At 37.1% G+C, this 60,948-nt stretch overlaps 1 long non-coding RNA gene across 2 annotated transcripts; it reads left to right on the forward strand.

The window, feature by feature from the left end:
• The first annotated feature begins 7,809 nt into the window (after positions 1-7,809).
• On the forward strand, positions 7,810-59,291 carry LOC144315232 (uncharacterized). Of its 2 annotated transcripts, XR_013380980.1 has the most exons (4): positions 7,810-8,005; positions 10,795-10,874; positions 58,925-59,045; positions 59,136-59,291. It is a non-coding gene; the product is annotated as an uncharacterized LOC144315232 (long non-coding RNA). The 2 variants fall into 2 exon arrangements; XR_013380979.1 differs by having other exon boundaries at positions 58,925-59,291.
• The last annotated feature ends 1,657 nt before the right edge of the window (positions 59,292-60,948 follow it).

A 60,948-nucleotide genomic window follows, 5' to 3' on the forward strand; every position in this document is an offset into this window, starting at 1 on the left:
GGAAAGAGGTTTCATGAAGCTCTAGATGAACAAAAATTATTTTAGACACAGTCCCTGCATTCAATAGGCTCACAACAGGAGAAAACTAATATTGGATGCATAAAACATTGAGCATATACATAAGCTCTTATTCCAGCAATTAGAAATAAATATTTCTTGGTTCCATGACATTCTCTTCTTCAATAAATTTTCCTTTACCTTAGTGGCCCACTTCCATAATTATCACTTAAAGTCCTTGTGCTCTGTGACCATATCCCTTCTATCCTTCAAGATTGCTTCTGTGAGTACCTGGAACTCTTTGGGTTCTCCAGTCTTTTGAATCTCTGCTGTACTCCTTTTCTTCCACTCCCTTCTGTCTTTTGTCTTTCTTTTTCTAGAATAAATATAATGGTTGGCCACCTGAATAATTCTCTTGCCCAAACCTCAACTTTCTTGTTCCTCTCCATCCCCCCTTTTGGAAGAAACTAAATATCCACTTTCTCTACACTTTCTTCACATTTTCCCTACACTAACTTTACACTCTTTTCATACTTTCTGTACACCTACTCCTCATACTCATATACCAGAATTTAAATGAAAAAAGGCACACAAATCTCTATCAAAATACCATGGACTTTCTTCAGAAAGTTGAAACAAATAATTTTAAGATTTATGTGGAATCAGAAAAGACCCCAAATACCCAGGGGAATATTGAAAAAGAAAATCAGAGCCGGGGGCATCACAATGCCAGATTTCAAGTCATACTACAAAGCTGTGGTCATCAAGACAGTGTGGTATTGGCACCAAAACAGACACATAGATCAATGGAACAGAATAGAGAAACCAAAAATGGGCCTTCAACTCTATGGTCAACTAATATTTGACAAAGCAGGAAAGACTAACCACTGGAAAAAGGACAGTCTCTTCAATAAATGGTGCTGGGAAAATTGGACAGCCGAGAATGCAGAAGAATGAAACTAGACCATTCTCTTTCACCATACACAAAGATAAACTCAAAATGGATGAAAGATCTAAATGTGAGACAAGAATCCATCAAAATCCTAGAGGAGAACACAGGCAACACCCTTTTTGAACTTGGCCACAGCAACTTCTTGCAAGACACATCTATGAAGGCAAGGGAAACAAAAACAAAAATGAATTATTGGGACTTAATCAGGATCAAAAGCTTCTGCACAGCAAAAGAAACAGTCAACAAAACTAAAAGACAACCTACAGAATGGGAGAAGATGTTTGCAAATGACATATCAGATAAAGGACTAGTATCCAAGATCTATAAAGAACTTATTAAACTCAACAGCAAAGAACAAACAATCCAATCATGAAATGGGCAAAAGACATGAACAGAAATCTCACAGAGGAAGACATAGACATAGCCAACAAGCACATGAGAAAATGCTCCGCATCACTGGCCATCAGGGAAATATAAATCAAAACCACAATGAGATACCACCTCACACCAGTGAGAATCGAGAAAATTAACAAGGCAGGAAACCACAAATGTTGAAGAGGATGTGGAGAAAGGGGAACCCTCTTGCACTGTTGGTAGGAATGTGAACTGGTGCAGCTACTCTGGAAAACTGTGTGGAGGTTCCTCAAAGAGTTAAAAATAGACCTGCCCTACGACCCAGCAATTGCACTGTTGGGGATTTACCCCAAAGATACCGATGCAATGAAACGCCAGGGCACCTGCACCCCAATGTTTATAGCAGCAATGTCCACAATAGCCAAACTGTGGAAGGAGCCTTGGTGTCCATCGAAAGATGAATGGATAAAGAAGATGTGGTCTATGTATACAATGGAATATTACTCAGCCATTAGAAATGACAAATACCCACCATTTGCTTCAACGTGGATGGACCTGGAGGGTATTATGCTGAGTGAAATAAGTCAGTCAGAGAAGGACAAACATTATAAGGTCTCATTCATTCGGGGAATATAAAAAATAGTGAAAGGGAATGAAGGGGAAAGGAGAGAAACTGAGTGGGAAATATCAGTGAGGGTGACAACAGGAGAGACTCCTAACTCTGGAAAACGAACAAGGGGTGGTAGAAAGGGGGATGGGCAGGGGGATGGGGTGACTGGGTGATGGGCACTGAGGGGGGCACCTGATGGGATGAGCACTGGGTGTTATGCTATATGTTGGCAAATCGAACTCCCATAAAAAATATATGAAAGAAAGAAAGAAAGAAAGAAAGAAAGAAAGAAAGAAAGAAAGAAAGAAAGAAAGAGAAAAGAGGTACACAGGAGAGAAAGCTGATACCCCTACAAATTTATGATTACTAAATTCAAAGGTGCCTTCAGTATTTCTGGTAACCACATTGTGTTTCTCTGACCACCTTTCTCTCTCCTTTAGAAGAGGACTTTTCTACACCTCTCTCCTCAAACTTCTGCTATAGACCCATTCTCCCCCTTCCTTCCTGAAAATGGCCTACCTTCATCTTAACAGAGAAGAGAGAGGTCAGTATCGGTAAACTCCAACAAGTTCCTGCACCTAGAAAATGTCTCTGCACCTGGATCTTCACTCCTATTTCAGCAGTTGTGCCCCACCTCCTATTCAAGGCTTAGCTTCAATCTCAGTTCCCACTCTCCTTTGAGCCCCATACCATCCATTATCTCTCCTTTCTCTGGTCCTTTGCCTCTGCATGTGTATCAGTCCTTCTCACCAGTGTTTAAACATGCATGTCCATCTCAGAACAGAACTCTTCCCTTACTCACTCCCTACTTTTCAGTTACTATTCTCCTTCTTCCTTTCCCTAATTTATCATGAAAATGTTATTTTTTACTATAATAACTATAGGTTTTGTCCCACAGCTGTCCACTAGTGCCATCCTCCCAACCTATCTTTTTTTCTAATAAAAGACCATGTTTGCAGCCACAGAAGTCCCAGGCTTGGCCAACTGTGGTCACTCTCTGGCTTCAGCAATTGGTGATTGGCCCTGTGACCAGTATAACCCAGGGGCCAATAAAGTAATCAGAAACCACATTGGATACTTCAAAGACAGAAAGGAACCCACTCAGAGAACTCTTCCCATAAGCATGGAAAGGCTGAAAGAACAAAAACTCTTGGTCTGCAGAAGCAAAGAGGGGTGAGGAGTAGAAACACAGGAGTTCACAAGAGGAAATCTTGTAGACCTGGTGCTCCAGGATGTAGGGGGAAGATCTCCAACTGGGGTGTGGACTTTCAGGATGTGGCTGACCATATCCTGACTGGCCCACTAGGTAACATGAAGCAGAACAATGGTTAGCTCCAACTACTGAGGGAATACATCTTGGTAGCTATTGGTAAGGAACACAGTGAAGCAAGTGTTGGGGGTTCAGAAAGAAGCTGGAAGCTGGAGCCACTTTCCCCAGTTGCTGGAGTGATGAGATGGCAATTAATAAAAGGAGAAGAAATTCCTTTCTTCCCACCTATTGCCTTCTAATGTTCCTCTAGACTTCCCATTCATAGAAACTGATAAGAAACTAGCCTGCAAAGGAATCTGAGAAATGCAGTTTCCAGAGTCCCAGCTCCCATACTTCAAAGCAACTTATCAGTCTAGAGTTCGTAAAAATGTGGCATATGACCTAAACTGAAATTGGCTTGTAAATCCAAATCAATAGGAACTTCTTTTTCCTCTCAACGCCTCGGGCGATGAGGATTGATCTCAGAGTGTAGGCAGCACGTGGAAAAGCCTGACCGAAGATAACAGTGGAATGAATCAAGTAGGAGCATGTGAGTCCTAGCACTATCACTGCCTAGCTTCTAAGTCTCTGAAATTCTAAGATGTAGTGGAAAAGGGGTGTAAGCACCATCAATTCCCATCCAGGATAAGGGAAGACTGACCTACAAATAAATTTTAGAGTTTCTTTTAATAACAGAAGTTACTTTTTTATTATGTCAAATATGCTTTTCAATGTAATGGTTACTCCAACAGCTTTGATGGGGGCTGGAAAAGGAAAAGCAAGGAAGGGAGACAGAGAAACTCTTGTCAAGGAGGGATGAGAGATCAAAACAATGTTTTAGAAGTCAAAGGTGGAGAGTCTTTCAAGAGCTAAACAGTAATGTTCAATGTCATTGAATGAATTACCCAAAGAGGGATTAATTAGGCTAACACTCCTTATGACTAGTGGAGTACCGTGCTCAATTTTAATCATCTTTGTATAAATTCTTTCTAGTTTCCTGATTCAAATTGAGGGCAAGATTCTTGGTTTATAGTTTGCAGAATTCCCTTTCTTCCCCTCTATGAAAAATCAAAGAACTAAGTTCAAGAGGGAGTACCTTAATTTATACTATCACCCAGAGAATGCACAGAAAAAAAGAACATGGCTCAGCCCCTTTTTTGAAGAAGTTTACAGTCTAGCCAGGGAGACACTTATTTAAATTGAGGAGCTCTGAATCTTCAGCCAACTTCAGAATTTGTGAATTTTATTCTTTAAAGCAGACATATTGCTTTATTATCTTTTAAAAATCCAAACATACTTGCTAGGTCATTTTTTAAAATTTTATATCTGTACATTCATTCCCTAAGGCTGCCATAATAAAATGTAACATGCTGAGCAGCTTAAACACAAATTTATTTTCTCACAGTTCTGGAGGTTGGAATTCTAAAATCAAGGTGCCAGCAGGTTTGGTTTCTCCTGAGGCCTCTCTCTTTGGCTCGCAGATGGTTGCCTTTTCCCTGAGTTCTTCCCCTGATCTTTCCTCTGTGCATGTACATGTCTGTGTCCTAATCTCCTTTTTTTTTTTTTATAAGAATACTAGTCATATTAGATTAGGGCCCACCCCTATGACCTAATTTTACCTTAATTACCTCTATATGGTCCGAGTTCTAAATACAGTCGCATTCTGAGGTACTAGGGGTTAGGATTTCAACATATGAATGTGAAGGCAACACAATTTAGCCCATAACACCCTGAACACCAATTCTACACAATGTGGTGATTTGTACAGTCATATTAAGATGATTCATAAGAGCAGTGGATATCCCAACTGGAAGAAGATAGTTTTCTAATCCAATAAAAAACTTATGGGTTTTTTTAATCATATTACTTCAAACCAAACTATTAAAAATTATCTGGGAGGAAATATCATCTACCTAATAAATACTACTGCTTATAATAGTGTTCCCTTAACTTTTAGCCAAGCTCCCAGTTGACATGAATCTTCTCTGCTTGGATTAGTTCTCCTGCTTTTCATGGCAACAGTTGGATGTGATGCCTGCTGTTCTCATTCCAGTAGAGACTCTTTAAAGAAAAGCCCTTGGGAGTGTGTATACTGTTTACTTTTTCAGCCCTGCATGGCAACAGGATTTCGTGTCTCCCTCATTTTAAAAGCTCTTTTCCACGCCCCTCACAAGGCCCTCTAGGAGAAAAACATTTTCCACATATTCTGCTTATGTATCTTAGTAGCTGATTATACCTGTATGTTTGTTTCCAAAATACTACCCGTTACAACTTGCACAACTTGGAAGCTTGCATATCGGTTCATTATGCAAAAGTCTACATTTACACAAAAATTGTCTCCCTTTTCCTCCAGGCATCAAGTCGCAGAGCCCTGCCCTTTCACGCCATTCATCCGGTCTGAAAGGGTAGGGCAACGGCAGAAACCATACTCATACATCATTGCCCTAACTGAAGAACTGGCTGGTCTTCACACTCTCCAAGGGAAATTCTGTGTCTTCTGTTAAAAAGCAGGGAGGGAAGCCCTACATCTCCTACTCCAAGAAATTCCTTTGGAGAACTGGATGATGCTATAACCTGCCACATAGGATGAGACCATGCCTAGAAACAGCGAAAGCCAAACAAATACGCAAGCAACATCCTCTTTATTAATGGCAGACCATTACCTTAATTAACATCAAAAGTGAATGTGCAGATATTAACTGAATCTGTGAAATCTATTCTTATTTATTCTCAATGTGATAAATGTAGTATTTTAGAATTTAGACAGAGGACAGAGGAAAAGTGTTTCCTCCCCATTCCCAGAGAAACTAGGAGACACCCTTTGCCCTAATAATGTCAACTATGTAACAGATTTTCCGACCATGATGCCTTGGCTCACGAGTATACCCTGGAGCATTCATAGGTGTGTCCAAATATTGATCTTCTCCGCCCTCAGGTTATCTGGATCCCTGGGTAGATAATGCAGGCATACAGGCGCCTCTGTTTCCTCCTTTGTCCCTTGAAATAATTATGATGTTCAGTTTATAATGTCAGTTATGATATAATAGGTAAAAAGCCCTGTTGTGACTGACCATATTTTCTCTTTTTTTCCCCCCTTGTATGTCAGGAATATCTGAAACAAATATGAAATTCAACTACATAAATTATTATAGAGTTAGGATATTTTCATTTTCTTTTATCCCTTTGCTCCAATTTACTATTTTGCATGTCTTTAATGAGGATAAATCCTTTTGGAAAAAAAATCATAATAAAAATTTCTACTAGTGGTATTAGAAAAGTTGAAATATAAAAGGTAACCATACAAACATCGTCCTGGTTGCTTTATGTTATTCATCAATTCATGATCATCCTAACAAGAAAAATGACCTTTGATGAAAATCCTACACTAGACTGCAATTAAGCACATATTTTCATATCTAATTCTCAGTTGTTTCTTTCTTCCACATGGTCATTTATTATATTGCTAAAAAAGTATATTTAATGGCTCTTAATATTCAATTGATATGTGCAGTGCATCACTGAATGAAAAAATACGTGATGATATACAGTGGCGGAGGCAAAGGAACATGTAGGGAGCTTCTAAGATGAAGAACTTGAAACTTATAACTAAAGTTTCTTTTTAAAAAATCTATAATTCTCTTCTACCATATTCCACCTTCAAAGAATTTCTCCTTTTCATCAATTTATTATTGCATTACTGATCAAGATCTTGATATATCAAAGAAATAATTCTTAGAAATAGTGTTACCATAGTCCAGAGTATCAAAATATGTAACGACTTCTTTCCCCTATGACTCCTTTCCCTTATTACAGCTTTATTTCCCCCCAATAACACCGAGACACTATAAATCTGCCTAATGTCTATAAAACTCCAATCAAGGGGGATCCCTGGGTGGCACAGCGGTTTAGCACCTGCCTTTGGCCCAGGGCATGATCCTGGAGACCTGGGATCGAATCCCACGTTGGGCTCCCGGTGCATGGAGCCTGCTTCTCCCTCTGCCTGTGTCTCTGCCCCTCTCTCTCCTCCCTGTGCATTCTCATGAATAAATAAATAAAATCTTTAAAAAAATAAAAATAAATAATAAATAAATAAATAAAAGGAATCCATAGGCTTTAATAGGAAGCAGAATTAGAGGCAAAATTTAAATTCAACAATTTATAACTTTAATTAGGACATAAGTCTAAATAAAAGAATATTGCATTTCCAAATAAAGGTAGATGCCTGTATCAGTATTTTATTTTAATGAATATAGCTTATCAAAAATTTCCACAAAATCATATTTGTTTTTTAGTCCCTTTTCAAATTGTGTTTGTATTGTTGCTGAGAACATAAATCTCAAAACAAGATTTATAAAGTCATCATTTCCTTTCAAATGCTCATGATCAACATAATACTGAACAGTAATGTCATTTTGGACATTGGGAAAATTACCTAACTTTTCTAGCGCTTAGTTTTCTACTCTATGTAATGGAAATGATAATAGTATCTACTTCATAGAGTTCTTTTGAGAATTTAGTAAAATTGGAAATATAAGACAATGAGTACAGAGTCTGGCATACACTAAATATTCAATAAATGTTAGTGCTAACGTTATTATGATAATGATCTTTACCATCATTATTATGTCACAATCCTCTCTTCTGACCTTATAGTTAGGTCAGAAGACCTAATCATCTCAGATTCCAGTTTCTTCCAATATTTTCTGTAATTCAGCCATGGAGACTCTCAGTAATATCCAGATGATGATGATGATGATGATGATGATGATGATGATGACAATAACTATATGACAATGTGGACAATAAAGACAAAGTCCCAGAACAGCTTGTTATGAATGATCATGTGAGTTTGGAGGATTCTTGTATTATAGCCAGAAAACCCAGGAATGTTTCAACCTAGGCTTTGTTTCTTTTCACATGATATCCACATAGAAGAAATATTCATAAGAATCCAGGGGAAATGGCAAATAAGTTACCAGTTTATTATTAGCTTGTTCTGTACTTAAATTCCAAAGCAGAGATCTCTGGTTAGCTGTGTTAATGAATGTAACCTGGTGAAAAGGATTGCTTTAAGTGCTTTTTTTTCACTAGTTTAAGTATAAATCCATATTTTAGGGTCTTACTAACTTCAGGTTGACCATTTGGTACAAAAGACTAAAAAGATGAGAATGCTTGTGGATGCCAAGAAGGGCAAAGAGAGTAGGATGACTAGGATTACCTTTGGAGAAGACCCTTCAACACTTTCTCTGGCTCTTGCTTCATGGTACAAGAGGAAGGAGGGAGATTCACAATTAAATGCAGGACCTTATATACCATACCCCCATCTACAACTAAATGTGGTCCAACAATGTTTAGGATTTGGCTCCAATTAGATTAATATTCCTTTGGAAAGTTAATATTTCCTTAGAAGAAGGAAAAAGAAATCCTTCTCTACTCTTTTTCCCAAATGGTGATTCAAGAACCTTTTGAGCCTATAATAAAAAGAAATGGAATGTAGCTCTATAACACATCAAAAAATAATAATTGCTAAAAAAAGTCTGAAAAATAATAATGAATAATGAAATTTTGAGTTCTTGCCTTTAAGCACTCTAAAAAATTATGTTTTTAGTACCTAGCCTAGAAAGGCCTAACATTTCTGAAACTATATCTCTTCTTGAATAGAAATGAATAGATTTTTAAAAAAATCTTGTTTATCAGTTTAGCTCTCAACTAATCAATGAAATGCAGTTATTAATCACCAATGAATATATATATACACACACAAAGATGGAAGACCTCCTCTATGACAGCATCAAATGCAAAAGAAAAGGACAAAAATCAAATGTTTTTTGTAAAATCAGCATAACTAGAAGCTTATGCAGATAACAAACAACCAAATGATAAATATCCTCCAAGGCACTTTGTGCTCTTACAATCTTCTGGCCAATTAATTACCTTACTATTATATCATAAATGATTCTTAAACATACCTATAATTGGAAATTTCATTCTAATATTTTTTTTCTGTTTTGAATATTGAATACATTTTCAAAACCTCTACAGACTGCAAGGCAAAATGACCCAAGATTTTCTTTACTTAACCACAGATCGTAAGAAGAGAAAAGAGAAGCTTTCTGACCGTTTTTGAGTTGGTCCTTGGTAGGGTTGAATCACAGCAGTTTGTGAATGTTTCACAGATTCCTGAAAACATCAGTTACACTTCAATTGTTCAGATCTAAACTACTTTTATATTATAAAAGAGAAATAAAATTGGCTTAGACTTCCTTATCCATTCATCCATTCAAGATCTGACTCTCAGGAAGATACAATCTATGAAGCAGAGAGTTATTATATAATGAGGCAATTAATACAATATAGATGTAAAAGAAGGTATTTGGGAGTAGAGAAGAGGGAGCAAGTCACTCTGCCTGGGGGAAGGGGAAGGAGGTGTGGGAAGGATTCAAGGAGAAGATGGAAAAACTGTTTTCAGTATGACTAAGAGAACCAGGTGGACAAAGGCAGGGTACGAGGTGTGGCAGAGGTAGAGGAAAGGACATTCTAGGTGGAAGGAAAATCTTCATACATGCATGGAGACATGGCAAAATATATATGTTTGGGGAGTTGAGAATCCTTTTTTGCCAAGAAATCACAAGAGAAATGAAAAAATATAAGGAAGAGAATGCTGGTAAATGATGCTAGAAAATTAAGCAATGAACATGTGGTGAAAATAAGGCACAGTCAGGAGTTTGAAATTGATTCTCTGATGATTTCTGAAGGGGAATTAGTGATAGTTTATTTGAAGAATGTATTTTAAAAGAAATATTAGTAGAGGCCATTGTAAAAATTAGCATGCAACTGAACTTTGGCAATGGAAATAGAGAGAAGGAGATGTTTAGGAGATTAAACACACACACACACAGGTTAGAGGAACAGATTTGATGCTGAGGATGGAGGAGAAGGAATAATCTAAAATGAAGCCCTAATATGCTAATTAACAAATTATAGAAATACAGGAAAGATCTAATTAGTGGAGAAATCTGTGAGCCCAACTTTTCATATACTGAGTTAGAGGTGCTTCTGGGACAACCAGGTAAAGCTATTCCATTGTTATTTAGGTAGAATCTGTGGCCAAGAGAGGTTTGGGCACGAGATAAAGATTTGCAAATCACTGCCACTCAGTTGGCAGTCTAGGCTATGGAATTGGAAAAGACTGCCCAGAGAGAAATTGTGGAGAGAAGAGAAGTGACTCACTCTCATTGCATAATAACTGAGTCATCAGATGATATATCAGGTCTGATTACTTACTGATTGTAATTTTAAAAGACCTGGGTAGGGCTGGATTGTCCCAAAAGGCAAAGAACAATCTCCTTAGTGCCCCTCTGGCAAGGGTGGAGAAGATAGGAGAGGAGCTGTTGTAGTTGAAGCAGGAGTAGGATTGGGAGCACAGAGAGCCTCCCCTCTCCCAATTCTGTCTTGCCCACAATGCACCCAGGGCTTTAGAGAACATACCATTAACTATATTGTAATATCTGAGAAGCTTTCCGTTTATCCTTTTGATTGAATTTCTACCAGGTACATGTGTACACACGTGCATGTGTGTATGTGTACATATGTGTATATGCGTGTGAATGTGTTCATGTGTGTTTTCCATAGACACAATACAGGAACTGGCAAACGGAATCCATTGATTAAACAATACACCATCCAATGTCATCTACTTTCTACCTAGGAAAGTATTCAGTTATCATCTCTTGTTGAAGCCATCCCTAGAGCTCCAATTCTTCCTGGAGGACTCTGTATCGCCTTTTTGGATTTGCTTCACTGGCTCATCATCTATATTGCCTTTCTGTCCCATTACACGCAAAATCATTCATTCTTTCAACAAATATTTAATTTCAATCTACTTTATATTCCTATTCTTAAAACAGGGCCTAGTACAGATGGAGTTTATAAATTATTTAAAAAATTGAAGAATACTATTACTGTTATTGGTATTATTTTTATAGTAGTAACTATTATTTATTGAAAGGAGACCAGGAAAAAAAAAAAAGAAAGGAGACCAGGATCCTTAACAATTTATTGAGTACTTTTCATATATTCTGGGTTTTGTGCTAAATGTTTTATATGGGGGAATCCCTGGGTAGCTCAGCGTTTTGGCGCCTGCCTTTGGTCCAGGGCGCAATCCTGGAGTCCCGGGATCGAGTCCCGCGTCAGGCTCCCGGCATGGAGCCTGCTTCTCCCTCTGCGCCTCTCTCTCTCTCTCTCTCTCTCTCTCTCATCCTCACTCTCTCTCTCATGAATAAATAAATAAAATCTTTAAAAAATGTTTTGTATGTGTTATCTCCTTTTACTCCTCATGATAATCCTACAGTATAGACATTATTATTCTTAAGGGATGACTCCACTCTCCATCTCTGCCACTGTAATTTCAGCTACATCTAACACAGTATGCACTCCCTTCCTGAGTAAGAGGGTTTGCTATTTGCAACTTTTCATCCCTTGGCATCTAGGAGTGCCACTCTGTTATGGGTTGAATACTTAAAAAAAAAAAAAAAAAAAGGCTGGAAAAGGTGTCCTATTTCTCACCCACAGCATTCCTTCCACATCTGCACTGAGTTCCATTTCTTCTTGCCCTCAAAAACCATCTTCCATTAGTTTTCCTACTTTATTTTAACTTCTCATTTCCTTCTTACCCCTTCCACTGAATCCTTAAATATTCTCAGCTCTCTCTTACCTTAAAAAAGCAAGAAAAATAATATATGTCTTCTTTTCCCCAAATGTACTTTAAGCTAATACCTACATCTAGCCTATAGTTTTATGGGCAAAGTTACTGCTATAGTTGTCTATACTCCCTGGCTCCTGATTCTCATCCTTCTTCAGCTCACTGAGTAGGGGCTCTCCTACTCCTATCACTCAATCAAACACCATCACCACCAAGGTTATGCCTTTTTTCTTAACTCATTTTATGCTTTGCTGTGGTTTCTTGGAAACAGCCTTTTTAGGGAAATTTATCACTAAAAATAACTTGCAAGACTGATTCAAAACATGCTGAACAACTGGAGGTGGGGCTGCCTTAAAATAGCAATAGCATACCAGTTTTACTGAATATCCCCAAAAAGGCTAGACAATATTAATTGCCCCTAATGAGGGAGGGTTAAAAATAAAATATTATAATTAGAAAAAGAAGTATTTTTAATCTATAAGATACTACTTGTCAGGTTTAATCTGATCCGTAGTGAAATGGAATAGAGAGGCCAGGCAAAAGTTGGTCGAAACAGGCTTTTAATTTTTTTTTTTTAATTTATTTATGATAGTCACAGAGAGAGAGAGAGAGAGGCGCAGAGACACAGGCAGAGGGAGAAGCAGGCTCCATGCACCGGGAGCCCGACGTGGGATTCGATCCCGGGTCTCCATGATCGCGCCCTGGGCCAAAGGCAGGCGCCAAACCGCTGCGCCACCCAGGGATCCCGAAACAGGCTTTTAATGGGATGCACTGCTCCGGGGCCGCAGGGGAGGGAGGGTGGGGGGGCGAGGGGAGGGAGTCGCACCCAGGCAGACCGCAGGGGGGTCTGTAAAGACTTTTCGTTGGGAAGGTGGGGGCAGGACGGCCTTCCGATTAGGGCAAGGATTACAGGTCTTGTAAGCTAAATTAGGGTAGGGTGGCAAGGAGGCATTATTGGGAGGTTGCTGGCCTGGAGTCGGCCGTTTTGAGGTCCTCAGTCTCGCCAGCCCAACACTACTCAAGGCATCTATAAAGTGACTATGAAATGATTTTATAAGCAGTTGTAGAAGAGCAATAAGTGAATTCACCATCAGAAAAATAACTGAAAATAACTGCAGCCAAGTTCAGAGACCTACAGTCACAGCACTGGGACTTAATTGGTATGAATATTATTTATTGACCTTGACTATGTTAAGGGTTTGCATTTAGATTTTAATATCTCTATGTCACTAGGAAACAGAAAAACTAAAAAACTAAGGAACAAGACTTTTCTGAACAACAATGCCATGCTGGGCAAGCCGGTAAGAGATTTGTAGAAGCTCAGTTGGAGAAAAGACACAAATTCAAAAGAAGTTTGATTAGAATTTAAGTCTTGGAATGGCTACAGAGGAGGGAAAGGAGAGGAGGGAGGGGGTTTAATGGAGAAGGCTTTGAGAGATAGGTGTTTTAGGGAAGAATGATAACTAAAACCTTTCCAAATTTGCGACTCTTAAATGGTGTCATCCTGAAAAGAAAAAAAAAATATATATATATCTAATATAATTTGCTTACACTATTCTTTGAACTTTATTGCTTAAACTTTGACTATATAAAACCCAAATATGAATTATCTGAAAGTAATGTAACTTGTTCAGAAATAAAGTGAATTCATTAGTTTCTTTATTAATAAAAAATTTAACCAATCCATATACTGTTGGTAGGTATTTACCAGTCCTCAGATCCAATCTAAATGGCTCTGTCCTCTACAAAGCTTTATATCTCAGGCCATATCACTATTAATGGCATTAAAGTAGCCAATGACAAAATCCAGAGACTTCAGATATGTTCCTTTATTTTAAATTACAGAGAAGCATCCCTGATTTATCAAAAATAGTTACAAGTGAGGAAAGCAGAAAGAATTTGAACCGACAGTTTTGACATAGGAACAAGAATTTTTTTTTTTTAATTTTTATTTATTTATGATAGAGAGAGAGAGGCAGAGACACAGACAGAGGGAGAAGCAGGCTCCATGCACCGGGAGCCCGATGTGGGATTCGATCCGGGGTCTCCAGGATCGCGCCCTGGGCCAAAGGCAGGCGCCAAACTGCTGCGCCACCCAGGGATCCCAGGAACAAGAATTTTATATTGTATTTTGATAAAGCCTTAAAAGTAACCCACTACTTAAAAAAATCATTCAATAATATATGCCACAAACAACTTCATCTCTAACCACCTCTAAAGCCCATTCTTGAATTTCACCACTAAGACACAGGTTAAATTAGTGAAATGAAATGAGACTTGGGAAGAGGGTAGGGTCTGGAATAGGTAGGGGAGCAGATGAAGCTATACTTGGGAATGGGAGGAGAGACCAGGTGTGGCTCAGGTAAAACTCAGGGACGACGGAGGTCAGAGAAGGACCATGGGGTCACGGAGGGGTAGGCTAACATGAATACTAATCCATATTGAAATCATTACCCACATGGTCCAGTTGGGAACAGTGTTATATTCATAGAAGAGCAGTAAAATAAGAATCCTGATGTTTATTTATGTTTTTTCTCAAAATTTAAGGGAATTCCAGATTCTGCATAATGCTGTCCAGATGTAGATTGGGTGAGAACTTTCTCTAGTGTACATGAAAAGCACAGAGCCTAAGAACAGTCATATGTTATTAATTTTCAGCTAGATACCCATACATTACAGGGTAATTTAAAAATATCTAAATTTTGTGGTTGCCAAATCAGCATGAAAATCTATGTCCATGATAACTAAATAATAGCCATGTTGAAATATCACTACTCATGAGAAGAGGATAAGGGTAAATATCCATTAAAAAACTGGAATGAATTTGTCTCTTTATGCCACATGGTAATGAAAGCTGTAGTTAAGAAGATGCAAAACCACTGATATAGAAAGTGGGCTATAGAGATGTTTTATCCTGGGGTGCCCAGGTGGCTCTGTTGATTAAGCGTCAGACTCTTGCTCTTAGGGTTGTGAGCCCAAGCCCAGGATTCAGCTCCATGCTGGGCAAGGAACCTACATAAAAAATAAAAATAAATAAAGATGTTTTATCCTGTCAAAGCATTTTCTTGTGTCCTAAATTTGCTTATGTGATCAATCTTAAATATAAATCTGGATTCACTACTCTCTTATTTTGGGTACTCTCTTATTAAGAAGTAGCATTACTCCAAATTCATTATCAAATTACATATTAAACAGCTTTGCAGAAGTGATAAGCAACTCAAAAGTCTTAGTGGCTCAATGACAAACATTAAATTTTCCTCATATTATATATCAGTGATTGTGAGTCATCTGCTATAGCTCTTTCCACATATCTGCCTCTGAGAGCACCCAGGATTAAGGAGCAGTCCTTTAAAAAAAAAAGATTTTATTTATTTATTCATGAGAGACACAGAGAGAGAAAGAGAGAGACAGAGACAGAGACAGAGAGACAGAGAGAGGCAGAGACACAGGCAGAGGGAGAAGCAGGCTCCATGCAGGGAGCCCTACGTGGAACTCAATCTCAGGTCTCCAGGATCACACCCTGGGCTGAAGGCAGCACTAAACCACTGAGCCACCTGGACTGCCCAAGGAGCAGTCCTTATTTGGGACATGCATTTTTGTAGCAGAAAGTTGGACACATGTAAATGTTCTTAAAGCTTCTGCTTGAATGAAGTAAATATCTCATCTGCTCATCTGTCATTGGCCAAAGCAAGTCACACGAACAAGCCCAACATAATGGACTGGGCATATAAACTCATCCTATAGAAGGCACTATAAGTCACATAGCAATGATGGGTTATATCATCCTTTTATAAGAAAGGGAACTACACAACTAGGATTGATAACACAGAGACTTTATACTGTAAGCTTTGGGGAGTTAACTGAACTGAGGTTTCTATAAGGATAGCAGCAGATTCTGATTTTTGTTAGATTAATCACCATAGCAAAGTTTGAAAGGAAAGAATGCTTCTGTGACAAGATAAAACATTTTCACAGCTACTGTCTACTTCAGTAGCTCTGGGTTTTTTTGTTTTGTTTTTTTTTTTTAATTTTTATTTATTTATGACAGTCACACAGAGAGAGAGAGAGAGAGAGGCAGAGACACAGGCAGAGGGAGAAGCAGGCTCCATACACCGGGAGCCCGATGTGGGACTTGATCCTGGGTCTCCAGGATCCCGCCCTGGGCCAAAGGCAGGCGCTAAACCGCTGCACCACCCAGGGATCCCTAGCTCTGGGTTTTGTTGGTGAGCATTCAGGATCACTCATTCATGCCTTTCTATTCCTCTGGAAGTATACTGTGAAAGGTCACCCATAATATCTATCATCCATCCATATTTTAACTGCACCTTCTTCAGCATTTGACACTTTGAACACATTCTCTTTAAATCCCCTCACCACCTGGATTTAAAGACATAATCTTTCCTGCTTCTTATCCAGCCCCTCCTATTTATGTTAAGGGTGCTTCTTCCTTCGCTTGCAAAGTGGTGTGGTTCTTTTGAGTACCATTCTTGGCCACCATTGTCTTTCTTATTTTATGCTCAATCTGTATTCTCTCATACACAACTTTAACTGTCTCCAAAGTTAAAATAATTTCACAGTGTGATTCTAACTCTGATCTTGCTCCTGACCTTCATGAAATTCATGATTCCCTCCTAGGCATTTTTCCAAAAAGTCTATGTTTCCATGAGCCTCCAGAACTACATAGTCATGTACTTCTATCTGAAATATCTTTCCCCTTTACAGCTTAACCCTTATTTATATTTTTATATTCAACTCAAATATTCACTCTCTAGACAGCTCTCCCCCACTCCCCTTTGTGTGTTGACTGCCTTTTCAAAAAGAGTCCTTTGCATGGCTCCGTCATGGCACTCAACACACTATCATCATTGCTTATTTGTTTGTTTCTCTCCCTTTTAGAAACTCAGATCCTTTAAGGAAAAGACAGTTATTTGTTTTTGTATACATAGCAACAACTGCATGTCTAGCACCTACCAGGTACTCAAAAATGTTTTAAAATGATTGAATTGATATAGAATGAGTGGTTAGTGAGAGATAGAATTCCTTTGAATCCGGAAATAAGTTTGGAGACTGAGAATCAAGGAATCTTATCTATGATATATTTTTAGAAAAGTTCAAGTCTACAGTGTCTGCTACAAAGGTGATATAATCTAGGACACCTTATGAGAATTTTTTTAAATGTGAAGCTTCATAACCTAAAGGGTAATTTTATTCAAGTTTTATAAATGATCTTCTTACAACCAGATATCCATGTGTTTTAATTGTTCATGTTTTCATTTGAGTTTATGATCATGTTGTGAAGTGGAACTATTTTAATTATTTCTGGCTTTATCAGACAGGCATTTATTCAGAGGATCAGGGCCACTAGGGACCCATCTGTGTGTGTGTGTGTGTGTGTATGTGTGTGTCTATCTATCGATCTATTGATCTATCGATCTATCGATCTCTCTATGGATTTGTTATAGAGATTTGACCTTACACAATTGTGGGAGCTGCTTAAAAAGCAGTCTCTTTAAGTCTGTTGTCTTTCCATCCAGTGCTGGAGCTTAAAATCTATGAGATAGGCAGTCAGGAAGAGAAAATGGTTGCAAAGTCAGGGAGACCAAGAATAAACTGGAACCCATAAGCACGAGCTGGAATCTGCAAGGTTGGACTGAAACTGATGTCAGTTTTTGTTCCTCTGCCCTTAGTGCTATGTGTATTCTGGAATGTCAGGGGGTGGGGGGGGGGGGCTTCACCATGAGGCTAAACAAATACATTTGTCCCAGGAGTCAGAGAAGTTATAGGAGGGAAGTGCAAGAGTTGTAGGCCCAGCTCCTGGCTTACGCGAAGTGGGTGAGCCAGCCTATAAGTGACAATGTATGTGAGCCACAAAATAATTGCTGCTTCATGTCTGCCTTCCAAATCTTGCACAAGAATATCCTTTGTGGTTTACCCTAACCACAGACTTTCAAGAAAGGTCATTCTGGGAAATGTAGTTCAGGCTAGCCAAGTTGACACATTGCAAAGCCACCACACTGGCTTATGAAAATTAAGTTATATGTGTATGCCAAATGACATCACAGCCTAGTGTATTTATTGAATATTTTCTTGTTCTAGTCTTTGGCCATTAACTCACTGAATTATCACAACCCAATGCTGTAGGGACTGTCACCGTTCCCATTTTCCAGATGTGAGGAAACTAAATCACAAAATGGTTAAGTAACTCGCCTGAAGTCATTGAGCCAGTAAGTAGTAGCAGAAGCAGGATTTAAACTACCTGGGAAATACAACTCTAGAGCCTCTGCTCTTGCCCATTATGCTCTATCACCCTGTGCAACACTGTGAGAAAAGTTCTGGAAGAATTGAGTCGACAGATGGCATAATGTAGTCTAAGCCTGGAAAGTGTGAAAGCACCTGGGCCGTAGCAGTCAGCACTGATTTTCCACTGTGCAAAACACAACATTGTTTGCTTGATTAAATTAATGCTTTAAATTTTGCTTGAATTTACTTTTTATGGATTTAATATTTTGGTTTCATGTTGTATGAAAGCTATGGTGACGTATAAGGAATTTATATATTATTTATATTTGCATGTATAATTTTTATGATGAAAAGAATTAAAATCAATATGGCTCTCAAATAGCAAATGCTTTAACTCATCTTGAGGTGAGCTGGGCTATTTCTGAGAAAGAAAGGAAATGTAAATAGCCAACATCTCTGAGTTATCACTAATAAATTAAAGATGAAAAAATGCACTAAAAATAAACAAGTGAATCACTACTTAAGTCCACAGAGAAATGCTTTTTAAAAACCCTCAATTCCAGGGTTCCTGGGTGGCATAATCGGTTAAAGTGCCTGACTCAGCTTTCAGCTCAGGTTGTGACCTCAGGGTCCTGATTTTGGGGTTGAGGGGATTGAGCTGCACATCCTCTCTGTGCTCAGTGCGGGGTTTGCTTTAGATCTCTCTCCCTCTGACCCTCCCCCTTCTAAAAAATAAATCTTTAAAAAAAAAAAATCTCAATCACTACTAAATGAGAGATGCTTTTGACAGATGATACTGTTTGTGAATTAAATGTACATGCAGTTCTCCTTGTCCAATCACAAAAAGCCAGATTTTCACAACAAAAATACTTCCTCTTTGTCTGTGGGGCAGATTCTTAAAATGTTCCAAATGTGCTCTAGCAGGCAAAAGCAATGGGAATCAAGGTACGTCAGGATGATTATGGTTGTCTGGTTGGGAGCCTTCTGAGACTGTCCTTGTGCAATTTTCTGTGTAATTCAGCATTTGAAAATTAAAACGCATTTGGAGTTTTCTGTGACCATGGCTTTGCATTGCACAATTCCTGAACTGCTTTCAATCACTTAACCACTTCCCCCTTACACGGATTGCCTACATTTCCTTTACAGCGCATCATGCGCTAGAAGTGTCTTAGTCTATAATGTGTGTCTCACCTGCAAAACACTGGAATCATACTTGGCACTGAGTCAGCTAACAGACTTACAGTGGCTTTATCCTGAAAATCTAATTTGTATGTAATTCTGAAACTACCAATCTCTAAAAATACACTCAGCTTTAGATAAGGTATATTTTCCTAAAAGTGCTTTTTTTTTTCTTAAGATTTATTTATGTATTTGAGAGAAAGAGAGAGAGTGTGCAGAGAAGGGGCAGAGGGAGAGAATGTCTAAGCAGACTCCCACTGAGCAGGGAACCTGAGGGGGACTGGATCTTGCAAGCCATGAGCTCCGGACCTGAGCCCAATCCAAGAGTTGATGCTTCACTAAGCCACCCAGGCGCTCCCCAAAACTAGTTTATTAAATGCCTTGCCTGCAGATCAACTGCCTGCCCTGGCCCTGGAGCATCTCTGTCTGTGTTGGATGCTTCCTGCCCTAAATACAGGCCCTGCCAAGCCCATCTCTGCCTTGCCCGCTATTTGGAATCCTCTCTCATCTTTTATAGAATCCCTTATAGTTTTGATAAGACCTAGCACACAGAGTGCTTACTATGTGCCAGACACCCTTTTAAGCATATACTAATTTTTAAATGATGCAAAAGAGTGGTAAAATAATTTCTAGAAGATTATGTAGCCATTAAAAATAAGGAGATATAGGGGCACCTGGGTGGCTCAATTGGTTAAGTATCTGCCTTCGTCTTAGGTTGTTATCTCAGAATCCTGGAAAAGTGCCCATTCAGGTTCCCTGCTCAGCAGGCAGTCTGCTTTTCCCTCTCCCTTTTCACTCCCCCCACCCCCATTCATGCTCTCTGTATCTCTCTCAAATAAATAAATAAAATTTAAAAAAATAAATAAGGAGGCATAATAATATGAAACCTTATTGATGATATAATATTAAGTGGAAAATCAAGTTGCAGAACAAAACGTTAACATGATCACCTATGTTAAAACTATACATTAGATATATAAATAATAGTTCTTGTTCTTTCCCTCTCTCTCTCTACACATACACACACACATGCAGCTTAAAGTTTTAGAAAGCATATATTTATATATCTGTATAGTTTAAATTTTTCAATGAACATTTAAAAACAAAATAAATAGGAAAATGACTATATAAAAATAAACTATGATTTTAACAAACATACCAGAACTGGCGATTTTTTTAAAAGATTTTATTTATTTATTCATGACAGACACAGAGAGGCAGAGACACACGCAGAGGGGGAAGCAGTCTCCATGCAGGGAGCCTGATGCTGAACTCGATCCCAGGACTCCGGGATCACGCCCTGAGCCAAAGGCAGATGCTCAACCACTAAGCCACCCAGGTTCCTTAGAACTGGCAATTTAAGTAAATTAGTGTTATATTCATGAAAGGAGAGAAACTTGGCTAGATATTAACCTTATTTTAATCATGATTAAAAAAAAATTTTTGATATCCACTGTTAAGAACTGCCAACTAAACCAACATTGTGTTTTTCTGAATATCCCCCTATGAGAACATAGATTTCTAATTTGGGGATTTTTTTTTTTATTTTTTTTTATATTTTATTGGTGTTTAATTTACTAACATACAGAATAACACCCAGTGCCCGTCACCCATTCACTCCCACCCCCCGCCCTCCTCCCCTTCTACCACCCCTAGTTCGTTTCCCAGAGTTAGCAGTCTTTACGTTCTGTCTCCCTTTCTGATATTTCCCACACATTTCTTCTCCCTTCCCTTATTTTCCCTTTCACTATTATTTATATTCCCTAATTTGGGGATTTTTTTTAACCACACAGTGGCATTTGTCATTGTGGCTGATGAATGAAATTGCTAATGATCCTGGGTAATGCCGATTTTAGTCAAAACTGTGCAGACTTCTCTCTCATTCAGAGCACTGTAATTTTTTAAAGGATGTTTTATGGGTAACCATTCACTCCTTTTATAAGGCATAGAGACCTCAAAGTGTTTTCAAAGTCTATTTCAAAATAATAAGCTTAATTACACTCTGTGGGGAGAAATCTGCATATTTACCAAAATTTTCACTGCAAAGTTTCCATTATTTTAGTTAGCTGCCAACTGGACTAAATCTTTAAAACTTTTTAATAATTTCATCAGTGGTAGAAGTTACTAGGTAAATGCTTTACTTATCACCTGAGATTTTTCTTCCTCCTGCTTTTAATAGTACACCTGTCATTTCATCTCTATAAGTAACTTTTGAATGTAAAGTATTTCACATATTTTATAACTTATTCTTGCATTTGAATGAAAATAACCTTTTACTATTTTTGCCTATAATTACCATCGCGATGAATAGCAGTAACCACCAAGTTGCTTAAATAAAAAACATGAAGTCCTCCTAGAGCTTTTCTCTTTCTTGGATTTCCCAAATCCATTATCTTTGAGCCCTGTCAACTCTTTTTATTAAGTGCTCCTTAAATATTACTTTAGAGCTTTTTCACTTCTTATATAGATTCCTATCATAGTCTCACTGGACCTCTGCATTTAGTTTTATCTCTTCTAACATCACTTCCTCAGTGTCATCACAACAAACTTTCTAAGGCACATATCAGTAAACCCCCATCAACTTCAAGATAAAACACAAACCTAAGGCTGTACAAAATCTGACCCCTGGTTACCTATCTTCCCAGTCTTATCTTTTCTCCAAATTCCACAGGCATCCTAAGATCTGGCCACAGACAACAACCTATAGTTTTGTGAACATGCCGTACTCCCTTCCTACACCTTTCCATTATTTTCCCTTTATCCTTTCTCAGCTTAATTATTTCTTCTTTGAAAACATCTGTTTCACTTCTACCAAGATTTATCTTATTTGGAACCTCCTTAACTCCATTACTCAGAACTAAAATAGGTAAGCTTCCTTTAGGAACCCGTAGATCTTTCCATGCCTTATTACATTTGTTATACCAGGACTTTTGTTTGTAAGTTCTGAAACTAAACCCAAAACATTTAAAAATAGAGAAGGGGGAACTAAAGAGAATGCATTAAGTTAAAGCCAGTGGAGGGTGTCTGGGGGGTTCATTTGGTAATTAAGTGCCTGACTTCAGCCAGGGTCATGATCCCGGGGTCCTGGGTCCGCCCTGCTTTGGGCTCCCTGCTCAGCAGGGAGTCTGCTTCTCCCTCACCCTCTGCTCCTCCCTTCTGCTTGTGTACTCTCTCTCTCTCTCAGGTAAATAAATAAATAAAATATTTTTAAAAACAGCAAAACGTTAAAGCCAGTGGAAAGACCAAGAGGTAAATTTTAAAGCATAGCTGAATATAGTGGCCTAACCAATGTCTTCAGGAGTCCACATATTTTCCTCCATTTTTATCTTTATTTTTCCCTATATTATTGGCCTTAATCTCAAGTAGGCTACCACTACATGGTGACAAAGAAGGTCACCAGCTGCTTTCTTAAAATTTCCATCAAAAGTACTCATTGAACTAACTTCGGCCATTTACCTGTTTGACTGAACACTCACATTACTCAGGACAATGAGATAGCCTGACTGACCAGGCCTAGGTCATATACTCACTCTTGGTGCTGGGGTATGAGATAGAGTCAGTGCTTCCTAACTATGAACTGACAATAAGAGAAATAGTCCACCAGAAAGGTGCTGAACATAGAAGGATACATAAATCTACTATAACCCTTATCATAATATATTATTATAGTCTGTTTGTCTGCTCACTAATTTGTGAGCCTTTTCAAGGTATAGATTAGATTGTTTTCTTTTCTTTAAAAAAAAAAAAAGATTGTATTTATGTATTCATGAAAGACACAGAGAGAGAGAGAGAGGCAGAGACACAGGCAGAGGGAGAAGCAGGCTCCATGCAGGAAGCCCGATGTGGGACTCGATTCTGGAACTCTGGGATTACACCCTGGGCGGAAGGCAGGTGCTAAACTGCTGAGCCCTCCAGGCGTCCCAAGATTATATTGTTTTCAACTATGTAACCCAATCACTAAGTATACTCATATTAGTGTTCTTGTGAGAACTTCATGAGATAATGTATTTATAGCATTTATAATACTATTCAACCATAAAAAAGAATGAAAAATTGCCCTTTATGACAAAATGGATGGACTAGAGGGTGTTACGCTAAGTGAAATAAATCACATAGAAAAAGACAAATACTATACAATCTCACGTGTGGAATCTAAAAAATAAATAAACTAAGTGGTTTATTTTTTTTTAAGATTTTATTATTTTTTCATAAGAGAGAGACACACACACACACACACACACACACACACACACATACACAGACACACAGACACAGCCAGAGGGAGAAGCAGGCTCCGTGCAGGGAGCCTGATGTGGGACTCCATCCCGGGTCTCCAGGATCAGGCCCTGGGCTGAAGGTGGCGCTAAACTGCTGAGCCACTCGGGCTGCCCTGGATCCTTCTTTTTAAGAACAGTGAGTTTTCTCAGAACCCTTCCTTTCCCAAACCAATTATTGCCAATTACTGTGGCATATCCTTGGTCAGAACTGGATCAGAGTGAGACCACTTCAATTCTCAATGGATTAAGCAAGATGTTTTCAAAGGAGGACAATGTGCTCTCTAACATTTTTGGGGCCCTGTCAATATTAAGGCAGGGGTGGGGGTGGTGAGGGAGCATACAGCTCTAGTGCTGACAAAAAGTGAAGTCTACATTTTGCAGGTGTTTCCAAAGTAATATGCACTCATTGTTGCAATCTAATACATCTGTAGTGTCTATAGTAACATTACTATTCTCCCCTATTGGCCCCTTATTTTATCCTCTAGTTAGCAGTTTGGTATGCTTCTTATTTGCTCATACAGAAACAAGACCATGCTGGTGAGTTGGCTCCCCCAAATTGAAACATGCTATATATATTCTATAACATTTTCTTTCTAATAGGTGCATATCCCTTCTATAATATACTGTGCCAGTTATAAACTGTATTGCTTTTCAGGTCATAGACCACTCTTTGCCCTGTTTCCTGATCCTGAAGCCGTCTTTAAACATTTCTTTTTTGATAGCTGGCTCAGTTTTTAGGGTCTCTCAATAGAGGGTGCTGGAGAGACACCTCAAGTCCAAGGTAGGAAGAAGGATTTCTCTTCCTGCTTCCTAAGTGTGGTTTTGGCATGGCAGCCAGTTGATGGCCCTGGAAAAGGCCTAGTAATGCCTTGTATCAGCAGCTCACCTCGTGGACACTCTGACAAGTTTTTCTGCCATGCTGAAGGTTGGTCTGGGGACCATCTGTAGTGTCCCTAGCAAGTTTCTTGTCACAAGCACACTGTGTTCCCATGGCAGCCTCACCCTCACTGGAGGTATGAATCTTCAGTCTTGGCCAGAGGGAGAAGAGCTCTTCTAGTTTCTTCCTTCCTTCTTCAACTCTCCTTCAGCCCAAGGAATAATAAATGCTTTAAGCGTTTGCTACTTTTCTACTTCTTAAGAGTTTTCTTTCCCTCTTTTAGTAGTTAACCAATTTTATAGCTTAGCAATTCTTCATATCAAATTTTCTCCGTTCAAATTACTGTTGTGATTCCTTTCTTCTCACTGGATTCTGACCGATACAGATGAATATACTATCATTTGTGGTTTTGCTTGCATATCTTGCTTTTGTCTTTATTATTTAATAAATATTTACTGAGAACCTACTGTGTGCCACATACTAGTTTAAACAAAAGGAATATTGTAATAAACAAAACTAATAAAGTCCTTACTTCATGAAATTATAGTCTAGAGCAAAGATTCAGATAATAAAAATAAACATAAAAAAAAAGATAGTGATAAATGCTGTAAAGAAAATAGGAATATTTAAGAGACTAGAGAGTAAAAATAAATCAGAGGATAGAGAACAACCAGGTCACATACATTATTCATTAATTTAACAAATTATATTGAATTGTTACCCTATGTCAACCCTGTCCTATGAGCTAGAAATACAAAGAAATGATTGAACATGACCCCTTCCTTCTTAGAACTCATGGTTTTGAGCATATTACCCTGGCCCTTTAAAGATACCACCTAGGAGACAGTTCTCCCAAACAAAAATATTTTGTAAGCCAGGAAGTTAAAATCCCAAACCATACTAGGGAGTACTTACTCTGCGAAGAAAAAGACGAATGGCATTTTTTCAGGTACGTAAGTAAATATAAGGCAGGAAAACATGTTTATACACATACTGCCTATATTGCTTTATCATTTTCAGCATGATGATAAACCGCCCATAGAGATTACCAACTCTGATCTCTTCACACATTACAGTCAGATGCCAACATCTTTCAGAAAATTTGAGAATCCCCTGTATCATCTTCAATCTTCTTTATTCTTCCAGGAATAAATTAATAATAAACTATTGCTTCATGAAGTGACCTCACACAACAACTCCTTGAACTCTGTATACATTAACACAACCAGAATGATGTGAGATTAGGGGAAATCCCATATACTTTCTGTGGCTCATCATTTCCTTAACCTTGCCAACTTTTTTTTTTTTTTACCTTCATAAACACTATGATATAATTATAATGTTCAGCCATTGTTTAGCTTCCTAATCTGGATATGAAGATGGATAGATTTACCAGGAAAATGGAAAAGTTGGTTTCAGGCTGTATTCCTTAAAGTTTGGTCATGAAATAAGGATCAAATATTACTATTCAGAAGCATGGCTGCCTTATTGTAGAGAGTAGAAATTTTCTTTGTGTTCATATATGCAACTACTACATTTCCACTTTAATTAAAGCAGATGCTATATGAACATTTTTCAGGCTGAAAACATTTTCCCTGAAAAACAGGGAAGTCCAAATATGAGGAAATAGGGTTTCATAACTTAACTGAAAAGTTCAGAGATAAAAACTTATCTGGCAAAAAAATTACATTAAAGATGGAAATGAAAATTAAAACTGCTAGTCTAGTTAAAGGATTATTTTTAATCAGTGAAAAATAATTTCAATCCCTCATCTTTAAAATGAGACAAGTAATACCTTCCAGCTCCAGTTGTTAAAGGACCATATATGAGAGTGAATATGAAGCACCCAGGGCAGTTCCAGCACTCTACAGGGACTCAACTAAAGTCTGTTCCTTTCCTTTCCTCCTTTCTTAATATCTCCAAGAAATATCCTTGGAATACACTCTCCTTGACTGGCTAGAACAAAATAATATCAACCATGCTGTTAATGATTCCAAGCTTTTTCAAAATGTTTTTCTCCATGTGCTTCACTTTAACCAGTGAATATTTCTAAGCACCTACTACATGCAAGATCCCTCCAGGTCCTAGAGAATATGGCTCTGAATATACCTGACACAGCCTTTGAGTCTCATGAGAAAGACAAGTACCCATCAAACAATTATGCAAGTAATTAATTATAATCATCCCTATTTCATACCTTTCTCCTTAAACTCTTCTCATTGAGTAATGTATGATATGCTTGGCTTATTTACCTAGCTTATTGTCTCTTTCCCACTATAATGCCTGTTTTATAACCTACTAAATTCACCAAGATTAGTGTTTGACATATAAGACATTCAATGAATATTTGTTGAAAGAAATGCATGAATTATAATTTTAACAAAAACTTTGAAAAAAGTTAAGGAAACTATATGAGCCTTTAACACAAGGGTTGACCTAGTGTTTTATACCAAGGCTTAAAAAAAGAAGTTTCATTGTATGTAAAAGAGAAATAAGGGACTGGTCATATAGAAATTTAAGGGCCTAACTGATGTCTTCTGAGAAACCATAAAGTGCTAAAGTTGAGGTTAGAACACAGGAAGAGAAGAATCAGACCTATAAATACAGAGAACAAATTGATGGTTGCCAGAGGGAAGAGGATAAAGGGATGCACAAATATGTAAAGGGGAGAGGGAGATACAGACTTCCAGTTATGGAATGAACAAGTCACAGGAAGAAAAGGCACAGCGTAGAGAATATAGTCAACGATATTATAATACTATTATACGGTGACAGACGGTAGCCACACCTGTGTATACGGTGCAAGTATAGATTATAGTGTATAGTATAGTATATAGAATGTAGTATGATGCATAGACATGCTGAATCCACTATGCTGTACACTTGAACCTAATGTAACATTATCTGTCAACTGTACTCAAAAACAAACAGACAGGATCCCTGGGTGGCTCAGCAGTTTGGCGTCTGCCTTCGGCCCAGGGTGTGGTCCTGGGGTCCTGGGATTGAGTTCCACATTGGGCTACCTGTGTGGGGCCTGCTTCTCTCTCTGCCCGTGTCTCTGCCTCTCTCTCTCTCTGTGTCTTTCATAAATAAAGAAAATCTTAAAAAAAAAAAAAAAAAACAGATACAGACTGAGTGAAAAATTTTGTAACTTAGCACTGGTGTAAAGAACTAAGATTAATATAAGAAAAGATATAAATAATTCATTAAACCTTCAGGGGAAAATACAAATCCTGCATGTTAGTTTGAAAGGATCATAACCTCTAATGAAGTGAGTAGTAAAAGAAAGGGTAGTCAGGCAAGCCCATTTGACCATTATTTTAATTAATTTTAATTAAAAATTTCTTTTTCACAGGCTAAACACATATTTGATTAAATTTAATTCTTTTCTTGCAACTTCTCAGATATCTATGCTGGAGAAAAGACACATATTTAGCCTGTAGAAGTCCAATCTAGGCAGATAGTTTCTCAAGCTGTGTGTATTAACGCCTAAGAGTCGAAAATCAGTTTTTATAAGGCTGGTCTTAAAACAAAAATGAATGCTAAACAACATATATGACTGTATCTAATCTATGTGATCTCAAGTGCCTAAAGGAAACCTTAGACAAATGGGAATGTGCAACTTTCTCTAAAAGTCCTGTGATCAAAATGTTCAGAAACACACTTTCTTCTTGATGTTCCCAAAGGGAGATTTTCACATATAACAAGATACTCTCTTACTGGGAATTTTATTACATTCTGACACTAGCCTGTGTCCATGTAGTTAATCAAAAACAATATAATTTTTTGAAATATGAGAATACTATAATGTAATTTGCCTTTTTTTTTTTTTTTTTTTTGAGAGAGAGAGAGAGAGAGAAAAGATAGAGGGAGAATGAGAATCTTAAGCAGGCTCCACGCCAAGCATGGAGCCCAATCTCATAACCCTGAGATATGATCTGAGCCAAAATCAAGAGTCAGACAATCAACGGAGCCACCCAGGTGCCCGTATAATGTAAGGTTCCTTTTTAATAAATACACTTTGCTGAGAACATTTTATTGTGTAATGCATCAAGGCTAATTTATCATTTAACCCTTTATGATAAATATGTTGGACAGAGTTCTATAATTTCATCATAAACACAGCATATATTTTTAAAGATTTATTTATTTATTTCAGTGAGAGAGAGTGTGTGAAGAATGCAGGGGGGAGGGACAGAGAAAGAGGGAGAGAGAAACTCAAGTAGACTCTGCGCCAAGCCCAGAACCCATGTGAGGCTTGATCCCATGACCCTGAGATCAGACATGAGTCAAAACCAAGAGTTAGAGGCTCAATCAACTGCACCACCCAGGCACCCTACGACATGTCTTTTGTCAAAGATAAGGAGAGATTACTAATTCTTATCTTTGTTTACTTCTCTAAATCAACTTTGGGATCACATCAGCTGATCTTGGAAATAACAAGATCCAAGCCTGGCACCATGGATATGGCAAGCAGAAAACTAGTTGACACCAAGAATTACTCCTGGTGCAAATGGTCAAAGTTAAAAAGTTTTGTATGGGGGTGCCTTGGTGACTCAGTCCATTGAGTGTTCAACTTGTGATTTCAGGTCAGGTCATGATCTCAGGGTCATGAAATCCAGCCCCCTTTGGGCTTTGCACTCAATGTGGGGTCTGCTTGTCCCTCTCTCTCCCTCTCTGCCCCCTCCCCCTCTTGTACACTCTCTCAGTCATACATGCTCTCTCTTTCATAAATTAATTAGTTAATTCTTAAAAAATAAAGTTTTAGGGACACATGGCTAGGAAGCCAGAGAAAATGAGATTAAATCAAGGAACTTCAATTAGTTTTGAAGGGATAGAATGCATGTGTGTTGGGAAAAGTGACAAGGTATGAAATTGGAATAAGCAAGTACATATCATATTATTAAAGTTTTTTGTTTTTGTTTGTTTGTTTCTGTTTTTTGTATGCCAGACATATATTACAAAGGGAATGAGGAGCTAGGAGCTATTGAAAAATCTTGATCCGGAAATTTAATATGAACAATACAGTGGAAAGAATCTAGAAGCATTGTGGTGTGAACATTGAGCTAGGAGTAGTGGAGAGAGGAGTGATTATATATGAATGGTGTCATTGGACTAGAGGAAGCTAATAAATAAGGCATTTGGTAATGAGAACCCAAATTAAGACAATCATATAAGAAGCAAAAAGTTGGAGCATATCTGGGAAAAAGTTAGATATGCAAATACATGATTATTTTTATCAGAATCTATATACACTGTTCCTTTTATTTTTAAAGAAATGTGCTAATGTGCCATGCAACCTTTATCCCCTTTCTTTATTGTATTCCCAAAGTCTTCATTCCTCTCTGTCATTCTCCATGCATTTTTTTTCACATTCCTGGTTTCTAATTCTTCCCAGAAAGGTACACACCACTTCAAACACCATGATGTCGAGAAAACTATACTGTATTTATGAGCTGGAGTTCTTTGTTGCTAAGTATAGAAACCATCTCTGAGGGAAAAGTAAGGAATCAAGACTCTGGGGTTAAAATAAGGAAAGAGGGTCAAAGTCCTATGGATAATTAGTAGGGTTTTAAACTAAGCAATGGAAATGTATTGTAAAGCCAGTGGGAGATCACAAAGTCTATAGGAAAGCTACTTGGAAACCAAAGCAAATCTTTGAGGCTAAAAGCTAAGAAATATAGAAAATTCTAGTTTAGAACATTAAGGCATCAGCAACAGAATGAAAAAAATCAAACTCTGTCATGTTGTTCAAGATCAAATTACAAAGTAAGCATCTATTATTTTTTAAGATTTTATTTATTTATTTGAGACAGAGAAAGAGAGAGAGTGAGCACAGGCAGGGGGATAGAGAGAAACAGACTTCTTGCTGAGCATGGAGCATGATGTAGGGCTCGAGCCCAGGACACTGGGATCATGAACTGACCTGAAGGCAGACACTTAACCAACTGAGCCAACCAGGCACCCCTGAGGTAAGTATCTAATGGCACTATTGGTGTGAAATAATATCCTGTTATTAAGGATAAAATTCTAAAAATCCCAGCACCTAGAACACAGCCCAGACAGAGTGAAGTCCTCTGCAAGTACTTGTTCAATGTTGAAAAGATGCTCAACCTTTGGTTAGGCACAGTAAAACTGATTAATGTCCAGTCATATTATATCAAGGGGGAGATTAATTCTCTAAAAGCAAATCTCTTGTTAGAAATAGAACAAGATATTGAGCAGCCAAAAAACAATAAATACTCACCATACCTAAAAAATGCTGGGGCACCTGAGTGGCCCAGACAGTTAATTGTACAATTTCAGCCCTCCTCATGGTCTCAGGGTGGTGGAATGGAGCCCCCTGTTGGGCTCTGCATTCAGCTGGAGTCTCCTTGTTCCTTTCCCTCCTCCTCTACTTCTCTATTCTCCTCCATGCTTGCTTGCATACATACTCTCTCAAATAAATGAATAAATAAATAAATAAATAAATAAATAAATAAATAAATAAATAAGATATATTTGAAAAAATGCTGGGGCACCTGGGTGGTTCAGTTGGTTGAGCATCAGACTCTTGGTTTTGGCTCAGGTCATGATCTCAGGGTCATGACATCCAGCTCTGGGGACTCTGGGTTTAGCGCAGTCTGTTTGAGATTCTCTTCTTCTCCCTCCCCTTCTATCTTACCTCCTGCTTGCACATGCTAGCTCTCACCCTCTCTAAAATAAATAAATAAATAAATAAATAAATAAATAAATAAATAAATAAATAAAATCTTTTTTAAAATGTCAAGAATTCAGTGGTTTCATTATATTCAGAGTACTCAGGAAATTCTGTAACTAATGTTAGGAAATCCAGTAGCACTAAATAAATAAAATGTTTTTGAAAATAAATAAAATAGAATGCTGAGATCAAATTACCTTTTAACAATAAAATTGATATGTTGATCCATGATTTCTTCCCCCAATACTTCCTTATTTGTTGATTTTTCCCTATTTTGTGCAAAGTTAAGGTGGCTTCTGAGACACCTTATTTGTACATCCTGCTTTTATTCCTGGTTGCAATTGTTCATTTACTCCTTTTATTTCCTATTCATCTTTGGAAAGCAAAGGAAGAGATTATTTTCTAATCCGATGATAATCTTCCTCATGTCATTCTTCTCTATTTCTTCCTGATCATAATCTTCCTCTATTTCCTTGCTTCATTCTGGAATTCATCTCCTCTCCCCCAGTCTAACCCAGCCTGGGTTTATTAACCTTCAGAGTATGGTGTAATACTAAACGCTTCCTCAACTGAGTCATGTAAATAAGAGTAACTTCTACTATTAAAGTTTAACAATTTGCTCTTTTGAAAACTTTGCTTGTTGCTGGGTCCACACAAAATGGAAAGAAATAGAATACTGTGAATAGTAAAATTCTCTTTTTTACAAAAATAAAAATGCATTATATTATTTAAATGTATTATTTGTGTGGTGTTGGTACAATAGCCATAAGATTTATCCAGAGCCTTGCAATGACTGATAATTATAATGTTATCTCTAACTTGCTGAAAAGCAACATGAAATGAAATAAGAAAACTCATAATAATATTCATAGTTCAGGATTTTCTCAGAAAAAGCTCCCAGTGAATAATGCTTAGATGCAGATACTACAGGATGAACTTCTGGCTATAAAGAAACAGGGCAGAGTGAAAGCGACACAGTTCTAGTTTAATAGTGGAAGTGTCTCCCAAGTAATGCCCTTGAATGATGTGGAGAATCTATTACTTCCAGTAAATAGGAATGATCATGCATCTTATCTCAGAGCAGCGGAAAGTAAAATGTGTAGCAACATTGAAATTTTGACATACTTAAGACATATTGAATGACTTGTCTGACTGCAGTATAGCGAAGTCATGAAGGGATAGATGAATGTGGCTTAAATTCCTGCTCTTCTATTTATCAACTGCATGGCCCTGGGTAAACTTTCACCTTTTAATCCTCAGTATCTAACATGGATGTAACAGTGCTTTCTTTTCGGAGTTGCTGAAGGAATTAATCAGGCAATATATGCAAAGGTCTTTAGAAGTTACTGACACATAAGGAACTCTTAATATGTGAACTATTTGTTTTAAGAATACTATATAGGGACACCCAAGGGACAATGTGATTGAACACTAAAGGCTCTCAATGACCTGGTAAATGAGAAGTTAAAGCCTGCAGTACTGCAACACTGAAATAAAGTACATCAACATGAGCAATTTATTTTTTATTAGAGTGTAATTTTCTTAGAATTTTCAGAAAATACATCAATTGTCTGGGTCTCTCCTGATTCAGGAAAAGGGAAAGTGGTAAAGGTCTCTTTTTTGTTGTTGCTTAAATTGATTCTATGAAGATAATTATACACAGCAGTTTTAAAAATAGAGCAAGTGGAGCATTTCTCCGGATTAAACAAAGAGAAAAAGGCCATAAAAATAGCAATGAAATAGTATTTGTCCACCTCTGTCTCTTGGTCACAAATTCAGGGGCTCTAGATTCTCTCAACTTGTGCTTGGAAGCATCCAAGTTTGTCACATTTGTGCTTCACAATTAGCACACAGGCCACTGTGGAGGCCGAGAAAATTAAGGCCATTCCGCTTGAAGTTCAGCGTTAGCACAAGTCCAGCCATCCCAGGCCCCGGTGAATAAGAGCTGAACTTTACCTTACTTCAGTTACAGGAAGAAAACAGCTTACAGCTTAACGTCCTAGAAAGCCCCTATTAAAATGAGAACAGAGCCCAAGCCGAGGGCAGGAAGCCCCTATTAGAATAAGAACAGAGCTCAATGCCCTTGAAGGCCCCATATCAAAATGTAAACAGAACTTGAGAAATTCCTCCACCCCTTCTGAAGATTCCCTAGACCAGCCTATAAAAAACTAAGCTGAAACCCACCTCGGGGTCCAAGTTTCTGCTCCGCTGTGCCGGGTATACTTGGACCCAAGCTCGAGCTTGTAATAAACCCTCGTGTGTTTGCATCGGTGTGGGCTCCTTGGTGGTTTCTCGGATTCGCAATCTTGGGCACAACAGCCACAAAGTTTTTTCTTCCTCTACTCCTTGGTTTCTGTTGTTTCTGACTGTTTACTTTCTCTCCTGCATCTTCTCTTTTCCAGGTGCTGTGTCTAGTCCATAAGTCAACCTGCTCCAAAAGCAAACTTGAGTGGAGAAATTTCCCTTAGTCCACAGCTTTGCTAGGCTCTTTCTCCATAGGATGCAAAGAAATGTTTCCTGCCCTCTCAATTTCTTAAATATATCTCTTATTTTTATCATCTCTTTCTTTAAGGCTCTGGCACAGGTGTCTGGAAACAAGGGTAGAATAAAGGCACAAGCTCAGAAACACATCCCTAGCTTTACACAGAATTATCTTTCCATTATGACACTGACCCTCTGATGTGGAACTGACTCACCGTTCTCTGAGAATGAGTTCTGTTCCTGATGGTCCCTCAATTATTTATGCAAATAGACTCCTTTGGGTATTTCCACCCCAGTCTCATATACAATGCAAGGATGGGTTTCTTGGGGGATCCTATGGGGAACCCAGGAGATGAGCTCCACACACTAAGATTTTTTTTGCTTCACAGATATGAGAAAATTATCTATAGAATGTTCTAATACCAGCATAGGATGCCTACTGTGTCTTTCTCAACCACTGTGCAATTTCAGTTTTCATCTTGCTTGACCTCACTGTTGTGAGGTCATCTCATTGAAATTTTGTTTTCTCTTATCTTTGTGAAAGTCATTCTCTCTTGGTTTTCTTTCTGCTTCATTCCTCAGTTGAGGGTGATGATTTCCATGTTTCTACTTCTTATCCTCATCATTTTTATAACAAAGAGAATATTTATCACTATACATCTGGCTGCCAATTTTGTATGTAAACCGGATTCAACGGGAATTGTCTCAGTCAAGAGTCTCCTTCAACTTTCACCTTTGAATAGCTCTACAAAACTGCTTCATTGTTCTCCCTCTTCTCATCTTGCCTACCCCCTTCCTCTCTCCCTCCCTCTTTCCTTGTTTTCCCTCTCACTTTTCCTGTTTCTATGTGACAGAAACTCACTAAACAGTGTGCTTTAAAGCACTAATCCCATGAAATATACCAGGGCATAATTGTTCCATAGCTAATTATGTCTTTAAAGATCAATTTACAGGGCACCTGGGTGGCTCAGTGCTTTAGCGTCTGCCTTTGGCTCAGGTCATGATCACAGAGTCCTGGGATCTGTTCGCCTTGGGCTCCCAGCAGGGATCCTGCTTCTCCCCATGCCTATGTCTCTGCCTGTCTCTCTGTGTCCCTCATGAGTAAATAATAAAATCTTTAAAAAATAAAAATCAGTTTACTACAGCCTTTCCTGGAGAATTACAATACATATTTATGTTCCAAGGGTTTTAGAGAAATAATTCTCTATAAACACCAGGAAATTGTTCACATTCTAAACTTATTCCTTTCTAATGATTTTTTTAACTTACTGTTTTTCTAGCTACCACTTTATTTATGTTATCTTTATAACTATTTCGGTTGAGCCACAAATCCTTTGATGCTCTTCAGTCTCTGGATATTCCCCATACTTGGGATGAGTAGGGGGCTTGGGCTCACTAAGCAATTTCCAACAGGCCTGGAAGTTTAAGTGTTCACTCATGGGCAAGGTCAGTGTTATCATGTTTAATTAACTCGTTGTCAGACTCTTTGATAAATCCTACCTTATTTAAAGTTCTGGGTACTTTTCCATCTGTGTCTTATTTCTGAGGCAACTATGATTTTGGAGAAACATGATGTAATTTAACAAAAGAATAGTAAGCTAGTTTTCAGGCTTAAGGGTTAAAAATGTTTGTTGCTAGGTTTGTAAGAATACTAAGTTTACTTCTGTTTTGGGCAAAGACTTTATTGTCCAAACTTTGAAATTTTATTCAGTCTTTATTATGCTGATTTCTTCTAATGAACAAAAAGAAATTCATGGCATAAATTATTTTTTATAGAATAAGTCAGGGACAACAGAATCATTCTGATTTCTCATTAAACTCCTAATTCTGATGGGAATTTCCAAGTCTACACTGTCCCTAAAATGCTTTATTCTTTAAAACTTTTTTGAAGAGTTAACATGGAAGGTGATCCCTGTTAAAAAATTAGGTATAGAGTGTATTTCAACATATATTAAATCATCATGTTATAACGTATGCTGACACAATGCCAATAGTGTCATAGTAAACTAAGAATTAATGTATTTTGCATAAAAAGGAAAATGGACTTTAGGCAAGACAGCTATGGTTGCAAGACAATTTTATAGTTAGGTTGGTAGCTTCTCCTTTATTGATGTTTAGGTCTAAAATGTTACTTGTGAGTCATTGAGTATAGAGTAGTATACTAGAGTGACCCTAAGAATATTCCTTGTCAGGTGTTTTCTAATCTGTCATTAATAAAATGGAGTCATGGGGCCATCCCACAATGTAATTATGTCATTATGACAAAGTTAAAGGGAAATATTCGAGGATTAAAGATTGGAAAATACCAAATACCTCCATTGTGATGGAAAAATCCCATGTAGCTGAAAAATAAATAAAGGATCTATCCAAACAGGAGTCACAAATAAGTCATCAGCATAAGTATAAATCATGCCCATGCAGATATTGTAAGACAAAAGGACCCATGTAAGAATGCAGGGAAGAATTCTAAATATGAATATATGTGCAATCAATAAAGAAAAAAGATTTTTGCTCTAATCTATATACATGTGGCTCTGTAATAAAAGTATAAAATTAATTGCGAAAAAAAGTTTTAGAATAAATCTTAAGGTTCCTATAAAGTCCTGTGACTTCCTAATACATTTGGAAATATGACGTAATGGTTAGGTTTTATCTAGCTCCTGTATTTATTTTATGACAACTTTGATCCAGCTTTATTCTTTTTTGAAACTGAGAATTATTTGGCTAAACATCAGGAATTAATTTAAACTTCATCTACATCTGAATCTAGCAACTTTTTGTATTCAAATTATTTATAATCTAGGTGTTATAGGGGAGGGGAATGAATGGGAAAGAAATTTACCTTTATTTATACATTCAAATATATATAAGCAAATATTTTTGGTTCTCTACCTTACTCTCTACCAGTCAATATTCTTGACACTATGGAAATATACAGATGAACAAGAGGAACAAGTTCCCTTTTCTCACAGAGCTCAATTTCTATTGAGCAGACCAAGCAGTTAAACATGCAAACTAGTACCAAATTTAAGCAAGATGATAAGAACTAAGAAAGAAACAAATAGGAAGTGTAATACATGCAATATCTGTAAGAGGTGATGTTTGAATTGATGCACAGCTACAGTCATGTGAAAAATCCTGCCTAAACAGATACTATTTGTAGGGAAGAAAATGCTAAGACCTCAAGAAGGAAAAGAATTTGAGTCTATTTTAGAAACAGAAGAGAGACCAGGGTAACTATTACCAAGGGCAAAAAGGAAAGAGGTGTGAAATGAGCCTTCCAAGAAGGCAGAGACAGGTTTTTGTAAGGAGTTTGCATTTTATTGCAGATGCAATGGTAAACTATTGAACTTCCTGGTTAGTCTCTGTGGTTAATATCACAAAACTAAATCATAAGTATTTCAAGATGTCAGATAACACTTATAAAGATTATGAGTTATTTTGTGGAAGATTTTTTTCATCATAAAATCTAACATTTATCTTTCTTACTGTCCTTGTTAAAGAGATGAGGAGATCTTATTATGAAGTTAAGTATAATTATTATTTTAAAGGATATCATTTGGAAAGGTAATAGTTTCCATTTGAAATTATTAATCTCATAGATCATGAATAAGGAGCAATCTATGTGGAGGAAGTGGTTATGGGGTAGGAGGTGAAAAGGTTTAAGAAGCTAATTCATTTTTATTGTGTTGAGTTCAACTGAGGAAGCCTTTCTGCAAAGGGTTAATAATTTTCATTATTTTATATCTGCTTCAAAATGAATTAGATACTAATTTCAATAAATTTGGCAACTATAGAAAGGTACAAAGAAGAAAATAATAACTCATAATAACATTACTTTCCAGTCTTTCTTAATTACTATAATATATATTTGACAAATTAAAATTTTGTAGGACATGAAATTTTACAACCTAATTATTTTCATGTAACATTATATTTTTGGTAATTTTAATTGTTAATTAATATTCTTTGACAACACTATTTTAATATTTGTATAATAATTATTCTTATGGTTCTACAGCAATTCACTTACTCATTTATCTGTTTTGATTTATTTTTTCTTCTTTAACCTAGAAGAGGTTTATGAGAAATTGTTACTCATAGCACTTTTCTTATTTTATTTTATTTTTTTAAAGATTTATTTATTTATTATTTATGATAGACAGAAAGAGAGAGGCAGGGACACAGGACGAGGGAGTAGCAGGCTCCATGCAGGGAGCCCGACACGGGACTTGATCCCAGGACTCCAGAATAGCACCCTGGGCCAAAGGCAGGCGCCAAACCGCTGAGCCACCAGGGATCCCCCCACATTTTTTTATTTTAAAATTTGTCCCACTATGTCAGAAGACAAGGGCTAAATCCTTGGCCAACAGAAATATAGGAATTCTTTTAGTTCTGTTACTAAGCATCACAGTGACTAATAACACAATCTCAATAATGACAACAAAAATTACTAATGGCCCAAATATTGGTATATATTTTATATGTGTATGTCAGGAAAATATTTTTTCTGAGGTATTCTTCTCCTTACTTCATATCTAGTGTGGCTTTAGAGGTTATTTCTAATGTGGAATGAAGTGGGCAATGTACATTCATTGATTTCAAACTCAAAGTAAAATTCTCAACCACTAAGAAGATTCCTATATTTCTGCTTGCCAAGCGTTGGTCCTATGTGTTCTAATGTAAAGGAACACATTTTTTTTTTCTTAGCATAAGCAGGGTGGGGGGGTGGGAGGGGTGCAGGGCAGAGAGGGGCAGAGAGAGAGGGAAAGAGACTCTCTACACTGAGTGTAGAGCCCAATGTGGGGCTTGATCCCATGACCCTGAGATCATGATCTGAGCCAAAACCAAGAGTCAGACACTTAACTGACTAAGTCTCCTGGGTGCCTCTTATGACAGTACTTTATATCAGGATGTGTCCCATTACCAGGTGCCCCAGTGGCTCAGATTAGGATACATTCACAGACGAATAAATCATTTTTAAAAATCATATGATCTTAAAAAAAAGAATAAAGACCCATGTTTGTACCATACTACATATCTCTATAGTGCATAATAATAATTGTGGGGAATTGGGAAATACAAACACAGAATCACTGCTTTTTTTTTTTTTTTAAGATTTTATTTATATATTCATGAGAGACACACAGAGAGAGAAGCAGAGACACAGGCAGAGGGAGAAGCAGGCTCCATCAAGGGAGCCCAACGTGGGACTTGATCCCGGGTCTCCAAGATCACGCCCTGGGCCGAAGGCAGTGCTAAACTGCTGAGCCACCCGGGCTGCCCAGAATCACTGCTTTTAAGATGGTCTTTAGCTACAAAGACAGGTTATTTAGCTTTTTGCTTACAGTTTATCAAATGAATTTTTTTTTTCATCAAATGAATTTTAAAAAAGACAAAATAACAAGTTTTTGTGATGGATAAGTAACATCTAAAAATACGTTCGTGGTCATCATCAACATGAAAAGTCCTGGGCAGCCTGGGTGGCTCAGCAGTTTAGCATTGCCTTCAGCCCAGGGTGTGATCCTGGAGACCCAGGATTGAGTCCCACATTGGGCTTCCTGCATGGAGCCTGCTTCTCCTTCTGCCTGTGTCTTTGCCTCTCTCTCTCTCTCTCTGTGTGTCTCTCATGAATAAATCAATAAAATCTTTAAAAAAAAAAAAGAAAAAGAAAAAGTCCTTTAATATGCATTTTAACCAAAATATCTAAAACTGCCAAATAATAGAAGTAGTAGTAGGATTAACAGTATTGGTACTAATAGTAGTGTTAATTGTCATAGTTACTATTTATTCTGAGTTTACCATGAATTTATCAGGCTAGTGCTTTATTGCTAATACTTACAATTACTGTCCAAGACAGATACTATGATCTCTGCTTTACAGAAAATACAGTTTAAGTTCAGAAAGGCTAAGTGAGCCATTCAAGATCACATAGAAAGCAATGGAGTGAAGACTCAACCCTGGCCTCTCTGGCTCTCTATTTTAGATCAATGTTGCTTGGACCCAGGGAACTTACTTGGTTCTGGTCCTGACGATATCATTTCTCTTTAGGCAACTCTCTGGCTGTTTTCATAGCTATAAAACAGTAATGCCCCATTTACATCCCATGTATTTCATGTTAGATTAAAGCAGAAAATTCACTTCAAAAATTATGTAAATTTTCTTCCAAGATTCTAGACTGGTATTTTTTTTAAAGATTTATTTATTTATTCATGAGAGAGAGAGAGAGAGAGAGAGAGAGGCAGAGACACAGGAGGAGGGAGAAGCAGGCTCCATGCAGGGAGCCTGATGCAGGACTCAATCTGGGACTCCAGGATCATGCCCTGGGACAAAGGCAGGCGCCAAACCTCTAGACTGGTATTGAAGAACATGTTTATTAAGTAACAGAATGTCTAAGGAAAGGTATAAAAATGTTTCTTGAAAGAAAAAATGTTTTATAGAAAGTGGTATTATTATATAAAAATATCAAGCAATGTTTATGAGAAGCACCAACATGGTACTGCTTTTGTTAATCATTTCCTTAAGTTTTGGAATCTTACTTGGTTGTACTAATCCCCAGATAATGAGGAACATTGTCTAAAGAGAAACAACAGTTAAAATAGATATTAGATTCTATTTTCAGTGGGGTAAGTCACTGAGCCAGAAAGAAGGAAATTAGAAATGGAATGCAGCATAAGTTTATTATAATACAACATAAGGATTTATTAGCAACAAGGGTCATAATCAATTTAAAATAACAGCCACAGAGAGAGAGAGAGGCAGAAACATAGGCAGAGGGAGAGGCAGGCTCCCCATCGGGAGCCCAAGGCAGAACTCTATCTCAGGACCCCGTGATCACTACCTGAGCCAAAGGCAGACACTCAACCACTGAGCCACCCAGGTGCCCCTTAAATTTATGTAACTTATCCAGGTTTGCTGTTCTGATCCATGACTTTAGCAGATTTTAGACTAAGTAACATATCAATCTTATTGGAAATAAATTAACCAAACCTCTCACACACATATAAACTTAACAATATCTGAGAGTTTAGTCTGGGTAAGAGAAGTAGGTAAAAATACAATTCTATTTTAGGGAAAATGGAAAAAACAAGCACTAACAAATGTCTGTTCTCCTCTGTGTAAAAAGGACTATAAATTAAAAAGTTTACAAGAAGATACAGTTACAATCATAATAATTCTCTTAGGAAGTTTTGCCTTCCTCTCTTCAAAACCACTAGTGAATTGAAGGAATAATTGTTACCTTTTATCATGTCTACAACAAACAGTATGAAAATTAGACAAATAAAGCTACAATAATCATGAGAGTGTCATCTTCAAAGTAATACCTTATACATCAACAGAACAGAATAGAAAGCCCAGAATAGACCCACATAAATAGTCTCGACTAATCTTTGACAAAGGAGCAAAGGTTATATATAATATAATAGAGCAAAGAGAGATTCTTCAACAGATGGTGGTGGGACAGCTGGACATCCACATTCAGAAAAGTGGATCTAGATACAGACCTTACACTCTTCACAAAAATTAACTCAGAATGGATTATATCTAAATGTAAAACACAAAACTATAAAACTCCTAGAAAACAAGAGGAAGAAAAACCTAGATGACCTTGGGTATGGTGATACCTTTTCAGATGCAACACCAAAAATACAATCCATGAAAGAAATATTTAATAAGATGGACTTTATTAAAATTAAAAACTTCTGCTCTGTAATGGACAATATCAAGGAATCGAAGATAAACCACAGACGGGGATAATATATATGCAAAAGACACATCTGGTAAAAGACTCTTATCCAAAAGACGCAAAGAACTTTCAAAATTCAACAATAAGAGAAAAAACTAATTAAAAAATGGGCCAAACATCAGGGAAATAGAAGTGAAAACCACAATGAGATACCACCTCACACCAGTCAGAATGGCTAAAATGAACAAGGCAGGAAATGACAGATACTGGCAAGGATGCAGAGAAAGGGAAAACCTTATACACTGTTAATGGGAATGCAAGCTGGTGCAGCCACTCTAGAAAACAGCATGCAGTTTCCTCAAAAAGTTGAAAATAGAGTTACCCTATGAGCTAACAATTGCACTACTGAGTATTTACCCCAAAGATTCAAATGTAGTGATCCAAAGGAGCACCTGTACCCCTATATTTATAGCAGGAATGTCCACAATAGCTAACTATGGAAAGAGCCCAGATATCCATCGACAGATGAAGAGATAAAGAAGATATGGTATAAACACATACAATGGGGGCAGCCCAGGTAGCTCAGCAGTTTAGTGACACCTTAAGCCTCAGCCCAGGGCCTGATCCTGGAGACCAGGTATTGAGTCCCATGTCGGGCTCCCTGCAGGGAGCCTGCTTCTCCCTCTTCCTGTGTCTCTGCCTCAGTCTCTCTCTCTATGTCTCTCATGGATAAATAAAATCTTTAAAATAAATAAATAAATACATATATACATACATTGGAATATTAGCCATCAAAAATGAAATCTTAAAAAAAAAATGAAATCTTGCCATTTGCAACAACGTGGATGGAACTAGAAGGTATGCTAAATGAAATAAGTCAATCAGAGAAAGACAATTAGCATATGTTCTCACTTACATGTGGAATTTAAGAAACAAAACCGAGGATCATAGGGGAAGAGAGGAAAAAATAAAACAAGATGAAATCAGAGAGGGAGACAAACCATAATCACAGGAAACAAACAGGGTTGCTGGAGGGGAGACAGCTGGGGGGTTGAGGTAACTGGGTGATGAACATTAAGGAGGGGTCAGGATGTAATGAGCACTGGGTGTTATATAAGACTGATGAATCACTGACCTCTACCTCTGAAACCAATAGTACATTATATGTCAATTAATTTAATTTAAATTTTTAAAAATGGGCCAAAGACTTGACCTGAAACCTCACCAAAGGAGACATACATAATATGTACAATATGTAATTTGTGTATTTTTATATACATACAAAATATGTAACAATTTATTATATACATACACAAGCATATGAAAAGATGGGCCACATCATATGTCATCAGAACAACACAAATTAAAACAACAAACTATCAGTACACACTTATTAGAATGGCCAAAATCTGTAATACTATAACAATAGCACATGACGGTGAGGATGTGAACCAACAGGAATTCTCATACATTGTCAGTGGGGATGCAAAATGATACAGCCACTTTTGAAGATAATTTGGAAGTTTCTTACAAAACCAAACCATATTTTTACTGTATGATCCAGCATTCATGCTCCTTTGAATTAGTCCAAAAGAGCTGAAAACTTATGTCCATACAAAAACCTGCACACACGTGTACCTTATGAGCTTATAGTAACCCTATTCATAGTTGCCAAAACTTGGAAGTAATTAAGATGTCCTTCAGTAGTATATTCAGACAATGGGAGATTATTCGGTACTAAAAAGAAATGAGCTATCAAGCCATGGAAATTCATGAAGGAAACTTAAATGCATATTAGTAAGTGAAAGAAGCAATCTGAAAGGTTACATACCATATGATTCCTACTGTATGATAATATGAAAAAGACAAAACTATGAACACAGTAAAAAGTCAGTTGGTTGCCTGGGGTGGTAGTGGGGAAACGAATAGTGGGGAAAGATAAATAGGCAGAGCACAGAGGATTTTTAACAGAGTGAAAATACCCTGCGGGATCCCTGGGTGGCCCAGCAGTTGAGCACCTGCCTTCACCCCAGGGTGTGACCCTGGAGACCCTGGATCAAGTCCTGCATCGGGCACCCTGCATGGAGCCTGCTTCTCCTTCTGCCTGTGTCTCTGTCTCTCTCTCTCTGTGTCTCTCATGATTAAATAAATAACATCTTAAAAAAAAAATACCCTGTAGGGTATAATGATAGATAATGTTACATACATTTGTCCAAACCCATAGAATGTATATCACAGTGAATCCTAAGGTAAACTATAGACATTGAGTGATTATGATGTGTCATTGTAGATTCATCCTTGTTTAAAAAAGAAAAAGGAGAAAATAAAAGAAAAAGAAAAGAAAAAAGAAAGTAGCACCTTGGTGAATGATATTGATAATGAGGAGGCTATGCACATGTGTGGGCAGGGGGACATATGGGAAACCTCTACTTTCCTCTCAGTTTTGTTGTAAACCTAAAACTGCTCTAAAAATATTGTTTTAAAAAGAAAGCAAGTTTTCAGTTTGAAAAGGCAAAGTGCCAAGGAAGGTAAATGAAGAAAAACCCATACCTAAGTAATCAGACAAGCACTCCTTGATCTTCCCCTCTAAATCCGTAAGCTTTCCTGCCTCTGTGCCATCTTTTCCTTCTTCCAACACTGTAATGAAGGAGAATACAACCATTCCCGTCTCAAAAACTTATCTCTCACTTGTACCCTGGTCTGAGAACTCACATCTGTTTAAGGTCTTCCTCTATTTAGCCCCTTTCCCTCCAGCTGTATCGCTTCCATCAACAGGCAATTATGTTTTAGAATTCTTACCCTAAGGCAACAATAAAATCCTCCTATTACATGCATTCTATCTTAGATCCTCATTTCTCAGCTCTATTTGAGAATTTTCCTCTGTTGTCAACTTTTAAAAACAAGAGATAATACTTTTTCACCTATTTCTCAATCTTTCCAGTATTTTTTTAATTGTTTACTTATATTGCATCCAGTTCCTTTCTTCTCATTCACTTCTCACCCTACTTCTCTCTGGATTCCACCTCCAGAAGTCCACTGGCGCTGCTTTTGTTAAGGGAGGGTACCAGGGGCCAGATACAAATTCGATGGATTTGGTGTTCACCTTATGCAGCCTCTCATTAGAGCTTAACATAGTTGATCACTCTTAGCAACTTACATGCTCTTGCTTTTTTCCCCTTAACTCATTGGCTTTTACTTCTCAGTCTCTTTTGCTGATTCCTCCATTCTTACCAATGTCCCAGTCGACTTCTTCAGATTTTTCACTCTTCCTTCTGTCTTCCCTTTCTGTGCTCTCCATAGTTTTTCTCATAGTTCCCTTGGTGTAACTACTACAGATGTGTTGGCAATTTCCATATCTATAGTTCTGGTGCAGACAACACCTTTAAGCTCTACAGTTGTACATTCAATTTTTTCCCTGACACCTCAACTTACATATCTTACCAGCATTTGAAATTTAAAATGCTCAAGCCATGAAATAAAACTTGGTTCTCACAATTTACCCAGTTTCTCACACCAAAAAACCCTAGGAGTCCTAATTGGTTTCTTACTATATCAAATCAATCAGCAAACCCCATTGATTCTTTCTCTAAGGTATGCCTCTCATGAATGATGAGAGACATAAAGTGGGGTTTATGTGAAAAATATTTCCTGACTCCTCAAGGGGTTCTAGAATTGACATTCTGTCTTCTCTTGCATTTGATGTGTAGTTAATAAGCCATCTTATGAACATGAAGGAATATGGGTCTTAAACTGAAGCTTGACATTCAGGAAGGCAGAGGAAAGAAAGGGTTATATCAGGCCTTTAGTGACGTCACTAAACTGCTATCCTTAATGATGTCACTAAACTGCTGAAACAAACCAACAGTGAAGCTAACTTTACCTTTAGACTTTCTAATTATGTGAATCTCTTTTACTGACACATTTTTCTGCTACTTGCAACTGAGCTAAATATCACACCACATTTTATTGTATAAATAATGTCACTAACAACAGGCCTGCCTAATCTCTCAGTTGAAGTATTTTTTTCTCAGTGAAAGTTTCTCTTGTACAACTCTATTTAAGCCTATAGTCCATTGCTTTAATTATTAGTTTGCTCCCTCAGGAGACTGAACACCTAAAAGGAGAGGGGTTCATGTTATTTGCTGCTCTACAAGTTGAGCGTGTTCATAAACAGCCTACCATCCATCCCCAAAACACTTTTATAAAATCCAATTTCTCAACCTCAGTACTATAGAGCCAGATACATCTTCATCATAGAGGGCTATCCTGTGCAATGTATAATATTTAGCAGCATCCTTGGCCTGTATTTATTAGATGCCAGTAACATAACCCCCCTCCATCATGTGTGACAAAAAAATGTGTCTAGGAATTGATAAATATTCCCTTGGAAGTAAAATTGTCCAATTGAGAACTACTGACCTAATATAGTGACTAAAAGTGTGAATTTTTTTTAAAGATTTTATTTATTTATTCATGAGAGACACAAAGAGAGAAAGAGCGAGAGAGGCAGAGACACAGTCAGAGGGAGAAGCAGGCTCCATGCAGAGAGCCCGATGTGGGACTCGATCCTGGGACTTGATCCTGGGACTCCAGGATCACGCCCCAGGCTGAAGGCAGGCACTAAACCCACTGAGCCACTCAGGGATCCCATGAATTTTTTTCTTTTAAGAGAAAACAAGACAGTATGAGCAGGGGGTAGGGGCAGGGGAAAAGAGAGAGAGAGATTCTTAAACAAGCTCCAGGTTCAGTATGGAGCCCAATGGAGGGCTTGATCCCACAACCCTGTGATCATAATCTGAGCTGAAATCAAGAGTTGGACACTTGGGATGCCTGGGTGGATCTGCCTTTGGCCCCGGGTGTGATCCCAGAGTTCCAGGATCGAGTCCCACATCGAGCTACGTGTGGGGAGCCTGCTTCTCTCTCTGCTTAGTCTCTGCCTTCTCTCTGTGTCTCTCATGAATAAATAAATTAATAAATAAAATCTTAAAACAAGAAAAAAGAAAGAAAAGAGTTGGACACTTAACCAACAGAGCCACTCAGGCATCCCAAGAGTACAAACTTTATTACAAACATCTTCTTGGGCTTTTAAACTAATGGCAAGTTATAGAAGCAATTCTTACAGGATCATATTATATCCATCCTTGAATATAGACAGAAAGGGCTAAAATTTCCACAAAGGGCAAAATATATTGGTTTCATGAAAACTATTGGTTTGGTATGTAATATAGGAGAGTGAGGGTAAACTCCACCTTTACCGGGTACAGGATATGATCTCACGCACCAAACCTGCTTTTCTCATAAGCCAATCCCCCTCCAGAAACTTCCCATTCCAAAGGGATGGGTCACTTTCATCACTGAAAAAGGAAGGACCAAGAGGAGAACATTTCTTGTATGTAAGGAATATCATATGAGGCGCCTATAACAGAGCTTCGCACCAAACCTCTTTCATCACTTCCTTATTTCTTACATATACCCAGTCTAATCCCTAAATGGTTTCTCTCCATTTAGAGTGAGATCTTTCAAACTGTTACTAATTATAAACTTCTTCAGAAGCAAAGTGTTTACACTGAGAGTGAACGTGCAGGTACTTGAGCCCACACAACCTCCTTGGCCTCAGGGCAAGCACTTCTACCTGAACCGCCTTCTCTAATAGACAGGATGATGAAAACGGAAGCTGCAGAACTGAGTGAGCCAAGCAAAAAAACCTTGTTTGGATGATTAAGTGTTCTGTAATACACAAAGAATTCAGAAGAATGGTGCAAAGTGATTGCACCTCACCATGATCTGACATAATAATCCCTAACTTTATGTCCAAACATACTTTTATTTATACCAATCACTACTTGAATACATCATTTTGGTAAATGTGAAAACTAATTTCTGAAGGTGAAATTTGTAACTTATAATTATACATTTTGACTTTTCTTTTTCCTTATCTCTTAGATTGAAGCAAACAATTTTTACTTTTGAATCTAAATGAGTTTTATTCATATTGATTTTCATATATATTTATTTAAAAGTTTGCAAGACTTCAGTTGTAAGTCTTGATTCCAAGAACAAAGAAATTGATGAAATCCATTATAATTATATATAATGTTAATAATTAAGGTCATTGATGTAACTAAGAAAGATAATATATGATATGGTTCATTTCCTCAGGTACTCCAGGAAATAATATAATTTTAACAATTGATCTAGCCATGGATGGAATGTCTATATTTCCTCTATTAGAAAAGAGATTTTTACATTAAAAAATTAAGTCATGACCATAAAATAATTCTTCTGGAACCTGGAATGGAAGACTTTAATGGGTATTTTTATTATTTGCTTTGTAGATTATAATACTCTTTAGGATTAGCTTGGGGATGGATGCCAAGTCTAAGATTGTGTGTGTATGTGTGTGTGTTTATTTTCCTAGATTTCTATGAATACTAGTTAACAGAACCAATATATTGGTTGAATAGTTAACAGAACCAAAATATTGGTTGAATAGTTAACAGAACCAAAATATTAACTGACATAATAATTTCTCACTATTCTGATTCCATAGCCTAATGCATGTGGAACCACTTGTCTCTATCTCTATATCCTAATAGCTATCCTATCTACTAAATTCCTATAATACACTAAGCATGCATATATTATGCCAATAAATTACCTTCCCCCCAAAAGAACTCTGAAAGAAAACTATTATTTCTATTTTAGGGATGAGGAAACTGAGTTTAGGGAATTCAGGAACTCACCCAAAGTCACACAGCTTGCAAGAAACAAATCATGTTCCTTCTATGAAGAAAAGCAATCACTACCTTATCCATCAAATAGGAGTCATAAGACAGAAGGGATCACCTGGGTCTTTCTGTTCCACTAAAAGAGGAGTCTTATTGAATATGTAGGTAACAGGCACAAAGCTGGAAGTGAAAGCTAGCAAAACTTCAAATGAATTTAGCAAGCTAAAAGAACAGATATCCCAAATCAGCAAGATGAAATTATTATAAGGATGGATGTAGTGGCCTAGACTTATCTTTAAAAAAAATCCATAAGGAATGGATGATGGGTTTGGGGAGAATTCTCTCTCAATAATCACTCAAGCAGCTTACAACTGTCACTTTGTCAAATATCTTAGGCCATTGGAGCCACATGGTGTTCATAGCATTCCCTTGATCTATTAACCTAGTAACCCTAGCAGAAATAAAACTGATTTGTTTAGCATGATTTGTTCTTTTGGAACTCATGCTGGATTCTCACTAGAAACTACATGACTCAAGTTTTCCTAAACTATCTATTTAATAATATATTCTAGAAAATTTTCCTAAGGATTGGTGTGAAGTTTACTAGTTAGAAATCCCTGAGCTCTATCATTTTCTTCTTTTGAAAAATATCAGAACAACTCTTCTTTGGACTTCTGCTATCTTTACGCAATTTTTCAAAGACAACTAACTGAGAGCTTTATGTTCATGTATCCAAGTACTTTCAGAAACCAAGTTACAATCTGGACCTGTAGTCCACAGTTTAAAGTTAATGGTTATAGGTTACGAAAGGAAAAAGATGTTTTCTTTCTGTCACCTAATTTTGGTTCCCCATCTCTGCCTAATTATTATTATTCTGAAAGGAAGGGAGGGAGAGAGGGAGTAAGGGAGAGAAAGAGGGGGGAGAAGGGAAGGAAAATGAAAGAAAAAAGAATGAGAAGGAGGAGAAGGAGAGAAGGGAGTCAAGGAATAAAAAAAGAAAAAAAATTTTTTTGTTTAACCTCATTTTGCAATTCTCCATTGATTATAAACTTTAAGATACCATAAACCAAGTCTCCCAAGCTTCACATTATTCATAGATTTCTCAACCAGTTCTTTCTTGTCATAATTAAACCAGAGAAAGAGTTTCTCTTACCACTTCCATTTAAAACTTTAAATTTTCAAAAGAACAGGTCAAGAATTTTTATAAATTAATCATAAGGACAGAAGATATCAGATTAGTGGAAATCACATATAAATACTATATCTTGGGATCCCTGGGTGGCGTAGCGGTTTAGCGCCTGCCTTTGGCCCAGGGCGCGATCCTGGAGACCCAGGATCGAATCCCACGTCGGGCTCCTGGTGTATGGAGCCTGCTTCTCCCTCTGCCTGTGTCTCTGCCTCTCTCTCTCTCACTGTGTGCCTATCATAAGTAAATAAAAAAAAATTTAAAAAAAATACTATATCTTGTTTATATACAACACTACATAGCAGTGAAAGTGCTTAATGCAATGAATCTGTTTCAAAATCATCTTAAAAATAGCTAACTTACTCAACTAGTTTTTTTATTTCTAAGAACACAGGCCCAGAGCCAAGAAACTAAGAAGTTCTGGTGCTAACAGGAAAGTTAGAAAAGCTATTCAGAGAGAAAACATTTGTGAGTAGGTGGTACAAACTTTCCCTTAAAATGTATCTGGTTTTGTTTGTACTTATAGTGAAGTATTTTCCCATCTTGTCACAAGATTATTTTAGAGCATCTGTTTAAAGGCAACATTGATTTTAACACATCATCTGAGAGTCTCATATTTGGTGTATGAATGTACCAGAATAGTTGGCCATTTAAAAATATAGTCATGGGGTGCCTGACTGGCTCACCCAGTACAGCATGTGAATCTTGAGCGTGGGGTCATAGATTCAAGTCCCATATTGGGTATAGAGATTGCTTAAAAATAAAAAAAAATAAAAAATCTGAAAATACAGTCAATGTGTATTTAAAACCTGAAATGCAACATAAAGGTACTGTTTGGAAAAATATAGTAGTATTTCTTCTTTTCTGTGTAGCCACTCTAATTTCTTCGGTTCTTCCTTGTCCTCAGCCACATCTCCCATTCTCTATTATCATATCCTGTCAATTCTCATTTTAATAAGTGCTTCTAAATTCCATTTCCAGTCTTCTTTTCTCACCCAAGATTTAGGTCTCTAAAACCAATCTCCTCCTCACTCCACTCTTTCAATAAGCAAGAAACAAGGAAGAAAAGTCCTACTGTTTCTAAACCTGGAAAGATTTCCTGTGCTGTACCTTCTGGCCCACTACCATACATTTAGTCCTCTCATAACCTGTCACAAAGATAATAAAAATAGCCTTTCATTGGTCTCATGCTAAGCAGATTTTTCCCACTCTTGTCTCATATCCACACTGCTGTATCTAATAACTTTCTGATTTTAATCCTCATTGGATCTACGTTGCCTTCAAAACAAAACTGTTACTCATTGGCATTGGAATTCACAGTTGGTCCCCCTTGATATCCTGAGCCTCATACAACGCCCCTCTATGCTCCTACCCCTGGATAAACCATGAATACAACCTCACCTGAATATGCCATGCTCTTTCACTTTTGATTATTCATTTTACTGGGCCTGGAAATTTGTTCTTCTCTTCTCTACATATATCTTCTGGTTCTTCAAGCCCACTGCAAGTATCACTTCCTGTATGATTTGATTTTCTTACTCAGAAAGAATAAACCTCTACTTCCCTTTGCCTGGAGCACTCTTTATAGAACTTATAGAATATTAATTTCAATATGGTTAGAAAAGCACTATGATAGAGATAGATAAGTCACATAGTGTGGCAAGAAGAAAGGAAAAATCAACTCTTGATCTTTTCACTTCTGTAGACTGTGAGTTCACTGAAGGCAGCCACTTGGTTTTATTTGTTATCCATTCAGTTAGACTTTAATGAGAAACAATGAGTGTTCAGTATACTTTTCTTTAACAGTTTCTCTCTTAAAAAAAGTTAATTATTAACCTTTATCAATGTTTTAACATTGAATTTCATGTACTTGTATTTTCCTTCAATTGTCTAATGTGTTCAAGCCTAGTCTTCCCAATAGGAAGACAGTAAATCCCTAGAGGTGAGGCATTCAAAAGATTCATAGCCTGAACTAAACAATAATCTTACACTAAATAAACTACCTTTAACCTCAAAGTTAGTTTCCTGAATTAAAGTTTTTATCATTTATGCATAAAAATACCAAAACTTGATGTAATCTTTTACGTGGTTATTGCTCAGTCTACTCGGAATGTGATTTGAATATGTTAATAATTTGGGGAATTTTTTCCAAGATGATACATAAGGCAGATGAATATCACAGAGTTGACACAACAAATTGAAATAGATCTCATTTAAAGTTACAGTGGAATTTATAAGTTATATGGCTTTCATTAGTTATGCGATAATTAAGAATAAAGCAGAAAAAGCAGCCAGTAATCTTTACCATTTTAGAGTTTCCAATGGTATCATAATTTATACCAATATTAACAATCTGAATAAAATCCTAGCATACTGTATATGGTTCTTATTCATTTTTTTAATAATGTAAAGCTAGGCAAATTCTCTTCTTTATGAACTTTAAGATTTTAATCTTTTTTTAAAAATCTTTTTTAAAATCACTGAAAATACTTTAAAATGATGCCTGAGTAGGATTGGGGGCCTTTCAGTTTCCTTGATATAAGTTTATGAGAAATATTGTTTTCAATAACTAGAATTTTTTATTTAACTTTGGCTGAAAACAAACTTACCAGTTTCCATGCCATCTAACATTTCTAACTAGAGTCATTTGTAATTTCAAGTGTCTGATTATATAATTACATTGTCTAATATCTAAAAATAAGGTTTTGATCCATTGTAAGAAAAACATTCCAAACTATAAGAAAAAAATATGTGCAAAGTTGTTCATTACATCATGATATATACTACAAGGTTTCATAGGGCTTCAATTTCTAAAAGTAAATCTAATAAAGACTGAATCTAATATTACAGAGTTTGAATGAGTATAGCAAAGTAAAAAAAAATGCTGGTGTGAATTAAATTTTTAAAAGCAGAATATAAAGGTGTTTGTTTATTATGATTACAAACATGTTTAAAAAATTATCTAGAGGTAGATTGCTGGGAAACCATAAGGAAGAAATTCCAAAATGTCAGTGATAGTTGTGTTTAATTTATAGATTTGGGGAGATATTTTTTCTCCCTTTCTTTATTTCCCAAGGTCTATAAGGTTGTTTCATGATTATTTTAAACTTCTAATTTAAAATAATATTTGCAATAATATGTATTCAGTAAACTATTCTAGCAAGAAATCTACTTGAAACCTAAATTTGCCAATTAGTTTATTACTTTTAAATACTTAAAGTGATCTAAAATTGTGTTATGTGTGCAGTATTTATAAAGATACAGATACTGTCAACTCACACAGGTTTTTATTTTATTGGGAAAAAAAAAGTAGACCATCATCATGCCTATTCTGCTTGTTCTCACATTTCCCATTCTACTTGTTCTTCATTTTTAATGTATTTTCTTAAGTTCATCTTCAATTCATCACAGATATAGATGGGTGGATGGATCAAGACCTGGCAAATGGAAAGGATCCAGCTTACCTCTAGAATCTTCTCAATGCATGGCTATACTGATTATTTAAAAAAAATCATCTTTAAAGGGCAGTTAGATGTGTTTCACAGTGTCAAACATTTAAATTCATTTTCCTCCAAGCAGATCTATTAAATGACTTTTATTGTCCTTATTTTATATATGAGAAAACCAAGTTTTCTTGGTTCACAACATTTAGTAGGTAACTCACATGAAGCTTCTGACTTTGGTAAGTTGCTGTGTGTGTTTTTAATGGTAGCTGTTGTCCTCTGTTCTACAGATCCTCATTCTATCTTCTCTATATAAGTCCCCTGGTTTTCTGCCAAGGTTTAGCTGCAGAAAATGAGGGAAATACTCTACTTAAACAGAATGTCAACCAGTCATCCTGTTTTCTACCTCAACTTCACCCCCCACTTTCACAGGTACCTGGGGCGAGTAACTTCCAAGCCTATCAGGATCTACAGTGGGAAAAAAAAAAAAAGATTTCTTCCTGAATCTCTCATTATTTGTTTCAGATTCAGATTTCTTAAGTCTACTAAGTTACCAGATATTTCAATATTTTAGTTTTTAAAATACTGAGCTCCTGCTGCTGGTCCTTCTTCTCCTTTTTTTCTCTCTCAATATTTTATTTAGAAATATAGTATACATACCTAAAAGCAAATAAAACATATATATACATCTAGGGTAGGCAATACAATGGTCCCCAAAGACATTCATGTCCTAATCACCAATACCTTTAAATATATGCTCTTAAATGGAAAAAATATAGATCTGATTAATAATCATGAGGGATGCCTGGGTGGCTCAGTCAGCTACATGTCCAACTGTTGGTTTCAGCTCAGGTCATGAGATGGAGCCCCTAGTCCAGCCCCGTGCTGAGCATGCAGGCTACTTGAGACTCTCCCTTCTTCCTCTGCCCCTCTCCCCACCCTTTGCTCATATACGCTCTCTCTAAAAAAAAAAGGGGGGGGGGTGCCTACGTATCTCAGTTGGTTAAGCATCTGACTCTTGATTTCATCTCGGTCATGATATCTCAGATTGAGTCCCAGGTTGGGCTCTGCACTCAGTGTGGGGTCTGCTTAAGATTCTCTCTCCCTCTCCCTCTGTCCTTCCGCTCCTGCTTCCTCTTTCTCTTTCTCTGAAAAGAAGCTTGATATGGATTACCTAATTGGCCCAATATATCCACAAGGGTTATTACAGGTGGTCACAGAGAGGATATGACTGACCATTGACCTGTGAGAAGGATTCCAGAAATCAGAGGCTCCTCACTCTCTCACCTGTCCTTGGAATGTGCATCCTGCTTACCTTCCCACTTCCAGTAGCTGCCCCAGGACAGCTCTGAGATAGTGATTTGGTATTGAGACCATCTGGATGACATATATGAGTGAACCCAGTTAAAGTCTGTATGTAAACATTAAAGATTCAATGGGCAGGCACGGAGATCTACTTGTCTTGTGGCCACCAAAGTCAAGACTTGTATATAAGTTCCCATGCTTATTAAAACTTTCACCTACCAATCTGAAATGCCCTGCTTCTTTCCTTGGTCTTTCCCTGCTTTCTGATTATGGGGGCCAATTTCAGATAATAGTCAGGAAGCTACTTAGGAGGTTGTGAACCAAAAAGGTAGTTAAAGGGAAAAAGGAACATCACAATGATGTTATGTGAGAAGCTGCTGCTGCTTTGAAAATGGAGTAAAAGACTAGGAGCCGAGGAATGCCAGTGGCCTCTAGAGGCTGGAAAGGGGGAGGAAACAAATCTCCCCCTGGAGCCTCCAAAAAGTAACATAGTGCTGTTGAGTCCTTAATTTTTGCTTAGTGAGACCTATGTTGGACTTCTAACCCATAGAACTATAAGAAAATATGCGGGGTTTTTTTTCTTATGGTTTAATTAATTTATTTAAAGAGCACATGCAAGCGTGGAGGAGAGTAGACGGAGAAGGAGTGAGATAATCTGAAGCATACTGTTGAATGTGAAGCCCAACACAGGGATCATAGAGGGGCTTGATCTCATGGTCCTGCGATTATGACCCTGAGATCATGACCTGAACCAAAATCAAGAAATCCAGAGTCTGATGCTTTAACTGACTGAGCCACCTAGGTGCTTCATAAATTTGTGTTGTTTTAAATCACTATGTTGTGAAAGTAGCATTAGTAAACAAGCATAGCATAATATAAAAAATAATTAAAAGTTAATATCCATGTAACCATCATCAAAAAAATAAAACATCACTAGCCCCTTAGCAGCAACTGTCCCTTTTTCTCTGCCATCTGTCCTTTTCTCCAATATATTCCCTTTGTACTAACTTTCTTGATATTTATGTTATACTATGCCTTGTTTTTCTTTGTATTTTTACAACCTATGAATGCATACAAAAATATAGTTTAGTTTTCCCTGATATTTTTCATATAATAAAGATGTATGCGTTGTGTATTCTTTTAGTTCAATGTTATTTCTATATGATCCCACAACCTTGAGATCCTGACTCTAATAAACCAACTGTAAAGGTTAATTGGTGGATACTCTGGAAAGTATGAATATGAACTGGGTATTAGATATTATTAAGGAATTTATTAATCTTACTAGATATGATCATCACAAAGGATTCAGTTTAAAAAATAAAAGGGTCTTTAGGGGCGCCTGGGGCGCCTGGGTGGCTCAGTCAGTTGGGTGTCTGACTCTTGATTTTATCTCAGGTTATGATCTCAAGGTTGTGGGGTCAGGCCCCACATGGAGCCTGCTTGCAATTCTCTTTATCCCTCTCCCTCTGCCCTTTTCCCCATTCTCTCTCTCTCTCTCTCTCTCTCAAAAAGAAGGTCTTTATGAGGGCACTTGGCTGACTCGATTAGAGGAGCATGCAATTCTTGATCTCGGGGTTGTGAGTTTGAACCCCACACTGGGTGTAGAGATTACATAAATAAATAAATATTTTTTAAAATTAAAAAATAAAAGACACATCCACACAAAAAGATCTTGATCATTAAGGATACATATTGAAATATTTATAAGTAACACAACATAACGTCTATGGTTAGCTATAAAATACTATCTATTCCAGCACAAAGAAAATAAAGGCGTGGGACAGATGAAGGCAGATTGTCAAATTGTTAATTGCTGGAGCTAAATGATCTGTATTAAGGAATTTACCAATCTATTTCTATATGATTGAAAATTTTGTGCATGATTTAAGAGACCTATAATAAAATGCTTTTTAAAATCTAGCATTAATCAATAACTCTAATCTCTTACCAGAAAATAACTTGTGAGATTCTATTAGTTTCTAATTAATGCGATAAAAGATCACCACAAATTTACCACTTAGAACAACACAAACCTATTATCTTACAGTTTTGAGATCAGAAGTCCTAAAATCAAGAAGTCTGCACATCATCAAGGATGTATTCCCTTTGGAGGCTCTAGAAAAGAACTCATTGCCTTATTTCTTATAGTTTCTGGAGGTCACCTGCATTCCTTTGTTTATGGTCTCTCTCCATCTTCAAAGATCTACCCATCTCTCTCTCTCTGTCACTTTCTCTTTCTCTCTCTCTCTCTCTCCCCGTCTTTTTATCTCCCTTCTCTCTCTCCTCTCTCATCTCCTTTTATGACTAAGAACTTCCTGCCTCCTCTTCTAACCATTGTGATTATATTGGGCCCATCCAAATAATCCAAGATAAGCTTCCTGTCTCAAGATCCTTAACTTAGTCACATCTGTGAAGTCCATTTTGCCATGTAAGATATCATATTCTCAAGTTTAGAGAATTAGGATGTGGACATCTTTGAGAGGCCATTATTTGGCCTAGCATAGGAACTTGTGTACTACAGTTGATTTATTTTAATTCTACATATTTTTCAACACCCAAAAAAGAGAGAGGGAAGAAGATACACAATTGAGGTGAAAGAAGTTCAGAGTTAAGGGGAAAATTGCCTTTCTTCATCATATATTTTATTTAGGCATTTATAATTTGTGTTTAAGGATGTATTTCACAATTTGGTTTCCTTCTAGATTTAACATCTATAAAAGGCCGTAGCTAAAAACAGAAATACATATAGAAAAATTTTTAAAGAAAATGAAAATTATCCATAATTTTATTATAATTTATAATAATAATTTATTCTATAATTTTTATTAGGATTTTTGTTATAAACATAACAAACTTAGGAGAATTAATTTTTAGCCTTTTATTTTCACTTTTTTTTAATGGTGAAATTATAGGGGTGCTTGGGTGGCTCAGTCAGTTAAGCATCTGCCTTTTTGGCTCAGGTCATGATCTCAATCAAGGTCCTGGGATCAAGTTCCATGGAGGGCTCCCTGCTCAGCAGGGAGACAGCTTCTCACTCTGCCTCTCCCTCACCCCTGTTTGTGTTCTCTCTCTCTTTCAAGTAAATAAATAAAATATTTTTAAAAAATTAAAAATAAATAGTGAGAGTATATATTATATAAATATTTGGATCTTTTTGTCCTTACATAATCCTATGTAATGAACATTTACTTCTGCCATGGAATATTTTCAAAAATGTCATTAATAGTTTTCTGTTATTCTATTGTTGGGATATGACATAACTTATAAAGCCATCTACCTATTTTGAATGTATTTATTGTCTTAGAAGTGATTGTTGAAATAGCATTATTGATTCAAGAAATATAAACTTTTTTTTAATATAAACATTTTTTAATGGTCTTTAAGTATAGCAAGAAATTGCCCTTTTGAAATCTTTGGGCTTTTCTGATTATAATTTTAAAACAGACCCAGAAAGTAACCAGTTATTGCCTATTATTTTCTTATAATTCAGTTATATTAGCAGCCATCTAACTTGTTTTGTGTATTCTACTTCCCACATTTTTATTTATTTTTCTCTCTCCCTTTCATCCCCCAAGCATATTCATAAACATCAACATAACTAGTATGAGGATAAATGACAAATAGGCTTCTTAGATAATCAAGACTTACTCTTTCTTACCTCTTGTAATGGATAAAAGGGATTTAGAATAATGAATAGATGGATCAGTTCATTAATCATTATTATAATATAATCAAATGTTAAAAGGCTTAGGTAAAGGTACTAAATCCAGAAAAAAAATAAAAAGAAACTTTTATGAAATTAAACATGTTATTTTTATCTTTTAGCAATGCTCTTTATTTTTGCTTTCCTAGATTTCTTTTTGACCTCACTCTGTCTATATAACAAATACTCAAATACATATTCAGAATTAGTCCTAAGGAATTTATAGTGGTCAAAGATTTCAGACTTGCAATACCATAAAAATCTAAGGATTACTAAGAAAGGTAGCATAGGCCAGTGACGAGAGCTAGGATTTCTGAGTCAGAAGTTGAATTTATTACTAAGAGCTGAATGACCTCAAAGGAATCATTTTAAGTCCACAGTGTTAGAATTTGTCAATTTATAAAATGGGGATAATAGAGGATAGATATATCTAACATGAATATAATGATAACATTATAATTTATTTCAATTATATTCACATGTACTTACTGAGTGGCCTTTCATATCTAGATATGAAAGCATTATTCTAGAGATGCCAAGGTGGCTCAGTGGTTGAGCGTTTGCCTTCCGCTCAGGGAGTGGTCCCGGAGTTCCAGGATTGAGTCCCACATCATGTTCCCTTTGAGGAGCCTACTTCTCCCTCTGCCTCTCTCTCTCTCTCTGTCTCTCATGAATAAATGAAATATTTTTTAAAAAAGAAAAAGAAAGCACTATTCTAGATACAATAACAAAGTTTGCATGGTCCTAACTTCATGGAATTCGTAAGAGTCTAATAACAATTATGACTCAAAAAAAGAATGATGAATGTTACAAAAGGAACTATCAGGGCTGCTGTGTAAGCTGTAGAGCAAGGGAATTAAATGATGGAGGGACTCTCCTGGCTAAGGCCAGAGAAAGGGAATAACAAAAAGAACTAGTATCTTTATGAGTTGATAATCTGGCTGCTTACGGGAATAAAAACAGAAAGCAGAACATAATTTATTGACTTTCAGATTGTTTAAGAAGATTAGCTGCCAACATTTAAGAACTTCAAGGTTATAGAAAAAATAAAGAAATTTCCAGATTTCTTTTAAAATGAGAGAATCTAACACATGACCAGCAACCAGCTGAACCAAGGAGCATCTACTTTCATTTATGTACACTCCAATTTCTCATAGATACCACCTTCCGTACTGTTTTACAGCTGACCTATTTTACTTTACATTAATCTGCCTCTGCCTATATTTGGGTTTTCAATATCTGATCTAGAAAGAAGACTGTACACTGAAGAACAGAAGTAAATCCTGTGTACTTGGAGCACAGGGACAAAAAGGAATCAGACTGGGAGCCTGAAGCTGCAGTGGATAAATTTGTGCCAGACTGGAGCAGGCCTGGTATGGTCAATGCATAAAACTGAAGAGTCCTGGGGGCCTGGGTAGCTTATCCGGTTAAGCACTGGATGTCAGCTCAGGTTCTGATTCCAGGGTCCTATGATGGAGCCCCATATGAAGCCCCCACATCCAGCCCCCCACAGAACCCTGCACAGAGGTCCCTGCTCAGCGAGAAGTCGGCTTGTCCCTCTCCCTCTGCCCCTTTCCCTACTGGTGTGCACGCGTGTGTAATAGCTCACTCTCTCTCTCTCTCTCTCCTTCTCAAATAAATAAATAAAATCTTTCTTAAAAACCCTGGAGTCTTGAGCAGGGAAATTACATGCTCATACTGGAGTTTTTTAAAAAGTTCTCTGGATGCAGAGCGAAAAAGGGATGTAAAAGTGCCTTGAAAGTTGAAGACTAGAAAGTATCAATTTGGATTATTTTTGTCAAGTTTCAGATGAAAATCAAGGATGAATTTCAAATTTTGTGCAGACTGATTCTAGTCTGATTTAAAAAAAAAAAAAGTCATGACTCCTTAGCTTTTTCTAAAGACAATAAAATAAAAGTTAGTCATACCTTGAAAAAAAAAAAAAAACATTACCAAAATTATCCTAACATGAAGGGGAAAAAAAACTTGCATAAAAAGTGAAAAACCAGATGATAAAACCTGAGTGATAAAAGAAAACTTTCCCGTACGTTACAGAAAAGTCTTCCCCTTACTCAATACAGTACATCCTAGTATTATTCAAATAAACTTAAACTCATACAGACACACTGAAAAAGTTATAACTCAGAATGACCCATGGGGCTTATTTCCTGTTAGAACTCTATCCCTTATTCTGTTCTAAAATTTTATTTGAATACATTTCAGCAATGATTCATTTTGTCAGTCTGCCAGAAATCTTTCCTACTGAGCGAGTGGCATGTACTTCACGTACTTTAGCAGGAACACAATTGAGAGTTTACTCAGAATGCTTCCAAATATCTTACTTGCCAATTAAAAAATAAGTCATACTATTTTTTTTATTGGTAATATCCCTCTCTGAGACTAAATATCATATGACAAACAGTGAAAATTAAAACAGCAGGGGAGCTTATCTAGGGATGACCTTGACCTACATTTTGGGGATCAAGTCTCCTTCAGTGAGGCCCACTGCCTGGAATCTATGCAGAACCTGTGTCTGGTGTTCAGCATAAGCCACCACCTTCCAGATCCATCCTGTGCCAGTGGGTACCATGGCATGTCTGATAGTATGACACACACTCCTTTTCTTGGTAATTTTGTGCCCTAATATATTAGCAAGATTTCACTCAAGACCATTATTTCATTATTATATTCTCACCTACTCCTTCATCCTCATCTCCACCTGAGGCTTAAGTTAGAAGTCTATGAATTGCTGAAGTAAAGCAATAATGATAATAGCTAAAATTTATTGAGTCATTGTGTATCTGAGAATGTTCTAGGTGTTCTGTACTATCAATTCATTTAATCCTCACAACCCCCCATCAGATAGGTAGGGAAGTTATCCTTTTTACAAAGAAGGAAACTGGGTTATATATGGTAAAGTCATAGCTTGAACCTTTGCTATTAACCACCACACTCTAGCTCTAGAGCTCATACTTTCAACCTCTTTTTTACATTCTGCTGTACTCTGATTCACCTTTTTTCTGTAATATTTAGCACTGTATTGGATGTGCTCTTTTCTGGAAGGCTTCTAAGCTTCTCATGGTCATATTCTATCAGTCTACAAGTCCCATCAGATATAGCTGGATTGCAGTGGCCCCAACTTAGGTTCAAGCTGGGATCCCTACTCTCCCCAACTCCTAGGTCACAGCCACATACAGATGCTCCTTTGTCCTTCTTTCATCTCCATCAAGTCCAAGTGATAACTTGATTTTTTTGCTTCTACTTACTGCCCTTTTG

The sequence above is a fragment of the Canis aureus genome, chromosome 6 (assembly GCF_053574225.1).
Source record: "Canis aureus isolate CA01 chromosome 6, VMU_Caureus_v.1.0, whole genome shotgun sequence".
Taxonomy (NCBI): Eukaryota; Metazoa; Chordata; class Mammalia; order Carnivora; family Canidae; genus Canis; species Canis aureus.